General features: G+C 31.1%; 3 protein-coding genes and 1 pseudogene across 3 annotated transcripts; all 4 read right to left on the reverse strand.

The window, feature by feature from the left end:
- Positions 1-12,907: 12,907 nt before the first annotated feature.
- Positions 12,908-17,019, reverse strand: LOC113849911 (pentatricopeptide repeat-containing protein At1g02150). Its single transcript, XM_027480159.1, has 2 exons — positions 16,529-17,019; positions 12,908-14,424 (listed from the first exon to the last, which is right to left on the reverse strand). The coding sequence occupies exons 1-2, from the start codon at positions 16,913-16,915 to the stop codon at positions 13,171-13,173; spliced, it is 1,641 nt and encodes a 546-aa protein (XP_027335960.1). The 5' UTR covers positions 16,916-17,019; the 3' UTR covers positions 12,908-13,170.
- Positions 17,020-18,687: 1,668 nt separating this feature from the next.
- LOC113849359 (dol-P-Man:Man(7)GlcNAc(2)-PP-Dol alpha-1,6-mannosyltransferase) lies at positions 18,688-40,934 on the reverse strand. The gene is made up of 19 exons (XM_027479223.1): positions 40,791-40,934; positions 40,669-40,710; positions 40,521-40,566; positions 39,877-39,963; positions 39,350-39,405; positions 37,293-37,410; positions 35,917-35,975; positions 34,326-34,397; positions 33,028-33,091; positions 32,808-32,911; positions 31,805-31,876; positions 27,540-27,626; positions 27,380-27,447; positions 26,553-26,621; positions 26,400-26,482; positions 21,146-21,242; positions 20,012-20,077; positions 19,014-19,107; positions 18,688-18,927 (listed from the first exon to the last, which is right to left on the reverse strand). Exons 1-19 carry the CDS (start codon positions 40,917-40,919, stop codon positions 18,847-18,849), a joined length of 1,494 nt encoding a protein of 497 aa, XP_027335024.1. The 5' UTR covers positions 40,920-40,934; the 3' UTR covers positions 18,688-18,846.
- An 8,131-nt stretch (positions 40,935-49,065) lies between these two features.
- LOC113850540 (putative pentatricopeptide repeat-containing protein At1g12700, mitochondrial) lies at positions 49,066-51,579 on the reverse strand. The gene has a single exon (XM_027481106.1). It carries the CDS (start codon positions 51,558-51,560, stop codon positions 49,935-49,937), a length of 1,626 nt encoding a protein of 541 aa, XP_027336907.1. The 5' UTR covers positions 51,561-51,579; the 3' UTR covers positions 49,066-49,934.
- LOC113850803 lies at positions 49,168-49,917 on the reverse strand (annotated as a pseudogene).
- Positions 51,580-57,609: the final 6,030 nt, after the last annotated feature.

A 57,609-nucleotide genomic window follows, 5' to 3' on the forward strand; every position in this document is an offset into this window, starting at 1 on the left:
GATTAAGAATGAATTAAAGGATAGTTAAATCGATTAGGATAAATAATTAGATTATTATTTACTTAATTGGAAGGCTAAAGTCAGGGCTGACCCACAAAGCCCATTAGCTCATAACACTGTCTATAAAAGGAAAGTAAGAGGTACAAGTAAAGAGTTGATTTTTTATTCAAATAATATTTATTGCCTAAACTGATATCTGACTTTATCATTGGAGTGTCTTTTGTAGGTACACTCCCCCCATGTCATACATGAAGAAGTTAGAGATACTTATATGGACGTTGCCTGACTTTACAGAAGAGGAGTTTCTAGAAGACCAGTGTATCTTGTACAAGAACATTTTGGCACCTACTGTGGGGCACGATTTGCCTCGATTTCAGAGCAATCATGATACTTACAAGGAGTCAGCAAGGAGGAGCCTCTCGTCAGTAGGAGGATGCTACACTTAACCCACCAATACTTGAAGTTCTAGTCGAAGGTGAAAGAGATGAAAGCTTTTTTTCAGTAGTAAGACAGCTTAAGGCTGAAATGATGGAAATACTAAGGATGAGAGAGAAAGACACTCTCGAGTTGTCAGCTTTAAGGAAGGAGAATGTCAACTTGAGGGAAGAAATCAAAACCTACATACTCTCTCAAACTATCCCTTTTGTCCAGGAGCAGGGAGAGTCCTCAGCTCTGCAGGAAAGGCCAAACACATATAAGCAAACTAGGACCTATGTTGAACGAGACTGTACTTCAAGCCGAAGCCCTTTCATTCAGCCTATTCTGGAAGCTAAATTACCTGAGAACTGGAGAGGCTTAATACTAAAGAAGTATGATGGGACATCCAACCCTGAGGAACACTTGGATATTTTTACAATTCAAGTCAGTCTATATACAGAAAATGATGCCTTATTATGTGGCATATTTCCCACCTCACTTCGTGGACCAACCCTCAACTGGTTTACCAAGTTACCCCATTCATCCATCAATTCGTTTACAACGCTCACTAGACAATTCAATTTGTAGTTTGCTACAAGTCGTCCTTATCTTTTGAGGTCATTGGCGTTAGTAAATATCTGACAGGAAAATAGAGAGACACTTAGAGCGTTCCTGGAACGCTTTGGCAAAGTTTCCCTCTCAATCCAGAACTTGGAGCCGGCAGTCGCAATGCACCACCTTACAATAGCTTTGAGGCCGGGCCCTTTTGTCAACAACATGTGTAAAAATCACTTGTTGATCTAGACGAATTAAGAAGTCGGGCAGCAAAGTATATGCAGATGGAAGAATTGGCCGAGTACCGAAGCCAAGTTCGAATGGAACTGGGGTCCAACCAAAGAGAGGGTGACAAGAGGGTATCTTTTTAAAATAAGCAAGAAAACAAAGATCGAAGAGGAGAGGCTAAGACCATGAAGAGGACCTAAATATGCCACTTATATTACTTTAAACACTAATCGGTCTAGAGTACTCGAGCAGGCATTGGCGACTGAGATATTGACTATCCCTAGAGTGCAAATACCCCCCTTGAGTAGATAAGTCAAAATAATGCCGATATCACAGAAATAGAGGACATATCACTGAAGAGTGTACAGCCCTAAAAGATCGCATTGAAGACTTGATTAAAGCTGGGCACCTTCAAGGTTTTGTACAAACACATCATTTCGGTCCCACTGAGAGGAGTAACATACCTAGTGGTCCACACAAGCACTTCATATAATATACTACTCGGCCACCCATCCTCAACAAATTAAGGGCCATAGTATCCACTCCTCACCTGGTTATGAAATTCCTCTCAAACAGAGGCCGAATCGTAACAGCCCCTGTAGATCAGAAGATGGCCAGAGAATGCTATTTTGCAAGCTTACACTTAAAATCCTTCTTCACACATAGACGAGATGTGAACATCGTATTTCCTCAGTCAGAAGTAGATTTTCATGTAGAACTGGACCTAAGGATAGAAGAAGGGCTTCAGGTTGAACCCAATGAAGACAAGAAATCTTTCCAAATAGGAAAAAAAACCCGACCATATCACATATCTCGGAGCAGGCTTATCCTCAACCGAACACTTGGCACTTGAAAAGGTGTTGTTAAGCAATCCCAACTTATTTGCATGGTTGGCCTCAGATATGCTAGGAATATACCCTAATTTTTTATGTCATCTTTTATCAGTCTACAAGGGAGCTAAACCAATTGTCCAGAAAAACAGAAAGGTAGGCAGTGATAGAGCACGAACAGTCCAGGAAGAAACTATCAAGCTATTACAAGCTGGCTTTATCCGAGAGGTACGTGATCAATTGGAATTTTTCCTCTCATTCCTAGTTCATTAATCCTCTTTTGTGCCTAATTGGTTTGAATTGGATCATTTTATGATGTTTGAATTTTATTTGGGCTTTATTTAATTTTTTCAGCATTAGGCAAATTCTGATACTGTTTTGGTTTCTAGGCCATATCTTAAGTTGTAGAGTCATTTCATTATGATTCTTGATTTGTAGGAAAGCTAAGAGAAAGGCACACAATTCTTATGAGAGGTCAGAAACAAATTTTGATGATAAGAAGCTGAAACTGGGCCTGGAAAAAGTCAGAACGCTACACTCACGGTTTCTGACCTTGGTGCAGTATTTAGGCCATATCTCAGTCCACAGATGTCTGTTTAAACTTATTCCAGTTGCGTTTTAAAGCTAACATCCAAGGATACAATTTCTCTTCATATCAGAAATCGAATTGGATAGATATTCATGGCCAAAAATATCACACAATATCTTCTCGAATTTAGCATGGTTGCTGGGCAGCAATTACAAGCATAACTTTCCTTCCAAAATTCAAACTTGAACAAATAAGGATTCCAGAGACAGCTATTCAGTAGAGGATTAATGTAATTGAATAATTATTAATTAGTTTTTACGTTTTGACCCTTAAGGGCCTGTATATAAATTAGGACAGCAGGTTGTAAAAGAGCTAGTTAGTTAGAGGTTGTTTTTTTTTTTAGGAAAATACAAGTTTTAGGATTTTTGTCTCTTCTTCTTTGCCTCTTCTCTTCTCTCACTTTTTACCTTTCGTTTTCCTCTATTAATAGAGGCTTAGACTTTCATCTAATCCAAGGATTGAAAAGGGGCTGTGACATTCTTGAGAATCGGTTTCGTAATTCATTTAACAACAAATCCGGTTTCATCTCTTCCTTCTTCTCCTTTTACTAATTATGATTTCGAATTGAAGTTATTCATTTGGATTGATAATTGTGCAGCTGTTTCATTGCATATTATTCGGTTGATGTATGTAATTAATTTTTGAAGGAAAGTGAATTAGATTTTCAGGTTTGAGATCTAAAATTAATGGCATTGGTGAATTAAATTAATATAAATCGATTAGGTTCTAGAGGTTTCTGAACTTTGAGCGACTGTGTGTTAATCAAATGCATGAAGGTTTTCATGTGAATGCTTAATTTGAATTGAGGTTTCATTCGAATTTAATATTAATCACTAATTTGCTAGCTGATGCATCTTCTTGAAATCTGGTGATAGAATGATCATAGTTCTTCTAAATTCTTGAATTAGAGTTTTAAATTCTTGTTAACTTTTTATTCTAATCAGCATTATTTTATAAATCAAACTCCATCTAAATTTATAATCGTATAACATTATCATCATTAGGAGACGACTCGGATTGTAACTCTTACTACATAATTTTTATGCAATTCAATTTTTAATAATTTGTCTGAGCGTGACACTCGTGATCAGTACGATACTCCACCTAGCTAGCTAACGTTGTGATGGTAAAGAAGGCAAATGAAAAGTGGAGGATGTATACATATTTCACATATCTAAATAAAGCATGTCATAAGGATGCTTATCCTCTATCCAACATCGATAACCTGGTCAACGAGACTGCCGGCCACAAAATACTTAGTTTTTTGGATGCATATTCCGAGCATAATCATATTCGGATGTACCCCCCAGTGAGGAGAAGACAACATTTATCACGGATTCAGCAAATGTTTGTTATAAAGTTATGCCCTTCGGTCTTAAAAATGCAAGGGCAACATATCAAAGGCTAATGGATAAAATCTTTTCAAAACAGATAGGGAGGTGTATGAAAGTATATGTTGACGATATGTTAGTTAAATCCACCTCCCTAGATAATCATGTTGCCCACTTAATTGAAGTATTCGGCGAAGCAAAACGACATGGAATGCGATTTAACCTCAACAAATGCACATTTGGGATAGCGAGAGAAAAACTTTTAGGGTTCACGCTCACAGAAAGAGGGATTCAGGAAAATCCAGACAAGTGTCAGGCCATTATTGAGATGACTAGTCCTCGGAATACAAAGCAAGTTCAAAGGCTTGCAGGCCGAATAGCTGCGCTTGCCAGGCTCTTGCCTACAATGGTAGAAAGATCTTGGCCTTTCATTGATCTCCTCAAAAAATCACAAAAATTCACCTGAACGAATGAGTGTGAGGCCGCCTTTGTTTCCTATAAAAAATCGTTGGCAACTCCTCCCATTTTAACAAAGTCAAAATCAGGACAAGATATAATCGTCTATTTAGCTGTATCAGAAAGGGCCATTGGATAGCAGTGCGTACCGATTGCCCAATTGCCAAAATCTTACGAAAGCCAGAGTTAGTAGGTCGATTAATGACATGGGCGGTCGAATTATCCTAATTTGATATCCACTTTGAAACCTGAGGACCCCTTAAAGCTCAAGTACTTGCTGATTTTGTCAATGAATTCACTACCCAGAAACAGACTAAGACGAATATGTGGAAACTGCATGTGGACGGGTCATCAAACCGACAAGGTTGTGGAGCAGGAGTTATTTTAGAAGGGCCGAACGCAGTAATACTTGAACAATTCATACGATTTGGTTTTAGGGCATCTAATAATTAATCCGAGTACGAGGCACTGCTGGCCGGTCTCAGACTCGCAAAAAGAAATCGAAATCTAATGCATCACATGTTGGAGTGACTCGAAGGTTGTGGCGGAACAAACTAAAGGTACCTATCAGATAAAAGACCCGGTCATGTTGCAATACTATAAAGAATTCAAACGGATAGAGGGCGAGTTTGATGAAGTATGTATCCAGTATACACCGAGAGTCCAGAATGAACAAGTTGATAGGCTCGCTAAGTTGGCTAGCCAGAGAAAACCAGAACAACTTCAAAGTATGATTTAGCAAGAAATTCACAAGCCAAGCATTTTGAAATAAGAATGCATGGAAACAGAAGGCATGTCTCAAAATTGGATGACTGCGATTGTCCAGTATCTCATTAATAGTAAACTCCTTGATGACCTAATTCAGGCTAAAAAGATAAGAATGCAAGCAGCCAAATACACCCTCCTCGGTAGAGAAGTATACAAGAAAGGAATTTCAACCCCTATGTTGAAATGCTTTGATGAAGACCAAGCCACTTATGTGATGAGGGAGATTCACAAAGGTATTTGTGGTACTCACTCAAGGGGTCGAATGATGGCAACAAAGGTACTGCGAGCCGAATACTATTAGGCAACCTTGTCTAAAGATTGCAAATTTTTGGTTAATAAATGTATCCTTGTTAGCAACATGGCCTACATATATACCAGCATGCCAATGACTTTCACCTAATCTCTTCACCGTAGGCAAAAGGACAGTGTAAATTCCTGATATTCGTTGTAGACTATTTTCACCAAATAGATTGAAGCAGAGCCGCTTGCCACTATCACAACAAATAATATTTAGAAATTTACTTGAAAAAATATCATCACACGTTTCGGCGTACCACATGCTCTAATCACAGATAATGGTCTACAGTTCACAGAGCGGTGCTTTAATAAGTTTTAGAAGAATTGCATATTAAACACCGAGTCACTTTGTCGAACATCCTCAGGCTAATGGTCAAGCCGAGGCAGCAAACAAGGTCATTCTGCATGAACTTAAAAGAAGACTGGGTTCGGCAAAAAGTGAACGGGCAGAAAAATTACTTGAGATTTTATGGGCTTATCGGTGTACTCCCCAAACAACCACAAAGGAAACACATTTTCGGTTAACCTATGGTACTGATGTCACGGTCCCAGTCAAAATTGGAAAACCATCTTTCAGAGGCAACACTTTGATTAACACTCTAATGATGAATCTTTAGCTGTTAATCTGGATTTATTGGACGAGGTACGTGATCAAGCAACAATCATGGTTGAGGCTAGCAGAAGAACAATGGTAAGAAGGTTCAATTAAAAATTAAAACCAAGACAATTTCATGTTAAAAACGTAGTGTGGAGAGCAACTGGAGAAGCACGCCGAGACCGAAGAGAGGGAAAACTTGCTGCTAACTGGGATGGACCCTTTCGGGTTTCAGCTAGCTTGGATAATGGGTCTTACAAGCTTGAAACACTCGAAGGGAAAGACATACCGAGGACTTGGAACGTATCACACTTAAAGCATTATTTTAGTTAAACAAATGTAATATGTAAAATGTGCACTCTTTTCCTCGTTCAGGTTTTGTTATCTTAAAAGAACGTGAAAAGATGTTTTTCTAAGAAGGTTTTTAATGAAGCACTTTGTTAATAAAATCACCTCTTTCTACAAACTAGTCGGTTGTTGTAAATTTTCGCTTATTTTCCTCCTGAGTACCCCATTCAATTAAGGATGAATCAATCTTATTACACCCTCCCGAGTACCTCACTCAGTTAAGGATGAATTAATTATATTATACCCTTTTGAGCACCCCACTCAGTTAAGGATGAATCAATTATATTATACCCTCCCGAGTACCTCACTCAGTTAAGGATGAATTAATTATATTATACCCTTTTGAGCACCCCACTCAGTTAAGGATGAATCAATTATATTATACCCTCCCGAGTACCTCACTCAGTTAATGATAAATCAATCATATTATATCCTCCCGAGCACCTCACTCGATCAAGGATGAATCAAGTTATTTCCTCCCAAGTACCCCATTCGGTAAGGATGAATTAAAAAATTATTTCTCCAAAGTTTATTACTTGGCTAAAGATGAATCAGCCAGTTTATTCCTAGCACCTCACTCGGTTAAAGATGAATTAAACTACTCTCTCAAGTATCACTTCTCGGTAAAGGAAGAATTAATTAGTATCTTCTCCTGAATACTCTACTCAGTTAAAGTTGAATTATTCAAAGTGCACGTCTCGACTGTTCATTCAATTACGATTAAATATTGGCATGTATAAAATGAATTGAAGAAATGTGTAACATAATAAAACGACAAACATGAATTGAAGAAACTTAACTTGTATTAATGAAAAGGCCAAAAGACATTACAAAAACAGGCACAATCGGCCTTTGATTTACAAAACAGTAAAATTGTTAGTTCCCCGCCTCGACACCATCATGGGTAGGGATGTCTTCAGCGGCAACATCGCAAGCTTGGCTACGTGCCTCGATGTCAGGCTTCACCTCTTCATCCACTTCGTCATAAGGTAAGAACTTCCCACCAAAGAAGTTCTTGGTTAAATCGAAGTGGAAGTCGACAGGAACTTGGAAAAATTCAAATGTCTGCCGCATGGCATGATAAAAGTCAGCCTCGTGCTCGACAACTATTTTGTCATTACATTCAGCAGCAAAAGCTCTCATCTCAGCATCAGCCTTCTGCCTTTCCCTAGCCAAGGCTTCATTTGACTCCAAAGTTTTCACCCTTAGAGCCTCTTCGGTTGCGCGCAGCTGATCCTCAATAATTTTGAAGTGCTCCTTCATCTAAGATACTTCATTCTCTAAAGCTCTATTTGTTTCGGCCAAGTTTGACTGAATCTCTTCATTTTGCTCCAAGGCTTTCTGGGAAGATGAGAGCTAGTTTTGGACCTTTTCTAGCTCAAGTAGAGTTTCCAAGGCCAAGCTGCGTACCATTACCATCACTCGAGACTGCAGCTCACAGCACCACTGCCACTGAAATTTGTTATTTTGTTTATTAACAACATACCTCCCAATCTCCGACAACACATCTAGGGAGACAAGCTTCGTAGTACGAACTCCCTCAGCAAAAAATGATTCAGAGAAGACAACGGGAGGGATGAAGGTGTGAACAGACGAATTGCTCGGACCAGTCGGCCTTGCAGCTTGGGCATGTTTCTGTTTCCTCTCCCTTTTGGATTCTTTCTCCTTGCCTTTATCTTTTCTTTTCTTTGGTTGACCTTCAAAAAGGGTTAGATCTTGGGGAGGGAGACAGGCTTTAGCCAAGTTTGGAACTTGGTCCAGATGAGGGTTCTGGTGTTCTTCAGCCGAGGTACCTTCAGAAGCTTGCTATCTTAAACCTCGGCGATAGTTCACACTAAGCCCTCTTTGAGCCATTATACCTACAATGAACACAAGAAGTCAAATTAATATAATTCAGTATCCAAAGATTACATTACAAAGACAAGGCATACCATCCATGTCCAAGCGAGGTTAGGGGAACTTCAGCAAAAGGATAAGGGCTCGAACAGGAAGCTCTCTTGGAATAGACTTCAAATATTCTAAAGCCGATAATTCTTCAGCCGATAACATATCCTCTGGAAAATGTCATACTGACGAGGTACTTGGGTCCAATGAAAAGGGAAAAGAGGATTATTTTCATTATTGAAAAAATATTTTCTACCGACAGGGTGCATGGTTACTTTAAAATAGCCTATTTTAAAACCCTTGAACAATGCAGTATAAGGTTTAAAAAGTGACAGTTCAGCCTGCCTTATTAACGACACCCATCTTGCTTTGTATGAGGGATGTGTACAGAAAAAATGAAGAAATAAACTTACACTAGACTCTATATAATAAAATTTACATAAAATTTTAAAAGCTTCCATTGTCGCCCACTCATTCGGATGAAGCTGTGTCGGTGCAACATTCAAGACCCTCAGACACCCATTTGAAAGTCATCAAAGGGAAGTTTTATACCTAATTCCCTAAACATACACTCATATATAAAGAAGGTGTCGACCATCTCGACACCATCCCCTAAGAATACAAGGTCGGGATTGCTGAATCCATCCCCTCGGCAAACACTTATGGTTATAGGATAAGGATCCAAAGCCTCTGATAATGATATATCATAGTGGTCTACAAAGGCCTGGAGACGTTTATTTTGTTGGAAACGTGAAAAGTACGCGGCCACTTCACCGTCCACCAACTCAAAGCCAGGAATTGTACAAGGGAGAAATGTCGGTCTTTCTCTTAGGGGGCTAGCATTTGGTAACGATTCACTAGACTCAGAACCATCATTGACATCATCAGACGATTCGGCATTGCCCTCACACTCCCTAACAATCGTCTCAACTTCATCCCTAACATCATTTGATCTTTAAAAAATTTCTTCAAACCTTTCGGTCCCTCCCAGGTCCCCAACCTTAATAGTTGTAGTCGATCTTGTATGGTCTGATAACGAATCCTTCCACTCGAGGGAATAGGCCATGAGAAGAACAAGAAAAGAAGAGAAGGGAAAAATAAAACAAATGTACCTTAAGGTGTCGAGAGAAAGAAAAAGCTTCTAACAAAATAATTAGAGTACACCCCTCGATTTAGAGTAGAAAGCGTATATGATGCCTAAACCACCACATATTTATAGAACATAGGGTTTCGAGCAGATGAAGAGTCGCACCCTGTTCTAACCGTTAGATCTTTCTCAGATTAACAGATATAATCAACCAACCTTTCATTTTAGAAGCATGAACCACGAGGAAAAATCCTAAAATTCCTGAAACCCTAATTTGCCGAAACCCTCATTTTTGAAAACCTTTAGCAAAGTTGAGCCAAACATATACTTGATCTTAATGCCAGTAAAGAGAACCCAAATATCTATTCGGATGAACACTGACATATCATTTTCAAACCAAATGCGTTATCAATCAAACCACATCATTTTCACCTACATGAAGAGAATCATAAACACCAACAAAAAAAGGTCAACGGGTCTTAACAAGCCCTTAAGTCGTACCTCTTCGGGCTTGGGGGACTAGTGTATTAGATAAGACACCACTTAGTCTCAATGATAAAAAAAAAGGAATCTGAATACCCCTTCGACCTAAATAAGACGAGTACCCTTCGAATCAGATTAAGAATGAATTAAAGGATAATTAAACCAATTAGAATAAATAATCATATCATTATTTACTTGATTGGAAGGCTAAAGTTAGGGTTAACCCACAAAGCCTATTAGCTCATAACACTGCCTATAAAAGGAAAGTAAGAGATACAAGTAAAGGGTTGACTTTCAAATATTCAAATAGCATTTATTGCCTAAACCGATATCTGACTTTATCATTAAAGTGTCTTTTGCAGGTACATCCCCCACACGTCATACAGGAAGAAGTTAGAGATACTTGTAGGGACATTGTCTGACTTCACAGAAAATGAGTTTCTAGAAGACTAGTGTATCCCGTACAAAAACAATACTTAATTTTAAAAGTAAAGAGTTATTTGATTAAAAAAAAAAACTTGATTAAAGTTATTCAATTCATTAAGATTAGAAAACTAAAAAATATTTGTATTGAAGTTGATTCTAAAGAGACTATTCATTATATTTTGTCAAAGTATGATGTACTGCATTCTCATTTTCTTTTAGTGCATTATATTTGTTGTTTATTACATAAGTGTAATTCTATTAGTTTGGCACACATGTTTGGTGTGCTAATAGTCTAGCTCATATGACTTTCCTGCTGATTATAATTTTTTTTTCATTTGAGAACAATAACTCTCTTTTCTAGCTCCTTTGTTAAGGGCGGTTTGGAAGGTGAAAAAAGAGAAGGCTTAAAAGGGATAAGGAAAGAAAAAAAAATTTGATAGTCCAAAATCATGGGGCAAGATATAAGAATGCATACGTGCCATGTTATTTCTAGTTGAGACATGACAGAGAGGGGAAAGAAGATTAAATTCTTTCTTTCTTTGGATGTTTTATATTAATAAGCATGGTGTTCAATCTTTACTAGTAATCTTCAACAAACAAATCATCACCAAATAATTAGATATATTCAAGCCAAAGGGTAAGTTAACTCTCTGGAGTGCCATATCAATTCTGATCCAAAGCAGTGCTTAAAAAATTAAGTTACATGCAATGCAAGAAAACTTTGAAATTTGAAAGTACAACACGACCAACAATTGTTACAACAATGTACCTCAAACCAACTCTAGCAACTTGAAAACTGAACATTGGAGATATTTTAAATCCTTAGTATGACATATCTGTCATCAAAAGCTAAATGTTTATACATTTTATGTATATTTGTGCTTAATTTCCAAACAGAACTTCTTTTTATGTCATACATCTCCTATGCTTAAAAATATTAAACAATCATGATGACCCACCACGCAAGAGCAGTTTGGTAACAACAGAGATTCCTTTATATGAAGAAAATAAAGGAATTTGACTCCACATGTCTATACAGCTAAACTAGTTAGACCTACAAGTTAAGGGAAAAGAACAGAGTAAGTAATAGCATCAGTACTTCGATCCTACAATTGTTTAGCAGAATAATGCTTCTGTGTAACAATAAACCACAGCTAATGCTTCTGGACTCCTATCTCAAACAACAAATAGCATACAAAATCATTAAAAAAACTCTCTTTTCACTCCCAAAGATCCTCTTCTCTTGATGTTTCTTCCACCATTTTCCTTCTCTTTGGATTTTTTTTTTACTCCACCGTCTTCTATCCCTCTAAATGTTCCCTTGTTTTTTCTCTTCTTAAAAAATTACATTTTTATAGGGTTCCACTTGTTTATAACAAAAAAATGCATTTAAAAAAATTAGTGTTATTTTTTGTTTTAGTTAATTCCTCTAATTTCTTTTTGTTTCAGGTTAATTCTTAAACTTTAATTTTATGTTTTAGTTTAAACCCCTATTTTATTAATGTGATCATAGAGACAAAATGGGAATTAAGATATTAAATTATTAAAATGAGAACCACCAGCATACAACTTATTTTATACATGTGATCATAGAGACACAAGTAGACTTAAACCACACTAAACAAAGTTTATTTTGAAAATAAACTGTATCTATTGATTGAATTGTGAGTAAATGTACGTGAACATACATTGAATTGAGAAGCTAACTGTCATATACATAGAGCTACTATTGATCACAGCTAATGGGATTCTTGTGGTTGGAGAAGATAACGCATATATTTTCATATTTTTTTATGAGTAAATAGTTATTTCAAATGTAACATAAATATTCAAGTAAATATTCTTATAGCCTTGTTGTTAACTCTCAAACTTCCATTTATATGTACTCCAATCCACTTGATGTGAGAAGGAGCTTTTTGTTAATTGTTTGGTAATGGAGTTTCGTTCGGTATACAAAGACATCAACATAGCCATTCGTTAGCGAATAAAAAAGAGATTCATTTTATCTTTTATTTATTTATTTTTACTTTATTTACATATATGTTAGATTAGTGTAATATAATTTTTATATTACCATCAAGGTATACATCTTACCACACTTTCTCAAACACATTTCTTATTATTGGTTAAAAATTATTAAAAACTACAAAAGAATGAAAAATAAACATTAATTTAGAGTGAAAAACTGTAAACTTGTATATTTTTACAATTTTTAATAAAATTTAGTCAATAATAAAAAGCATGAAAATATGTTACTACCATTTTTTTAAGTATATTAGCTTTGAAAGTTAATTTTTTAAAAGTAAAACATTTGATATGATTCAGATGTAACATAAGTGTACTTATAATTTTAAGGTAAGACTAATGAGGCAATGAAATGTGCAAGGTCAAATAGTTTTGCCGCTCGGCGCTACTAACAAAAGGGACATTGCAATAATTATCAAAAAAAGAAAGGGGAGGGGGTGGGGATAGTAAAGCAAAACATATATGTACTATTCACGAGTATTGGTCTCAGCTCAAACCATCATCACTCTTCTCATTATATTAAACCTAAACTACCATAGTTCAAATATAAACAAAACCAGATTTTAAAAGACAAAAAAAAGGTCATAAAATCATAAACAAGGATGTCTTCAGATAACACATATATGCGGCAATTCCTATGAAAGGCAAAACAGCACGTTATTGTTAAAAGCTAGCTACCAAAAATATTCAAATTTTTTCAGCTCAAACAGCAGCTAGCACTTCATAACTTGCATGATAAGGCATAGAAATCACGAAACTTGAATAAGACCATATTAGACAAAATCCCCCCCCCCCCCCCCCCCCCCGTTCTAATACCCCATTTTCCACTAAAAATAAAAAGAAATAAAGAATCAAAAGCTGAACAACATTTGAGAGTCATCATCCACATTTTCACTGACAATGATATCTTCACTTCTATCTGCTGTATCAACCTTGCTTGACAATTCACCATTGCCAATGGTACCATCAAATGAGTCAATGAGTGATGCATAAACTTTATCTTTACTAAATTTTGACTCCCTCAACAGTCCAATTAAGACCTCAGCACTTGCCATTTCATCTTGGTCCTGGCAAAGCTTAAGGAATGCAGACAAGTTTAAGGGCTTTGGTCTCCAACTCTTTGAACCATCAGCAGCCATAAAAGCTTCTTTCAAGCAGGACAGGGCCTCAGAAATTCTCTTATCTGCAATATGGCCCTCAGAAAGAATCTCCCATGTATTTGCATTTGGTTTTCCACCACCTTGCTTCAGCTGCTCAAAGAAAATCAAAGCTTTTTCTGTACTGCCTTTTTTAACATACCAGCCTAGGAGAAGATTTCCTATTCTAGGATCATGAGTAGTCCTTACTGAAGCCCATTCCTCATATAGCTTCGCTGCACCCTCAATATCATCCAATTTAACCAGAGACGAAATAATGGCATGGTATCCCAAGTTTGGTATACTTGGGAAAATTGATTTATAGGTATTCCACACACGATAAACTTCATCTTTTTTTCCAACACTTCCATATAAACTCAGGAGATAATGAAAAGGTATTCTATCTCGACCTTTAATTCTACCCTCAACCTTTCGTAAGCACTCTTCTGCTTTTTCATTCTGATCCATCCTAATATACATCGAAGCCATTGTGCTGAATGTAGTCCAGTTCGGGACAATGGCAGGATCCTTTGCCATCTGTTCAAACACTTGTTCCATCTTCTCTATTGATCCTTGAGATCCACAAGAAGATAACCAGATGTTATATGTATAGATGTCTAGCTGTATGCTTTTTTCCGTCATTTCAGAAACCAGCATATCAACTTTATCATATTCTTTAAGGTTCATGTACAGAGTCATCATTACGTTAAATGGTAGAGAATGTGTTACATATCCTTTACTCTTCATTGTGTCAAGTAAAGATTCTGCCTTTTCTTTCAATCTAAAATGCACGTATACATTCAAAAGGGCACCATAAGTCCTCCTATCTTTTAACTTATCAATCAGACTCAGAAAAAACGCTTCAGCACTAGAAACGCCACGAACTTTGGCAATTAGATCTAACTGAATTGCTGCATCACTCTCAGAAACTCTAAACCTCTCTGGTCTATTGTTCATCCAATCATATACCTGCAACATTTGCTCGCTCCTTTCAAAAAATTGTACATGGCTGATATTAAGACATTTGAATTAAAAGTATACATAATCAGAAGTTAGTGATTTAATAATTCCATACATTCCAAAGGAAGCATGCGTTCATCCAATCATATACCTGCAACATTTGCTTGCTGCTTTCAAAAAATTGTACATGGCTGATATTAAGACATTTGAATTAAAAGTATACATAATCAGAAGTTAGTGATTTAATAATTCCATACATTCCAAAGGAAGCATGCCATTAAATAGAGTATATAGGTGCCAAAAATGGGATTCCAGGTTATGCAAATTTTACTGGCAGTTTTTGCAAATCTGGAATTTATTCAAGTAAGAATGTTGTTACAGATTATGTAATTGTAAATGTATAGTTCCCCATAAAACCAAGTGCCTTATATAAATGGTAAAGAAAGAAAGTCAAGGGAATAGAGCCTCTATGGAATTAATCAGGTCTTATTGTACTCTCATATAGTTCATCCCTACTCCTTTCCTTGGGTTATCTTTGAACCACACTGCAATTATATATGTTTTGATGGCAACATCCTATATCTAAAAAGGGAGGAAGCAATATTTGTTTCTTCAGAGTGAATACTGATAAGGGAAAGCGAGGAGAAAAAAGGTGAATAAAAAGAAGGAAAATTTTTCTAAACTTGCAGAAAATATATCAGATGTTTCCTTGCATCCAGTAAGACAGAATTATTGAAGATAGAAAGTAAGACAAAAGCTTCTTTGGGAAATCTTTTGTCTTCTTTATGAATTGTTGTGGAGAAGAAAACCTCAATTTACAGATTTTTCATTTTCTAGCTCATACTATGTGAGAAGGAGTAAGAAGCACACCAGACTCACTAGGCCTGAATCACTATTGTTTGTGTGGTATTTGTCTCTGTAGGCAGTTTTTGCAGTTATGGATTTGAGTGACAGTTACTGCATCGCATAATATATTTCAACTTAAATGACATGCAAAACTTAAATCAAATGGCAAAGCTATAAAACAAAATCCTCCATCATAATATTTCAACTCAAAAGCTATTTGAAGCTGGTTATCAACTGAACTTGAAGAGTGCCAGATATGCAGTATCACACAAATCTGTAGAATCACACTCATGTCATGTCACTATTAAAAACTAGAGACGAACCAAATTGATATTCAACCTCAAGGACCAGGAATTTACTAAAAGAATGCAATCTAAACCAGCAGAGTCCTAATGAAAAGGAAAAGTACTTGAATATCAACTACGCACAAAACCTAATGAAACAAATCCATACATACAGCCAACACTCCAACCCCCTCACAGCAAAACACATTCCACAACTCACAGAGCATCATTCAATTGTTCAAAACAGAAAATCAACACACAATAAGTGTTATCATACAATTTAGTGGTGACCTTTGCTGTTCAAGTCTTTGAAAGCACATAACTAAAAAATTGGATCCCAAAAATGCAATTTAGTACCAAGTTAATCCACCAATTTGACAACATGTAAATAATTTCACTCTCTAAATAACTAATTCGTATAATTGAAAACATTTAGACACCAAACAACACAAATTGTGACAAAAAATAAAGCACTTGAACATTATATTTCACCTCAAACAGCCAACACTCCAACCCTCACAAAAAACACATTCTACCATTCAATCTATCACAACAGCAAACCAACCCTCAAACCAAGATAACCCATTTTTAAAATAAATAAAACAATATATCAATAGTGATTCAGCAATAAAAATAAAAAGGTTTAAAACATACATTTAATTCCTGTAGTTGATATTTATTTACAAATTACTTCTTATACCTAAAAAAACTAAAGTTGTAATCCCTATACGAATATTGCTGTTCTTTATAACACCAGTAAAAGTTACTATACATTCTTTGTATTTTATTAACGGTGTTATAACAAATGACACCAAAACTTAATAATAGACTCGTGTACGAATTAAAACATAAGTTTTTCAAATGCAAGAACATCAACTAAAACATAATTTATAAATGTGTATCTATTTTATCCTAAAAAAAAACAACTTTTGAGCACCCAAATGAAAGAAGGTTGTTGTGAAGAGAGGAGATAAAGTACAGACCTGAAGGGCCTTTCCATATCTGCCATACTTCCTCAACTCTTTGACAACTCTTGAAAGTTCCCACTTAGTGAGGTGTTTGCCTTCATTTTCCCACTGATTCAAGACAGTGGCAGAACCCTCTTCAGGTTTTGCCATCAACGATATCTTTCTGTACACATCGTTCCACCGAACTATGGGTCTTCGCTCGTAGTCCACAGTGCCATAGCTGTGAATCTTGGAGATGGAACACGTCACCCAGAGCCTCTGGAAACATGACCTTTGCGTGTTACCGAGGGTGAGAGTGGAAGTGTGCTTCACGGGAAGTGGGAGAGAATAGGAGGTCGAAGATGAGAGAGGGAGAAAAACGTTTTGGTTGTGCAGAGTGGATTGAATTTGAAGGAGACTCATCTTCTTGTTGTTGCTGTTGCTGTGTATATGAGAGAAACTTGGACAATGTTTGAAGATAAATAGGTTTAGTTGGACTGAACTAGAACTAGTGTCAGCTTAGATTGCATCTTTCACCAAAATGTTGTGCTCAATAAACAGATATTTTTCTATTTATCTTCCACCGAGATATTTTTCATATTTGCTTTATATACTTTTTATTAAAAATTTACATTATTTTTTGTTAAAAAATTATACATTAACGATATTAATGGTAATGTTTAGGTAGTGTACTTCCACTACAGGAATGTCACTGTTGCTAAATATAACTTTAATCATTAGTATTCTAAACTTCTATCTTTGAAGAAAACAGTCTATAGAACATTTTTACACAAAGTAAACCTAATTTTGGCCTTCCACGCGCTATGTTAAATAGAAAATTTACTTCTTGCACATGTAAGAGCATGTTTAATTTATGATAATTTTAAACACATGTTTGATTGGCTCATTTTCTAATTTTATTTTCAATGAAAATATAAAATAGAAGAAAAAATATGTTTAGTTAAGTTAAAAAAAAACTTGTTTTTAAATTTTTAAAAAAAAATAAAAATACTTAAATATTTAGTCTAAAATATATTTATGATTTATTTTTTATTTCACCTTTCTCATTTAATTATACGGTTTTTATTATGATCAAGAATTGCTTGCCATAATAATTTCTTTTTATTTTTTTGTATTTTTTTCTTTACATTTGTTTTTGTCCTCCTTTTCCTTCTTTCATTTCTCCTGTATTTTTTTTTTGTAGTGACAAAATTTCTTACTTTAATCATTCTTACAAAGTTGAGTCTAAATTATTAAATTTATTTTTATTAAAATTAATGTATACATAAAGATAAATTTATAATAAAAAAACCTGTACAATAATTATATTTATATTGCATTTTTATTATTTTTAAATTTTAAGACGTATTAGTGATAGTATTTAAATTTTTTAAATAAATAGTTCATTAAAATTGACATTAATAAGAATATATATTATAATTTTTTTCTTATAAAAATTATTTATTAATAAAACATTGATGATTAATTTTAAAATTTATATAATAAATAAATAAACTCATTATAAAAAATAGCTAAACTAAAAACATTTTTAATGTTTTCTGTATTTGAAAATAGAAAATAAAATGTCAAAACAAACACATCTTTTAAACCTTGAAAATGAAGACTATTTCCACAAAATCAAAATAGAGAAATGAAAACAGGAAATGTTTCCTAAAATCAAATAGGCCGTTAACGTTTTTTTTATTTTCATTTTCATTTTCTGTTTTCACTTTAATTGCAAAACTGCCACTTTATTTTTATTTTTATTTTCATACACAACTTTTTTCTATTTTTACAGTATTTCTGGTACAAATCTTTAAAAACATGAAATAAAATTAACACAACATTTTCTGAAATCAAAGAGCCCCTAAGGTCTTCCAATTCTCTGTAGCAGTAACCTTCAAAACCTCCACAATAAATGACCTTTGTATATAATACCGAAAGTTATGCTCTAACAAATACTGTACACCAAAAACGATAATTGCTCGTCAAGCTTTTAGCAGCACTGGTGCAGAATTAAAAATAGCTCTCCTTTAAGAATATTTTTTGGCATTAATTTGAACCAAAAGGTTTTTACAGCATTAAGGAAGCTATATGTAATTCAAAAATACGATAGAGCTATTTCACAGAGGAATCATTGTTTGAAACGATACAAGAAAAAACTATTCTACCCATACATATATTAGCATCCTAGTTCTCATCGACTACTGAAGACAAGCAACTGTTAGTAATAGTGATAATTTCAACTTTACTCAAACTCGCTCTCCCACTCCCCATGGATCCACTGAGAAAAAAAACGGAGACAAACACCCTTCAAACATGATTAATTTCAAAGACTGGTACTAGACAAAGGATTAGGGGCAGCCAGGCAAACTTTTGTTGATAACACCCTTGTTTTCTAAATTTCCATGGACATACACTTTGGGCTCTTTAACCTGAAAGGGTCAAAAGCTATGATCAGTAAGTTTGGAGGGAATAAAGCATTTGTAGTTTGGGTTGGTCGCGAGTTGCAATTACAAACCAGTAACATCGGTGGAAAGCCAAATGTAAAACGGACTCTTGAGAACCCCTCTTCAGTAAATAGACATTTGAATCCATTGATCACAGGATGTTCACTGTTAAAATCAACGAGATCAGATATATGGGAAAATGTCATTGCATTGAAATGTGAAAAACCATTCATAAACTACCACTTCAAGATCTCAAGGCATTTATTTCATCTCTCTCTAACACATGCATTTCTACACACTCAAGCGCTGCAAATGACAAAAGACTAAAACTATGTTTGCAAGTTGCTGCTTAATTAGAAAGGGAAAGTTTGGAGGTTTTTATAAAGCCTCTAAAGCCCTCATAATGCTAGTTTTTTTTAGTCTCCTAATCTGAGAGTTTTTTCTCTCACTCTCTTATACTTTCTCACGATTATGATTTTAACTTTTTTTTTAAACATTAGTTTTTCAAGTGAGAATTTTTTTAAAAAATTTATAAAAATAATAATTTAAAATTATTAATTTTTTAAGAAAAAATATTTATTTTTTATTTTTTGTAAAAATAAAAAAATATAAATAAAAGATATAAAATATAATAATATCATTTATATAATTAAACCCTCTACTACTCTCCCTTCTAAATATTAAACATCCAAACAAGATAAAAGTCTATCCTCCTTCCTCCTCCCTTCCCCTCCCCTCCTTCCCCCTTCAAGCCTTTCTCTTTTCTCCTCTTCTAAACTCCCAAACAAAGCCCAAGTAAAATTTATTCATCCAAGTGCCTAATATCAATATTATGGCCATTATGCACACAATGCATGCTGCTGCAGCCTTGCCAACAACACGTTCTCTTCAAGAGGATCTAGCGTACAAAGGTTATCAGTTTTATTTCATACAGATGCTCACTTGACAATACTGACACTTTCTGTATATAGATCTCATTATAAACAAAGCATGTGCCATAAAATTTATATGTTTGTCAAGAAAAATAATGGAAATAATACTACTATCGACATGTTAATGGATAACTCACTTTATAAGAAAAGTAAAATTTCTTTGCTTAAAATCTTGCAAGTTAATTTCTTCTTCTTTAGAATACCTGCACCAGAGAATAATGCTGAAACTTAGCAAGAGAAAATAGTGGAAGATAATCTAGTCTGATTGTTGCAAACAATCAAGGAAGAAATAATGATCAAGTATATTGATAATACTTTATTAACACTTAAATCTTCCCGATAACACAGTATCTCAATCTTCTTGTTTATTTATTCATTTTATGGTTTGTTTAGTTTTTCCACAAATTTTCCATGTAGGCACCACAGACCATGTAAGCAGCATATGCAAACAATAATAATCATCATGAGAGTTAACAAATGTTAAGTCCCCTCCTAACAATTAAAATCCAAAATCAAACTTGCTACAGCAACGACTATTATAGAAGCCGCTTACGCATTGATATTTAAAGTAAACCCTAGAACCACAATGATGTCACATTTCAACTAGAGGTAAGGTGCTAAATAATGGACTTAAATAGGATGGGCAGGGCAAAAATAGACAATTTTCATTGTTTATCATTAATGTGATGAGAAATACATTTATTAGTCCTAAAAGCTCCAGCTCCTTGTCCCTATGTTCAGCAAAAGTTCAGTTAGTCAAATACAGCATGCTAGACGTGAGAAGGCAGATTACATGCTTCAGCAAGGTTATCAAATCATACTTCGGCCTCAACAGGAGGTAAGTATCGTACACTGAATTCTTTTAAAATGAAAAAATATTTAAAAGAAATTCCCTCTCCATCATCTCAAGGAGAAAACCAAAAAACAACATGCACATGCAAGAGAGGAGGATACAAAAAGATGTGCCAAAAATGCTCGACGACGTTTTTCTTTGCATTATTAATTGGTCAAAGAAGAAATTCTGATGATAATTGTGAAAACAACTTTTTATACATAAATATAGTTGATATGATTCCTAGTAGGACAATGAATATTAGAGAACTATAACTTCCATTGGATATTGAATCATAGATGAAGGCTGAGAAAGCCATGTCTTCGCTGGTCTACATAGATGATTTTAGTCAAATAAAGGTTTGTTTGGATCCATGCAAGAGTTAACCTGCCGTGTCTTTAATTCTTTAGATACTACAAAAGAAAGAAGTAATATATACCTCCACGGGAAATCACTTTCGCAAAAGCGAGATATCCCATTCATGGCTGAAAATGTATCAATGTGAACCCACTGTTCATTTGTATCATTATAAAAACCTGCCACAATAAAAAAAATCAAAAACACAAACAAAAAGTCCTGACAATGGACAGTATAGAAAAGACAAAAACAAGAAGCTCATTACCTAACTATACTATCGGTAATTTCTGTAGCATTCAATTTTGCATTTTTATTGAATATTTTCCCCCTCCTAATTTGAATGAGGGATTTTTCTGGATTGGAATTGTTATGAATAACTATAATAGACGTATTACGATTATAGTGTTTTAGTATTAAATAATGGGCTAGGCCCAGTAAGGTTACATATATATCCTTATAAATATATGGATCTCTAGATTGTAGAATATCTAATTCTAGCACACTAATCTGTCTCTACTCTCTATGCCCTCTCTATCTTAATTCTACATGGTATCAAGAGTCTTCTAAATTTTCTCCTTAGTTGCCACTGCTGCAAAAAAAAAAAAAAAAAAAAAAAAACTTCAGAAAAGGCCAACCATGGCTGCTGTGAGGATGAAAAATTTGTCGGGTGACCAGAATATGCAGTAATTCGACGTTTACAATTTGAGCGCGACATTTCTTTCTAGCCATTGAGATGAAACCTAGGTAATTTCATCACTGTTTGTGGATATACAATGTCTGAACGTGATAACCAAGATGTGCAGGATGCAAAGCACAAGAGGGCTGTTACAAAGATTGTATCTCTATCCAAACTTACCGATGTTAAGCTGGATAGAGATGGTATGAACTATATATAGAGTGAAAGTATTTGGTTGAGATTAGCTTGGATGGAATGGGAAAGGATAATCATTTGACTGAAACAGCAACTGTCAATTCTAAGGATGTTGATACATGGAAGATACATGACAAAAAAGATCCTTGCATTGCTAGTAAACTCTGTTAATAGGCGAATACAAACGATTATTACCCATTGCAAAACTATGAAGGAGTTGTGGGACTTTTTGCAACGTATTTTTGGAAAATTTGATAATTTGAATCAGTTGTATGCTCTCTTGCAGGAAGTTTATTGACCCAAACAAAATAAGCGAAAGCTAATGGACTTTTTTAGAGTTTAAGAAGCATACTGAGAAGATACAATCCCTTTTAGCTTGCAAAACTATTGATGAAATGATAGCGCAACAAAAGAAACTCATGACTTTGAGTTGGCTCTCCAGACTAGATCCAAAATGAGGTAGTTCAATCTCAAATTCTGTCAAGCAAGCACGTTAATAATCTTATCAAGGTTTTCTCCAAAGTTATGCAGTCTTCCTTTGAGGAACTCAAGAGCACTACAGAAAATGAGTCTCTTGACCATTCTGCCTTGGCAGCAGCATGGTAGTCGCAATGGTGGTAGAGGTAGTCGTGGCCGTGGTCATGGGCGTAATGCAGGTTGTGGTATTGTACAATGCTACAATTGTGGCAAATTTGGCCATTATCGAAATCAATGCACTCATCCTCTGCAGAATCAGCCGTTTTTTCACTCACAAGGTGATTCTCGCTTTGCTAACTCAGTGTCTCAACCAGATACAGCTACTCAAAAGAAAGAAGGATGTACTGTGCGTATAAGTGATGAGGAATTTATTCAATATACTCAGTTTCAGATTTTCCAACAGTCGTCTACATCCTCTGTAGCCACTTTTACTCAAAAAAGTAATACTACTGCATGTCTTTCCTCTTATTCCAAACATTAGATCATTGATTCTGACGCTATTGATTATATGACTGGGGATTTAGGTATCCTTTCCTCTTTTTATCTACCCAGTTCTCATTCTTCTATAACACTCACTGATGGTTCTGGTGTCCATATTAAGAACAGCGGGTGTACCACCTCAGTTTCAACCTTACCTTTATCCTCTGTTTTATATTTGCATCAATTCCCCTTAAATTTGCTGTCTATTAGCCAAATCACTTCAATAACATTCTTTTCTGATTCTTGTGTTTTTTACAATCCAATGACACAGAGGATTATTAGTAGAGGTAGAGTATCTAATGCGTTGTATCTATTAGAAGAAGAACGACTTCCACAAGTTTTTATTCCGTCTAGAAATGAAACAATGTCTCCTTTCCAACTTCGTTGCCGTCTGGGTCATTCATCTTTAGGAGTTCTTAAGAAATTATGTCCTAGTAGAGTCTAATTTTTATTGTGAGTCATGTCAGTTGGATAAACATTATCATAATGTTTATTTACCTCGTTTAAATAAAAGTGCTCATGCCCCCTTTGAAATTGTTCATTCTGTTGTTTGGGGCCCTTGTCCAGTTACTTCTAAATCTGGTTTTACATATTTTATTACCTTTGTAGATGATTATTCTCGTGTTCTGTGCTAAAATTAAAACTCAATTTAATACTTATATGCACATTATTAGAAGTGATAATTCTAAAGAATATTTTTCTGCATCCTTAACTAATTGTATGAATAAACATGGTATAATTCATCAATCTTCTTGTATTGTTACTCCACAACAAAATGGAGTAGCTAAACGTAAAAACCGTCATCTCATGGAGGTAGCCCGTGCTTTAATGTTTGAAATGAAAATTCCTAAACCTTTTTAGACTTATGCTATTCTTACTACTACATATTTAATTAATCGCATGTCATCATATATTACATGGTAAGATTCCCCACTCTATACTTTTTTCATCACAATTTTTCTTTTCTTTACCTCTTAAAGTTTTTGGCTGTACTTGTTTTGTATTTGATGTTCATCCTAAGGTAACTAAACTTGATCCAAAGTCCCTCAAATGTGTGTTTTTGGGTTATTCTCAGTCACAAAAAGGTTACCATTGTTTTTCTCCTGATCTTGGTTATTATCTCATTTCCTCTGATGTGTCTTTCTTTGAAAGTCTTCCATTCTTTAAGTCCTCATCTTCTAAATCCATATATGAGGTAGATGAACCTTTCTTAACTTAAACTCTTATTCAATCTCCACATCCTATTGCACCTTTGGCTCCTATTGATACAGGTTTCAAATTCTTTTAGCGGACATACTCTCACCAGCCAAAACAACCTTCAGATGATGTGCCCCCTATTACCAATAATATTCAAGATGATACTCAATCTCTACCATTATCTCCTCAAGTGTCAACAGATCATATGTATAACCTTTCTATTGCTATCTAGAAATATAAGAGATCTTGCACCTATCCTATTTCATCTTATGTGATGTCTGCTTATTTATCTTTTACATCTAAATCCTTCATGGCTGGTGTAGACTCTCTTTTTGTTCCTAAGACCCTTGCAAATGCCCTCAGTCATGATGGTTGGAGACATGCTGTGGAAGAAGAAATGTTAGCTCTTGAGACGAATGATACTTGGGATTTGGTTCCTCTTCCCAAGGGCAAACAAGATATTAGTTGCAAGTGAGTTTACACTGTGAAAGTTAATCTGGATGGTTCTGTGGCTCATTTGAAGGCACGCCTTGTTGCAAAAGGGTATGCCTAAACTTATGGCGTTGACTACACTGATACGTTCTCTCCTGTTGCTAAACGCTCATCTGTTTCACATCTTTATCTCTCTTGCGGCTATGCACCATTGGCCATTATTCTAGTTAAATGTCAAGAATGCATTCTTATATAGAAACTTACAGGAGGTGTACATGGAGCAACCACCTAGCTTTGTTGCTCAGGGGAAGTATGGAAAAGTGTCGTTTAAAGAAGTTATACGGCTTCAAACAATCACCTAGAGCATGGTTTGGGAGATTTAGTGACGTGATTCTAAAATTTGGATTAATGAAAAGTGAGAGTGATCATACAGTGTTTTACAAACAAACTAACCATGATTGTATGTTACTTGTTTACGTTAATGATATTGTTCTTACAAGTAGCGACAAAGAAGGAATTAGCAGCCTAAGAAAATTTCTTTAAACCAAGTTTCAAACAAAAGACTTAGGAATTCTGAAATACTACCTGGGTATTTAAGTCATGTACTCCAAGTAAGGAATCTTCCTTTCACAAAGAAAATATGTCTTAGACTTATTGATTGATACCAGACTAGAAGGCGCTAAACCATGTAAGACACCTACAGAGCCAAGAGTGAAACTGACAGCAGATGAAGTTCTTTTTGCAGATCCACAGAAATACAGAAGATTAGTAAGCAAGCTAAATTACTTGACTGTTACAAGGCCAGATATTGCTTTTCCAGTGACTGTTGTTAGCCAGTTTATGTCATCTCCGACGAATACTCATTGAGAAGCACTACTCCGCATTGTGAAGTATTTAAAAAAAGCACCAGGAAAAGGAATTGTGTACAAGGATCATGGAATTGTGAATCATAAACAGAATCCTTTAACTTTTCCCATAACTGATCCATAATTTAAGAGACTGAGAATGTAACACTCTTTCAGCTGCAACTGAGCAAGTACACTAGACGAGGGGAATATTTGTCTGAGAAGATTATAATGATAGTCTGAATGAATATTAATTGTTGGAATTTGGTTTGAAGCAATTCTGATCTCATTTGGGATTGCTCGGTAACAGTCTCTCTTAATATTTGTCGTGTAGAATCCTACAGTCTAACAAACTAGAATCTGCCATTATCCATTTAATTCATTTAATTGGTCAAAATATTTCCAGAGATCAAAAATAGATTTATAATGATCATGGTAGGTCAATTCTTAAACTCGCAGGTAGGGCATGTGTTTTGTCAACAAAATTGATATTTTGGTTGTGCCTGTACAGGTAAGGAATAAAGTCTTCCAATCACTTCCAACAAATGATAATTGCGTAATGCATTGTTGCATTGTCATGTTTGGGCCCCATGCATGGCATGAGACTTGGGTTAAGAAAGTTGACTCATGACTTATATCATTTATTGCATCCTGCATGGAGGATAGTGGATGAGCTTGATAAGGATGATGAGGATGGCAAGGATGAGGAGATGAGAGAGTAGCCATGGTATGAGCCCAAGGTCCCCAAGGAGGATATCATTGAAGACGATGACATGGACGAGGATGACCACTACTATGGTAACGACTAAGCTACGATGAAGGTAGTACTTAGGTAGGACATATTTCGAGTTTGGAAATTAGGTGGTATTACTACTCTGAGTTTCCTGATATGTATCTTTATGTATTTTGTGATGGGAACTTTGTTGTACCTTTGTCTCTGGGTTTTTCTTGGGGAAGAGCAGTTTCTCTCGAGGGAAATTCAAGCTTAAATAATTATAAGTCATTGCATGGGCATTTCAAAATCATAGACTCACCAATTCCGTGCAATTGTTTTAAGGCATTACCACTAGGATAGTTCCAGTATGATGCCATGAAAGTTGTGACAGTGACTGCAAGACTACAAGATAGAGAATAAGTACAAGAAAAGTATACATCTATCACCAATGAATCAAAACTAGTGAACCAACCTCATTACAAGTAATGCCAACAAAATGAGGAAAAGCAAGTTCCACATCATCTTTTTCTTATTGTTGTAGCTGAAACATTAAAGAATGCATATCAATGAAGCTCATAACTTAAAACATATAAAGTTAAGAAACCAAGAAAGCAGACACCAATTCTTAAAAGGAGGAAACATCTGAAAATTTCAAATCTCTGTTTAGAATGAAAATACAGTTCAACTCAGTCATATCATTTCAATTATACCATGTCTTTCTCATTTCATTTACAAACTACAACTATTCCCCCTTTCATTCTTGAATCAATCTCATCTAACACAAGCTAGACTAGACATATAAAAAGCCAAGGAATTCAATATATGTTGAACTTGAATCCAAACGGAATATATAGCTCATACAGTATCTAAAGTATCCAAACATAATGCATGTTCTTTGCAATTTTTGGAGCAAGAAGGGATCGTGGAAAATACATGCCTCATAATAGAATAAGAAAAAGGAAACAGGTACACATTCATTTATATTTCAATTTCCCAAATTACTTAGTTTTCCATAATATCCATTTTCAGCCGTAAGTTAGTATACACAAACACGATTGCATAATGTATAAACTTTAGAAAATGCAGAGAGAACCCAGCAAATTTTTATTGACCTATATAAAATTCATAAATTAACAAATTGTCAGGTCTAATTCATATCTGGGTACAAATATTGCAACTAAAAACCATATTTAAAACAAGAAAAACTTAGCAACAGACATAAAAGTGAAAGAAATATTCAGCTCCAAAAGGACTTTGTAAATATTAAGTCTGAAACCACAGTAAGCAAAGAGAGCTTACATTCTATTAGATGCAACTGAAGCAGATAAGTTAAATATTGGAACAGAACTTATGATAAATCGAAGTTCCTGCAATATCCATCAAAAACAATGTTAATACATGTTTTGATTTGAAAATAGGCACAAATTAAGCAACAGATTTCAGATTCTAATTATAGTACCTTGTGAGGAAGCTTAGAATAAAGCAAAATAAAGGCAAGAACTGGGAAAGCGTAAGACCGTACCCTTCTGTCTACAAAGAGGCCAAACTGCAAACGATAGCTTGTCAAGTTAGGAACAAAAAGTGGGTTTGTTCTTTTTCTTTTCTTTTTAATTTCAATCATAGTAGTCAATATCAGCCTCTATCGTGGCATAGTAGAGCAAAGCAGCTCTCTGCCGCTATTCCAAGTGCATAGCATCACAGTTCAATGTAGCGGCTAGCGGTGCAAATCGTGGAAAATTGCGGCTGTCACAGCCAATATTGATGCACAATAGAAATGTCAAATTCAACCTTGTTTTCTTAAAATTAGAAGGCTTTTAAGGGGGGGCAATTTTGGGATCTGCTCCCCCTTTACATTGTCAATTTCTGCATGTTGTTGTATCATTCAAACTCAATACTCCTGAACCCTAAGTGCTCCCATTCACCATCTTCGACAACATAAGGGTGCATTTGGAAGAACTTACAGAGAGCTTATGAAAAATAGCATATCTCTCATAAGCTCTCTTAAGTTTATTTTAATAAATTTCTTGGTTTAGCTTATAAAACAACTCTTTTGAGCTTATTCTAATAAATAATTTTATGATCAAATTCATTTCATAAGCCTTCTAGTGAAAAGAATTGAATAAGCGCCTAATTAAAAGGCTTGCCCAAATATACCCCAATTAGATACTTGTTCAATAAGCTACTTACATGAGAGTTTATACATAAGTTTGCTCATGAAGCTTACTAAAGTAAGCTAAGAAAAGCTTTTTTTTTTGATAAAAAATAAAAATCACAATTAAGCTTATTGAAATAAGCTAGAAAAAGCTAATAGGAAATTCATAAATCATTTTCATTACAAATAAGCTTTGTATAAGCTTCTAGCAAATGCTCAATCAAGCTTTCCAAGCTCCTATAGAATAGGTGATAGAATCTGTAGAGTCAAGGAATTTAAGGCTCATTAATGATATATCCCACAAACTCAAAAGATTTTCATAGGTGGGGACTTTAATGGACATGTTGGCTATGAAACAAGAAAATTCCCAAGGGCTAATGATGGTCTTGGTTTTGCAGAATTAAATGAGGAAGGACAATTTATCATTGATTTCTCAATGTCCTACGACTTTAAGATTATGAACACTTGTTTAAGAAGAGGGTGGAACATCTCATCATTTTTAAGAGCGAAGTTTCAAGGTCACAAATCAATTTTTTCCTAGTCAGGAATCTAGACAAAAGAATTTGCAAGGATTGTCAAGTGATTTCAGGAGAGAGTCTTACTACACAACATAAGGTCTTGGTCTTTGATGTTCGTTTTAAAACTGGTATATAGAGAATTCGACAAGTTAGTGTTCCAAGAATTAAGTGTGGAACTCTTAGACTTTCAGAAGCAACTAGTAGAAGAAAATAGTTGGTCAACACAAGGTAGTGCTAACATCATTTGGGATGGAAGAAATTTTAGATGAATATGAATCTAGAGGTTTGGTGGTGAAATGAAAGTGTGCAAGAGAATATTAGAGAGAAGATGTGTTTTAAAACTTTGCATACATGTAATAATGCTAAAAATTAGGCAAGGTATCAAAAGACAAGAAATAAGACAAGAAAAGCAATGAATAAAGCACATTTTAAGGCTTTTGAAAGGTTCTATCAAGATCTTGGAACAAAGTATAGGGAAAGGAGGATTTATAAACTTGCCAAAAGTAGAGAAAGAAAATATAGAGAATTAGATCAATTTAGATGTATTAAGGATAAAGAAGGAAAAACTTTACTTTGGTTTTATAGGAGAAAAATTTCTATAAACTTTTTAACAAGGGGGAAGGAGCAAGTGAAAATTTAACAGGATTATAAGTGCAAGAGAATAAGCTAAATTTGGCATATTAATGTAGGATTTGAGTTGGAGAAGTAAAAGAAACTCTTAAGAGGATGAAGAATGGTAAAGCAGTTGGCCCTAATAATATCTTGATAGAAGTTTGGAAAAGCTTGGAAAAACAAGAACTAGAGTGGCTCACTAAGCTCTTTAATGAGATTTTGAGATCTAAAAATATATCAGTTACACAAGAACAAGGGTGATATCCAAAATTGTGCGAATCATAGACGAATTAAACTCATGAGTCACACTATGAAGTTGTGGGGAAAAGTAATTAAACATAGAATACGGAAGGATACTGAAATTGAAGAAAATCAATTTGATTTTATGCAAAAAATGTCTATAATAGAAGATATATATATATATATATATATTATGAAAGATGATGAAAAAACATTGCTACAATAAAAATGACTTGCACATGATTTTTATTGACTTAGAAAAGGCATATGATTAGGTATCAAGAGAAGTGTTATAAAAAGGTTTAGAAAAGAAAGGGATCCATGTAGTATATATTCGAGCTCTACAAGACATGTATGAGTGGAAAACTACATGTGTGAGAACTTCTGAAGGGGTATCTAAGGACTTCTCAATTAGAATAACTTTACATCAAAGCTCTGCTTTGAGCCCTTACTTGTTTAACCATATTTTAGATGTGCTTACAAATGACATATAAAAGATTTTCCCTCAGCGCATGCTATTTGCAGATGATATAGTATTGGTCAAGGATTTGAAGGAAAAGGTTGATGTTAAAGTTGAGTTATGGAGGGAGACTTTAGAATCTAAGGGTTTTTGCTTGAGTTGAAGTAAGATAGAGTATATGCATTGTAGGTTTAACAAAAATATAAAAGGATGAAGATTATGCATTGAAAGTTAAACTTATAGATGATATTATACCACTAGTTTTCAGTTTCAGGTATTTGAGATGGATTATATATAATGATGGAGAAATCAATGAAAATGTTAGTAACAGAATACAAGCTAAGTGGTTAAAATAGAGAAAGGCATCAGGAATTATATATAAAGCTGAAAAGAAATTTTTACCGTACTACAATACGATTAGCTATCCTATATGATACTAAATGTTGGGCCTTAAAGGAATAAAATGAGAAAACAGTGGAAGTGGCAAAAATGATAATACTAAGGTGGATGAGTGGACACACGAAAAAGTACATGATACAAAAATGATAATATACGAGAGAATATTGGAGTAACACCTATAATAGAAAAGATAACTGACAATCGTCTGTGGTGGTTTGGTTATGTGCAAAAGAGACCTTTGGAGGCACCAATAAGAAGGGTGAATTGCATTATTCTTAGTCCAGTAATGAGGGATCGAGGAAGACCCAAAGAACCTTAGACAAAGTTATTAAAAGAGACATTTTGATTAACTAGATTTCTAAAAATTTGATTTTTGACCGATCTTAATGGCGTCATGTGATCCATGTAGCCAACCTCACCTAGTGAGATAAGGCTTGGTTGTTGTTGTAATGATATATCTGACACAAATTATTTGCCAAATCTCCACACAAATGTGTTCTCTCTTCCTTGTAAACTGCCACATTGATATATCCCACAACTGCTAACAGTTGAAATACAAAATGAACTGATTGCTCTATGCTGACGTAGGTTTATGTATTAGAGTATCCAACAAGTGTAGAAACAATGAGAGAAAAATAAGTCCAAAATTTTTAAACAAAAAGACAATTCTAAATCCATCCTTTATAGCTATGCACTACACAATTGTCAAAACAGCATGGCCTTGCACATGGGATACCAATAACAGGAATGAAATGTTAAACCAATAATGAGAATGGAATAACTCCTTTCAATTTTAATTGTCTAGAATAATGTATATATTTTCTCCTAATCTACAATTATATATTTATTCCCTTCTCTGAAACATATCCTTGAAACATTCTTCCAGGACAACAGCTATATTAATCATACACAAGCCTGATTCTCAGTGCAATTTACCATAACTATCCACAGTTCAAATATACTATTATCTTTTGAACAAGATCTTCAAGAACAAACATGCCTGAGCATCTACATGCTAGATGCTTGAACTGGCAGAGAACAAATAGGGAATGAACTGCAAGGGAATTTTCAAAGAAAATAGGCAAGAATATATTAATTCATAGAACAAACATAAATGACAGGGAAACTACTAAACTTTAAGTGGTAGCTCAGACTACACAAAGGTAAATATGGATTCTACCTTTAGAGATAATAGACAGTTTTGTTTTCAGGAGAATACCAAAAATATACAAAATATTAATCAGTTCACTAGAATTAGAATAAACCACCATATCAAGCCAGAAATCTATAAAAGAAGTAACAGGGTGTTCATTAAAGAAGGTATTTTGCAATCCAAGACATACCAGTGACAGAGGATATGCAGCAAGCAGAGAACGAGGCAGTGCTGAGGTGAAGTACCAATGGAAAGCATGTGTCTAACAAAAGTATTGTGAAGGAATGTAATAATTAATCTAACACGAATAGGACAGTATAATCAAAACTCAAAACAAACACGGTATGCAGGTTTTGCATAATGATAAGTTCATTGAGCCTTGACCACAGGCAAAACAGAGAAATTTCAACATGATCAGTGAAGAATACTAGGAGTGGCGACTGAACACCCTAACCCAAGTACCCATTCACCAAAATCCTTCCTGTTGCAGAGAATTACAACAAATATTTTTGAAAAATCCTTCAAGTCACACTGCCGGATTTGAAGGCCACCCAGTACATTATTGAATACAATCCACTTAATAACAAAGATCCTAGTATCACAGGATTTCCAAAAGAAGTAGCCCAAGGATTACCACCCAAAAGAACTCCCAAGTATGCAAGGGAGAACTATAAAGTTTTACAACATCCAAAGAGGCAACGAAAGAAAATTGCTATTCACATTTTAACCAGCAAAACCACTTGGCCAAATCAACCCTAAAGTGAATGTCAACCTCTAAAGTGAACAAGGGAATAGAAGATCTCTTCACTTGACTCCTCATTATCTTTTGAACCCAGACTTATCCTCACCATTTAGAATCATAGAATCATAGAAAAGGTATCAAATAAGGACCTGTTTGATTAAAACAGTTCATGTTTTCACAATTAATTACAACAAAACTACCTTGTTTTCACTGTTTTCTATTTTCAAAGATTTGTACAGAAAACAGAGACACCAGAATTTGGTATTCTTCATTGTTTCCTGCACCAATCTTTGAAAATAGGAATCACAGTAATAAGTAATAACAAGGTTTTTCCTTTTTAACTATGTATTGAAAAAAGAAAAAGTTTTTCCAAACAAAACAGATCCAGAGAGAACCAGAGGAAAATAAATATACCCAGGTCATGAAATTAAATAAACTCAGTGAAGGATACCCCCCATTCAGAACTCTTGTTTAGCACAGAGTTGAACCAAAAGACTTCAAATTCAGGCCACAATAACCTTTTCCACATAATTGAATCTACCAATATGGTCAGACCTGTGCAGGAGAACTCACTATCAGAATCAAATTTAATAAAAGCATCACCATTATGCATAAATTTTAACTTTATTCAAATTACAGATTAATTTTAAAATAAAGTATATATCACCAACCTATGCAGAAGAAGGCCATCCCAGTGCAGTGTTTTAGAGCACCCCATAGTGATATTTTTTTTGTCTTCCCTTCAAGAGATGAAACTTTTTAGGTACAAAGCTTGATCATGTTAACTTAAGATTGGAATTGTCACAATAAATTTTCAGTTTACTAATAACTTAACACAAAAGTGCAAGGCAAAGTAAATGAGGGTAAAAAAATTCACTAAACCGAACAATTAACTTCAAAAGCCAAATAAAATAAAGTAATAAACACTATTCTCCAAAGATTAGCTTTCATGTTAAGTATAGTTGAAGCAATGAAGTTGCATTTAAATTTTACATAAATGTTATACAAAGTAAAAATTCTATGGTGACCCAGTTGAACACTTCAGACACCTTTCCTGATAAAACAATAACCTGAGACAGTCCTCAAGTCCAATGACAACTCAGGAATTGTAAGAAAAATTGAAAATATTCAGAAAGATAGAAGTCAAAACAGGTTTTAATTTCAATTATTATGGAAGGGAAACATTATTGACATCAATATCAGAGCTGTTCACAGCTCCAGATAGATTAATTTCTAATCAAAAGGAGTTAGTTTAGGATTTTTTTCCTCTGTTCTTTTTTTTTTTTCTCTAATTTGTTTCCTGTTGTTTCCTGATCATTTCTTTTATATTTGTCATCATCTAAATTGATTATTAGGTCCTTAATTTTAAAGGTATTTTACAAAATATAATCTGTATATATTTGAAACAAGCGACATAAAAAATTATCTGAGAACTGAATTTTTTCACTGTTTTTACAGGAAATATGGTCTTCATTTCATTTTCAATATATTGACATCAGAAGTCCAAATAAATGCATGAAGAAACAACTATATTCTAGTACCATGAATTACTTGCTTTACTTGCCAAACAAAAAGCATAATATAATTCTCATAAATATTAGGATAAGAGGTTGACATTTTTTTTCTTACTTGTTTGGGATGCTGTATTTTCATAGGCACTGAGACTGGGAGAGGAAAATAAGAATATATCAAGCATCCAATAGCAAATTATGAATATGGCCAGATTTTTTTTTCTCTTTCCTTTTTATTACAAATAAAAAGAAGAAAATTAAAAAACAAGCATAAGTACAGGTTCGGAGGAGGAGCATCATAACTCAATAGATGTCCTCAAGTTCCTAACCGAACAAAAGTAAGAATTGATAGATATCTAACATGGAAATTAAGTACAAGATTTCCATCCACAGCTCAAGCATTTAAGAGGAAAAAAAGGTTGGATTAAAAATTAAGTTATAGAAAAAACACAACATACCAAAAGAAATTGCAGCCCAATGGGACAAAGAAGCAACAGCATGTCACATCTGAATACAGTTGTCGCAAAAATCTGTAATCCAGAAGTGCCAAGATAATATTTCAGAATAGGTGAACCATAACAAACATACTACAGACTCATAATTAAAAAGGCCCACTAATTCCTGAAACCATTCTAGGCAATAACAGTAAAAACTAAAAAGATTATATTCTCTCTCTCTCTCTCTCTCTCTCTCTCTCTCCACACACATGCACATATATATAAATGATTTTTCTAATGTGTGCCCAAAAACACACAATAAGAACCAATATATAGTAAATTTTTATTAAAAACCAGAGGATCCAATGCATTAATAATATTAAATGCTATAAATTTCAACAAAAACTTACTATTTATTAATTTTTTATTCTGTGTCCTTAGACACATATTAGAAAAATAGATATAAAAAAAAGATGATATATTGAACTAGTAAAAGTGAAGTTTTCAAATTCACAAGTTGCAAAAAATTGAGAGGGTATATAAACTCAAGGAGTAAGGCTAAATCCCCCTGCTATTTCAGCCTACAAACCCTCCCACTTACATAAAAGTGACACGTCTTTTTATAGAGAGAAAATGTTAAAATAAATAAATAAAAGCTAATTAATGTTTTTCAGAAGACACATGTCATATTTTTGTGAATAGGAGGATTTGTAAGCTAAAATAATAGGATGATATAGCATTTTCAAACTCATGTACTCAATCCTTAAAATCTCTAGTTACCATATATTGGCCTGTTTCTTTTGGATTTTGAAAAAAAAATAAAGGATGTATAAAAAGTTATTTATTTTTAGAGATTTTATGAAAAATGTGTTACTTTTTGTTTGTTAAAATTATAAAAAGCACTTTTTAATTTTAAAAGGTGGTTATAATTTTATTTAATTTTTTCAAAAGCTATTCATAATAGCTTCTCAAGAAAGCTAAAAACAAATTATTTTCAGCATTTGATTTTTTTCATAACCTTAACAAGATAACTAAAAATTCTGAAAATTAATTACAAAAATATTGGTGCTTTCCTTGTTAAATAATCCCAAACAAACAGGCTCATTAATATACACATACATCAGTGTGTCCATTAATAAGGTATTGCAGGAAGGAACAATGTTTAACATAATTGAAAAAACAGTACAAAATATTAATATAACAATCATTAAAGTTAAGCACAATATTTTATCTTATATATTACAAAATTCTACATCAAATGTAATAAAATTTTCAAGATTATTCTCTTGCAATAAGAAATTAAAGAAGCTGTGATGAATGGAACATCAGTTTGATCCTTGAAAGATTTGGAATTGATCACATTAGTCTCTGAATGATGCAAATCACCATTTTCCGCCTTGAAAGAATAAATTGTCAATCAATTTAGTCATTTGTCATGTACTAAATTAATGACAAAAAAGGACTGATATGATTGATTTTTATTTTTTTTTTCATCTTTCAGAAACTAATGCAATCAACTCTAAATCTTTAAGGAACCAAAATGGTGATACGAGCTGCATAAAATAAAATTCAATATCAAGGTGAAACTAAAATAAAACCATGACATACATACCAGAGAGTTTAGAGCTGCATAAAATCGCCCCTCAAACCAATATCCATATGCCAAATTTACTGCAAAATAAATTAATAGAAAGTGTAGCACCATGATGTTGACTGGCAACTAAGAAAAATCTAACATAAAGTTGCAAATGAAAATTTCAGGAATTTTAAATAAGATATGAAATACAAAACTACACTCAATTAATGCAAAAAAATTGCCCTTTAATAATTTATAAAATTTTCTCACTGTCCACTACTTATTTCCCTATAACCAATGTTATCAAAATCTCTCTTATTAAATTATTGACAAATTAATTTTGAATATTTTAATTACACATTCATATTTTATAATTTATACACATGGAAAAACAAAATGTTAGAATTTTCTATTTTTATTATTAGGGTTAATTGTGTCATCTATTTCAGCTTTGATTCCATACACCAAATACCAGAATCACTTTCCATGTTACTTTATTTCTAATTTTCCCAAACTGTGGAATTGAAATAGAATTCCAATTCCAAGTTACGAATTCTGATTCTTATTTGTTTTCTTATCGCAAGGATTCCATTATGTGCACCAAAGGCAACATAGCATATATGACTTTGGTAGGATTTTCAACTCATGGTGTCCACCAATAACCAACTGTTCTTAAAGCTTAACTTGTTAGGTGAATGCTCAGAATGGGTTTATATCTCTAGTGCATCCCCTTACTCAAGAGCCCTTTGGACGTGAGCATGGACAATGCATAGCCCACGTGCCTTATGATGAACTATTTTTTTGTTTTGGGAAGAATGGGAGAGGCAAGAAACAAACGCATATAATCTCAGATAACATGTATTGATAACCACTCTACTAAAATCTTAAGGTGAGGGTTGATGATTGTCCACTAATATATATATATATATATATTCTAAAATAAAGAAAAATATGGCTATTGGACGGTTATTTTAAGTTTCAAAGACTTCTCAAATCTTTCCCTTTTTATTCTATGTACATAGTATGATGAGAATATTTCCAGTCTCCAAGCCATGAAAACATATAACAAATATGTCCAACAATAATGCCTTGTTGGACCTCTATCTATGTACACCCCCCTCCCCCAAAAGAAAAGAAAACAAAACCTTATGTGACCTCTATTCCTGAAGCATATCATTCTTTGACTGAAACAGAGAAATCCTTTTTGTAGAATCATTTCATTATGCCCTTTACTTAAAATAGGTAGGATACTGAGTGATGGTTTCTTTCCTTTCTAAGATAAATATCACTGTATATAAATCTTTCACTCTGGGTTTGCCCACTAGTGTTATCAAGTATCATGTTGCCATTCATCATTAACAAAAAGAAAAAATAGCAAGAACATAGAGAAGCAAGACAAGCTAAGTCGTTACCTATACCCAGAGCAAGAATGTTAGGAAGTGGACGAGTACAATAGAACAGAAAATGAAACTGAATTGCAGTTAATATCACAAAGAAGGCTTCGACTTGATGCCCAAATATATTCCTTATCTGCATAGTAAATAATGTGATCCAGGAAATATATTCAAATTAGTCTAAGTTCTTACCTAAAAAGCTTCAAACATTAATGACTTGAAGCAGAGACAAAATAGATTCTTAAACAAAGAAAAGGAACATGTATGGCATGTATAAATATGATCAATACAATTTATGGATTAACAGCCAGCATAGATTCTTTTATTTATTTTGGTAATAAATAATTTTCTAAAAGAAAGAATAATACAGTAAAAAGAGGAAAAGGAATCCTCCTAACAGTGCAGCAAAACAAACAAACAAAAGAGATGCATATGCATCAACATGAGAGTTTCCCTATTCTTCTACAAATTTACCAAAGAAACAACTCCCCCTCTATTCTACCTACTAAATAGTTTAAAGCAAAAACCCTAGAAGTCAAGAAAGCAATTCTGCCCCATATAAATTCCAATGGAAGGAATCTCTTATCTAAAACTCTAGCATGATCCTCCAGCTAAATTATCCAAGGTTCTCAAGCATTGCAATTAGCAAAGGCCACGGGAACCTAAACTCCTTCATCCTCCCACAGACTCAAACCCTTGAAAATGAAGAGAAAATGCAGAATGAGATTGATCAACAGAAAAACATTTGGTCCCTACTCAAGACAAAAAAAATTGAGGACAGGAAAACTCAAAAAGCATAACCTCTCATGAACTGAATAATAATTTCTGTTGTCAAAGGTACAAACTACCTGTGGAATATTCAATTATTTATCATCTTACTATTACTGCCAACCTCACCATTTAGCTGCCACTGTAGAGGTGTTTGCCCATCTTTAGATGATTGTCAGCCCTATTCCAATGGCAACTCTCCTCTAACATGTTAAATAACTATAATTGACCGTGATATGCTTTTGTTGATCATTACATACTAGCATAAAGCTCATCTGACCTCTAAGCAAAATGCTATAAGTGCATGTCACTGAATTTTATTAAACATATCATCAAAAGTTGAACTAATTAAGCTATATCATTTATTTTATAAAAGAATAAATTCATTAAGATGAGGAGCAGAAAATTACAAGGAAATTGCAGGATAAGGATCTTGCATAACAAAAAAACAAAGAAAAGGAAAAGGAAAACAATAAAGAAAAGAAAAAGAAAACACCAATGAAGCAAAGCTACTCAATTCCTTTGCTTTTTATTACAACATATTCTAAAAGACCATGTATTACCCTGGATAGAAGCTGACCACTTAATCCTACAGTAAATCAGCCAGTGATCCAAAGAAACCTCCTTAGAAATAAAAACAGTATGCACTAAACTAAATCCATATTATTGTGAGAAAAGACATCTTTGGCATGAGACAACTTTGTACAAATTTGAAGAGGTAATATGAACAGGGTGAGAGAGAGAGAGAGAGAGAGAGAGACTAGAAAACAAAACATAAATTATGGATCTTCTCGTTATTTCTATAAATTATCAAGAGAAAACATCATAAATTTTCTGAGAATCACTCTAACTGATCAGGGGAAGCAAATCAATCAATGATTTATTAGGTTTGGACTTAAGTATCAATGAGTAATTCAATGAACATCAAGTATAGTATGTTAGCAAAGTCTTCTCTTCCAGGTTACTATTGCTAACTTTAGTGTACACCATTTTAGGCATATTTTTCTCAAAAACCAGCCTCTAAAAAAACTGAAGTAATTTCATCACCTTCCTAAATATGATAATGATAACAAGTTAAGCAAAAGAAATCATGTTTAAGAAAAGTTTTAGAATGATATGCAAAAAGTGTTTATCACTTCCTTATGAAACTTTAATTTCAACTTCAGTTGGATAGGTAAGATACCAAAGTAACCAAACAGTTGATAAACACTAGTTTATGAGATAAAAAAATTAAACTTATTTTGCTCACTTTGATTTTTCTTAATTGATTGTTGTCAGAGGCTAAAAAAGGAGTCAAAGGTGCATACCTGATGTCGAAAGAATCTTAGTGTATACAGTATGATACACCCTAAGGCCATCCGAACTAGATATCAACAATAAGACATATATTAATGTACTTCCAATTACATTCTCAAGTAACATAGAACACAGGAGAATGAAAATATACACAATGTTTGATAATTTTGAGCATTTTGTCATGGTCTATTACTCTATGATTAGAAACTCAGCTATGAATTGTAAATTACATAATTTGATTAATCAATTCTATTATGTACATATAATATTGACATTCGCATGTAACAATTGCTCACAAGGCTAGCCGAATAATGAAAGAAAACTAAGACCAATGGCCAAGGGAAAGAAGTATAAAATCAAATGATAGTATTTTAGACTTTAAACTTATTGACCATTTGCCATAGTCTTTGTTTCAATTTAACCAAAGAAAAGTGGAAATGAGCAGGAAATACAAAAATTAAGAGCATTGTTCTGAAAGGAGGAAAATTGAATAAGTAAAACTCAATATGCAAGATTGTCAAGTATGAAAGAAGGATACCTATGATAAGAGCATAAAACTTTGGCAAATGCAGCAAACTGGCAGTGAACACAAACGGAGCTGCAACAATTGATACAAGCAAAGCACCTAAAACAAGATAACAACAATAATAACACAATTAGACAAGATATGATATAAGAAAGAGAGAAATACTACACTAGTACACACCAGTTTACACTGAGAAAGCCAGGCCTTCGAAAAAACTCATTGTAAACAATCCAATTGAACATCAACGTAAAGATATGCACGATTTAATTTCCACCATTAAGGCACTAATGCATAAACAAACTTAAATAACGATAATATGGATGTGTTTGGAAATAATGCTTAATTAAGTGCTCATTCAGTACTCTTTTTAAATGATAGTTCATGCCATAAATTTAATAATGAAACTTATTGGGATAAGCTGAAAACAACTTATGCGCTGTTTTCTATAAGTTATTCATAAACTCTTCCAAAACAGGCCCTAAAACATGTCAATCACAATCCCAAACAACATTAAATGGATTCACATTAGCCACACAAGCTATGCAGCATAAACAAGTGCGAAAAACTGAGATAATGATAAAATAAATGAATAAACTATGATCCTATTGGTTGACTTTTTACGAAATGGTCAAATTTGAGAAAATGCAAAAACTTACCAATGAAAGTGCGAGGAACCACACCAGGAAATTCCAGATGATCATACTAATGACAAAAACATTAGAAACTGATAAATTAGGCCCAACAAAATAAAAAAAAAATATTAATAAAGCTTATAAAAATAACAATAACATGAAGTAAACTCACATTATCTAAGTTAAGCCGGTGATAGAGAATATCGTGCATTGCCTTCAGGAAACACAAAATAAACAAATAAATAGAAGCAAATAGGTTGAAGAAGATGGAGAGAGAGAGAGAGAGAGAAAGACCTGAACATTGAAACTCTCTTCGACCTTAGTGTAAGGCACAGTGAGTACGTAGAAAGCAGCGATTGATCCCAACAGAAAATCGTAACCGTATCGCTGCAGAAACGTCACCGATTTGGAATTGGAAGCCATTGTTTTTGGTTCGTTGCAGAGTGAGTGCAGAGTCATCAGAGACACTACAAAACAATGAAATGGGCTTCGTGGGCCTTTTAGAAGTTTTGAGCCTTGATGGACTGTAAAAAATTTTGTAATAAATTTTTTATTTTAAAATTATATAAATTTGGTCCACCTATCAACTTTTTCTACTTAAAATTTTCAATTTTTTATTTTTTAATCAATTTTTTTAGAATTTTATAACCGAATTAAAACACGAGATAATTTTAAAGTTTCAGAAATGAGATATTTAATTCTTGTAAAATATGATATTAGAATTCAAAGAAATAAAATGTTGAATTTTTTCTTTTGATGTAATTTAATATTTTGGTCGTAGAGTTTTTAGTAGAACAAAATTTAATCAATCTAATCTATAAAAAATTTGAATTAAAAAAATTAACAATTTTAGGTAGAAGAAATAATATATATATATATATATATATATATATATATATATATATATATATTACACCGATGTAAGTCTAAAAAATTTTACACTTAATGTGAACATTTTATTTAACTTAAATCTAATAGTTTATAATTTATTACTTTACTAACTGTTAGATTTAAGTTAAATGAAAGATTCAGATTAAGTGTAAAATTTTTTAGACTTACACTAATATAAAAATACTCTTCCTCATATATATATATATTACACTATCCAATCAAATATCAACATGCTTGTGAACATTTTTAAAAAGATGTCTAGACCACTTTAATGGAATGTTTGCATACATGAATTCCAAAATATTAAATTACATGTATTTGGATAGCTAAAAAAAAGTGTTTTTAAAATACTTTAAAATTTTATCTAAAATTTTTTATGTCAATTACAATAAATTTTAAATGACACGTTTTAGAGAAAATTTAAAAGACTCTTTTATGCTTTAAATTTTTTATAATTATCATTTATAATTCTTCCCACACTTAATTAACATTCTAAACATCTTACATTATTGATATCAAATTCTTCAAAATTCTAAAATTTTCTGTTCAAACACAACCTAGAAGACTTTTGATAGTTGATCATTAGAAAACCTCTCTATTATCTATCCTAGAGTTGCCACAAGGGCACAACTAAAGAATTTAAACCAACATGGTCTCTTTACAAATCTATTGCATTGAAGGGTTGTTCTTTCTCCCTTTCTTTTTTCCTTTTCATCATGCATTTTATGTTAATGTTTCATATTTGTTCACAATTATAAGTAAATAAATCTATATCCGTGAGCTATTCATTGAATCTTATGTATATTTTTTTGTGTGGACTCTAATAAGCTCAAGCATAAGCAAGTCCAAATTAGATGAAATGGGAATGATTGCACCTATTAGCTAAGCAATCTAAAGATTTTAAAATCCTAGTGTTAAGGTGTGACCAATGAGTTATGATCCTCTAATACAAATGTTTTTTTTTTCACCTCTAGTACGAGTGTTTAAAGCAATGAAAGTTGCCAATGTGAGTGCTAAGTAGGCCTTAGATTGGATATTCGACTCATTAGCACAGAATTCAAAAGAATTAACTTTAGGTTTTGAGCCTTCTTAGGTTAATACATAATAATATTGAAGTTATTCGTTTCTCAAATTTAGTATAGTTTGTGCTTTCCTTTCTTACTGTGTTTGTTCTATTATTTTGTATAATATGTTTGGAATTAATCACTCTTAAAAAAATCTCAATTAATTTATTGACCAGCAATCATATTACAATTAACTGATCAAAATTGTAATTATTGTGCCTTCTACTTTCAATCATTCATTCAATTGATAAATTTGTTGGTTACCTATGCCTTTCTTTAGTATTCTCTTGCTTAACCATTGAGTGCAATGGATTTGGGATTATGTGATTGATAACGAGAAGGAAATAAGTTTTAAAAAAAAATTGGGCAACTTAAGTGATTGTACTGGCAAAACCAAATGCAACTAAGCTTTTCATAGTGAGTTATTACTTATAATCTGCACTTCAATCATTCTCTTTTTAAAACTTCAAAAATATTGCTTATGATTTTTTAAAAATTTATCTTAACACTAAAATTTATGTATTATCTATATAATTAAGGATTTCATGATTTCATTAATTGTTGAATAGTCTCTATAAGACAACATTTTGTGTCAAATATTCAATTTTACTACTTATCAACCAGTAAACTAGTTCAATAATGAAAAATATTATGAAGTTAGCAAGGATATAATTGGGTAACATATATGATGGTTTGTGAGTTCAGAATGTTTTTAGATCCTAAACAAATAAGAGAGAAACAATGAATTCTCAAGCTTTGAATTACATAATGTAACTAAAATTTCTCCTTTAACTTTGTGAGTTCATAATGTTTTGAGATAACTATTTAACTTAGCTGATTCACAAATAATAATTAACTGCAATGTTAATGGTTGCATCTCTAGTCCTTTTACTATTGATTTGGTTAGTCACTATTGTTGTTGGTAAATAGCACTTCCACCTTCATTGCATGTGATACCACCTGAGTGACAATGGTTTGAAATGTTTTGGTAATGATTCCACCAACCACTTTGGAGCAATGCTCGTCATTTGGAAAAGGAATTTGAAGGTGCCAATCATGATGGTAGTAATGGCAATTGTACTGGATAAGGAACTACTCGGTCCTACATATAGGAAAAGAAAATCGAGTACCTATTCGGTCCAGCTTGACCAGATACCTTAGTATCAGGATTAAGAAATAATTAAACTCGATTAAGGGCAATAATTAGAACATTATCTACTTTAAGTAAAGGGCCAAAATTATGGTTGACTCATCAAGTCCATTAACCCATAATAAAGCCTATATAAGGAAGGTAGGAAGTATAGGTAAATGGTTGACTTTTCATTATTAAATATCATTTATTACTCAGAACCGAATCCTGACTTCAGTATCGGAGTGCCTTTTGCAGGTATACTCTCCACGTCAGCAACAGTCAAAGAGATGTCATCACGGCAGATCAGAAACTTGAAGACTAGTATTTCCCTTGCAGGAACAGTAATAACATATGGTAACAGTGTCATAAATAATAAACCAAACACGGTTTGCTATAATTGATTGATTTAGATTCAATTGGCTTCAATTATTGAACTTGATTATGATGCCATTAGCTTTGGGAGTGGGTATATACAACAGTGGTCAATAGCGTGCCCAACTGATTCATGTGGAAAATTTGCTCTGAATTTCCTTTTAACTTCTTCCATTGAGTACAGTGGATATTCCAAAGACTCAATTTTTCACAAAGGAATTATGAAATAATTGGTTAAAGGGGTGAAAGATTGAATTAAGGTGTGAGATGTGTAGTTCTTAAGAAAAGAAGTGTATTGCAGTGATGGGTTGACTATGACTTGTGAAGTTGACTTTGATTATGATTTGTGTATGCAAGTATATGTAAAGATAAATTTTTACAAATTTAGATTGATAAAGTAAAAAAATATTATAACAAACAATTTTAAGATTTATACACTTAGAATATTAAATTTATATTATATATTTATTAAATTATTTAAATGACTCGAATAAAGTTTACAATTTTTATGATTTATGAAGTCATTTTTTCTTGTATATCATGTAAAAAAATTTAGTCTTTTTCAAATAATTTATAAAAAAGATTTAGCAACAAAAAATACTTTATATTATATATTTTTTATAATAAAAATTAATATTTACGATTGCAATCATATTTAAGAAATGACAAAATAAATGAATAATAAAGTACAATTAAAAATAAAAAATAAAATAAATATTATATACATATTTGTTAAATTCTTATAATTTATATTTGATTACAATTTATATATGCAAGTGTATGTAAAAGTAAATTTTTACAAATTTAGATTCATAAAGTAAAAGACTATTATAACATAAATAATTATAAGATTTATACATTTAAATATTAAATTTATATTGTATATTTACTAGATTATTTAAATGACTCAAAAATAATTTTTGAAATTTTTATAATCTATTATAATAGGGTTTTTTTTCTTGCGTATGACGTAAGCAAATTAATTTTTTAAAATAATTTATACAAAAAGATTTGATAAAAAAATACTTTATATTACATCTTTTTTATGATGAAAATTAATATTTACAATTACAATTATGTTCAAAAAATGTCAAATAAATGAATAATAAAATTAATTTAAAAAAATTAATATATATATATATATATATATAGATAGATATATAAGTGATAAGAGTACTAGTTAATTATAAAATATATTTATTACTTAATAATAATTTTATTATTTATATTAATATAATTTTGTATAAGTTTTTTGTGAAACAAATACATTTATGTGTTTTATGTATATACTATTCATATATATATATATATATATATATATATATATAATATTAAAATATGTATATGTATATATATCTTTCATGTTAACTATGCAACAATTGAATTTATTTATAATAATTTTATAAAATAATTATTTATATATAATATAAATATCTATTTTTTGTGATATAGATATTTATATCTTTGTACATACATTTATTTGTTTGAGCAATATGAATATTTATATTAAAATTTTTTAATCTCTTATTATATATAAAAAAGAAAATTTAAAATAAAAAATTATAAATTAAAAAATTTAAATATTTATTTATTCAACAAATAGAACCAATAAGTGTATGTGATAAGTTTTTTTTTATATAAATTTAAAGTTATCTAATTAATTGAATTAACTAATTAATACAAATTATCTTTTACAATTTTTTATATTATTCAATTTGATTTTTTATTTTTATATTTAAATATAAACTAAACAAAATCATAAATATAAATTTATATTAATTTTTTATATAAACAATATATATTATTTTATAATATAGGTATATTTTAAAAATTAAATTTATTTGATTTATAATTTATACTAAATGATACTTTATAATTAAAATTAATATGTTTAATTTTTTATATTTTAAAATATTTAAATTTTATTTAATAAATATCGTCTGTTATATATATATATATATATATATATATATATATATATATATTTGTAAAAGATTCAATCAATTATCATATTTAACCGGTAAAAAGATTATATATAGATTTTATCAATAAATTTAGATATTATTAATAAATAATAAGAATATTAATATTGTAATTGATTATAAAATGTATAAAATATGTAAAAAAATTATTACTTAAATATTCGCTTTATGATTTAGATATTAATATAATTATATATATATAATATTTGTGTAAAATAAAGTTTTATAAAATATTTGTTAACTCTCTTATTCCTTTTAAAAATTACTTCTACACAAATTTAAATTTGGAGACTAATTTGTTTCATAATAAATTCAAATTTTTAAAGAAATTCTATGTGAATAATTTATTACAACAAATCAATTAAAAAAACAAAAAATATCACTTTAAACTTATCTTTGTCAACATGTAGAATCCTAATATGTTCACAATAATTTGAACATAAATATATTATTCAATAATAATCTGATTGAAGGATTTAAAAAACAAAATACTTATAAAATATATAATTATAATAAATCATAAAAGAGAAAAACATATTTTATCAAATTTTATGAAAATACTACATAATTAATATTTAACATATAATAATGTTAATGATTAAAGATTTAATTATAAATATTTAGAATATAAATACTTAATTAAAAAATTTAAATTATGAAAACCTAATTATAAATTTAAAAACTATAATGATTAATAAATAAATTTAACCAAATTGTTAATACATTTTAAAAAGAAATTCTTCCTTCTTATGTAAAATATGCAATAATTAAACTTTAGTAGTCTACTTCAAAGATATAAAAATGGTAAATAAACAGTTTTCATTAACAAAATTAACAATCCTAGTGATTTACTTTATTAATAATTAATTTTTTATACTAATCCTATAAAATAACTATTTATATATGATGTAAATATCTATTTCATATTTATATATTTTTATGCATATTTTTTTATTTGAGTAATATAAATATTTATATTAAATTCTTAAACTTTTATTTTACATAGAAGAAATAAAAAAATTATAATTTTAAATATATAATAACTAAATTTTAAATAAAATAAAATTGCTAATTCCAAAATTAGTGTTTAACTAGTGCGCATGACAAGTTCTTTTGTTAACTTGAGAATATCTAATTAATAAAGTTAGAGAATTGATCTAAATTATTTTAATATGTTACAAAATGATTTACAAAATTAAAATTGAATAAATTAACAATTAAAAAATACATTTTAATGCAAATCGGTTTAATTTTAGTTTTTATATTCAAAATAAACTAAACTCACACAAAATTCATATTATTTTTTATTCTATTATTGTATAAAGATGATATTAAAATATATTATATTAAATATATTTATTTTTTAAATTTGAAAAATTTTTATTTGTAATTTAGTCTAAATTATGGTTTTTAGTGAGATTTAATAATTTTAATATTCTTTTTATATTTATTAAATATTTAAATTTTTATTTAATTTATATATATCATTTGTTAAATAAAATATTACATGTTAATAAAAGACTTAATTTATATTTTTATTGATTAAATTTTATTTGTTTATTAACAAAAAATATAAATGGAATCACTTAAAAGATAAGGTAAAATATTAAAGTAACTTATACTCTTCAAACCATAAAAGGTTTAATTGGTTTGGTTTGATTTTAAATCTATTCCAATTAAATCACAAATTTATTCATAATTGACAATGTCTTTCTGCCTTAAAATTGATTTAAATCAAATTAAAAATACTTCATATCAATCGTTTAAAATTTATAAACTAAAATTTGATTCAATAAATTGTTGTTCTTTAGTATGTTGCACAATTTAATATATAAATAAAAAATTTTATTAAAAAAATTTATAACACTTTAATCTTTATGTAATATCAATGCTTTTTTATAATTTAAATATAAATATATTTTATTTTTATTTCTTGTAAAATTTTTGTAAATTTATTATTATTTTAGCTGAGCTATAATAAAAGTCTAGAACTTTTGAAAAAAGTTAAGATGCTTGAATAATATCAAATAAAATTTAAAAAAGAGAATTAATATATTATAGTTATATTTAAATATAATTAATATATAATTTAATGATTAATTGTCATTTCGCCACTTTATCTGTGGAATTTTAATCTATTTTGTTATTAAAAATTGTTATATTATCCTGTTGTTAAGTTTTTATTATAAAAAATGATGACGATGTAACCTGATAAAAATAAGTTAAAACATAAAAGAAAATTGCAGAATAAAGCAACACCGAAGTGAAATGAAAGAAACACCAATACAGGGAAGCACACCAACACGCCTTGTGCTCCTGTTAAGGCGTGTTGATGACCACCACCATGCTCCATTATATTATTTTAGAACGCAACAAAAAAATGTGACATCCATCGTAATACTAGATTATAATTTAAGATTCTGTAGCAAATGAAAGTATTTTAGTGACATGAGACAACATTTTTGCAAACTACTAAAAAGAAATCAGAAACAAGATTGGCAAATCTAGAAGAAGCCACAAATTATGCTGTCATATACTCCTCAAAACTGTCATTTATGACTCTGGCAGCTAACAACAAGAATAATCAAATTGTATGCTGTCTTTAACATTTAACAAATATGCAATAGCACTACTTATCTATTGTCACAATAGAAAAAATAAAATAAAAGCATGTCATATGACTACATTGGTTGAGCCATTTTTCTGATCAATTCCCCAACCAATTATTTTGCAAGCAAAGAAATGAGAAAGAGAGACAGAATTGCTAATTGCTAACTCAACTTTGATCTTAATACCAAGAATCCAAAACTACAAATTAGTTTTAAGAACCAAGATCACATTGCAAGTGCTTAGTAGTTTCTAGCTATGTTAAGGTTTTTGTATAAGAGCTTGATTTTAAGACATCAGAGTGGAGTACGTTATTTTCCCTAAAAGTGACAAAACGTTTACTGTGTTACAAAGTGTTCCACTACTCCACTTTTGGCTCTTTCACTTTCTTGAGCCAGACAAGCTCCAATAGAGTGTGAAGAATTGTGTAAAAACTTGGAAAGCAACCAACATCCACTAAAGAAAAAAGAAAACGAGACAACTTTACTAAATACCAAGCATGAGTGAAGAAGATGAAAAACAAACTATCTCGATCTTCATCAATTTTCAACAAGATCCATCAAAGTCCAACTCACAATGAAAAGAGCAAAAACACCAAAAGATATCCTAGAAGAAAAAAAAAATTATTTATAAATAAGGAAAACAAGGCTACTTAAGCACTTGGAAAACTGACCAGGAAAACCATGGACATCTGTGGTGCTACTGAAGCAATTCTTCTCCAACCTTCTCGCTTGCATCCAACATGTTCTCGACTTAGGGTCAGAGAAAATGCATCAGGGCAATTCAACCGGTGGAGCCTAATGCCACAAAAGCAACACACCACATCACATGTCTCATAAGGCCTTTCAGTTAAAAGCCTCTCACTTTCAAAGCCTTTCCCAGCACCTGAGTCATCTGGCAGCATAGGCATCATATCATATGTTGTGGCATGGCCATGGCTATGGTCTGTCATGCCAAGTGCAGTAGAAGAGTATGCAGAATGCAACCATGCTACAAGCACTGGGAAGGTAAAACCATGCTACAAGCATTGGGCAGTACCTACTGTCGTGCAGTTCCTTGTCACCATCATCTTCAGTGACACTACATGCACATTCCATCAAAAAACTCATCTGAGAGAGTAAGAGGGCAACCTGCAACATCAGATTGTTGTGGGAATGCTGGTATTGTTGTTGTTAGCTTAGATGGGCTTAAGGCTGGTTGCTGCGGGATCAGGAAGGCCGATAAAGGAATGAAAGTAGAGAATGCAGCAGAAAAAAAGGAAACTGGATATGCTTATTCCTTCACTAGTTTGACATCTGGATTATCATCATTTTAAGCCAAGTCTGCTATTATTCTTGAGGAAATGTTCCATAACAAGTGCAAGCAGAAAGCATCTCAATTAGTTTTAATCTCACAATAAGCCTCTAACAATCATTTCATCAAGAAGTTTCTCTGCTGTATCATCCTTATTTCTTTTGTAGAGAGCATGGATAATTATACGAAAAGTTATAGCATCAGGACTGCAACCATTCTCTTCCATTTTTGACTTTAAGGACAATGCTTCATCAACTATTCCCTCTTTACAAAGCCCATTGATCATAGCATTATATGCTGCCACATTTAGATGACAGCCATTATTCAATAAATCCTGAAAAACCTCTTGTGAATCCTCAAGTCTTCCGCCTTTGCATAGTCCATCAATAAGTATTGTGTATGTGTATGCATTTGGATGAATGCCCTTTTTTATAACGTCATTGAATAATGCAATTGCCCTATCTAAATGATGGTTTTTGAATAATGCATTTATTAAGCAATTGTAGCTAACTATATCAGCATGTTGACCCCGATCATCCATCTCATCAATAAGATTCTGAACGCAAGAAATTCTCCCTACTTTGCACAAACCATCAATAAGAGAATTGTATGCTACTGTATCTGGAACCATACTTTTGCGTTGCATGTCTTCAAAGAGAATCATGGCTTCATCCACCATTTTAACCTTGCATAATCCACTGATCAGTATGCTGTAGCTCTGTACATCAGGGGTTACCCCATTTCGGATCATGTTGTTGAATACATATTTGGCATTCTTTACTTCATTAACTAAGCAATAGCCATCTATCAAGGTATTATAAGTAACAACATTAAGTTTCACACCATCTTTTATCATCACAGTTAAAACATATTTAGCCTCTCTCACCTTTCTTTTTTTACACAGCGCATCAACCAGTATGCTATAGGTATATGCATCTGGGTGGATGCTTTTCAATACCATTTCATTGAACAAATCAAATGCTTCCTTCAATTGACCCGAAAGGCAAAAGCCATGAATCAGACTACCGTAAGTGAAAACGCTGGGATAAATTTTCTTGACAACCATTTCTGAAAAAAAATCACATGCTTCTTTCAAATTTTTATCTTTGACTAGGCTATCAATGATTATACTATACATTACCGCATCTTGTCCTTCAATCTTTCTAAGCAACTGAATGGCAGCTCTAGTTTCTCCCACTTTACATAATCCATTGATCAAAGTCCCATGACTAAATCGGTCCATCTGAAATCCCTGAGCTAGCGCCTTGTCACGAAAATGCAGGGCTCCCCTGACGTTGCCACCAAGACACAGACCATGTATGAGTGTATTGAAGGTTGCTGTGCTTGGCTGATAACCCAATCTGAAGATCCTTGCCAATACCGAAAAAGCTAAAGTCATGTGACGCATTTGGCATAAACAATTGATGTGAATGCTAAAAGTAAAAATGTTTGGCGCAATTCCCTTGAATCCCAATTGTTGAAAAAGGGAAATGGCAGTGTGGAATTGCTTGTTCTTAACAAGAGATGCCAAAATCTTGTTAAATTGCCTGATGGATGGGGAATGACGCATACTGAGCATGCGATTGAACGAGGCAACTGCATCGTCAACATCAACATTGTGAATGAATCTGGTTTGTAGCGAGGATGAAGGAAAGCAGAAGAGAAAAGAAGGAAACTTGAGATCAGAGGAACGGAGAGAAGAGCTTAACCTAGAGAATGACATTGTAAACGAATGGGCTTTAGGTTGACGTGATTAATCATGAATGGTGCCAGGGTTTTATTGGTGTTTGTTAGATTAAATTAAACTAAAAGAAGGATAATGGTAATATTTTAAATAATTATCACTTATTTTTATATTCTTTAGGATTTATTTTTTTTATATTTTTTTTATATTTTTTTTTATATATCAAAATTTGTATCACTTATATCTACAGTAATTATCATTATTTATTAATTAAAAATATATTTTTATAAATTAGTAAAGCATAAATATTTCAAAGAATATAAAAATATTTTTAAAAATTACTTTAAACAATATCATAAGTGTTTTTATATTTACAAAAATTTTACATTATTTGCTTTTTTTTTCCCCTATATTCCTAGGTTGCTTAGAGTATTAAAAATTTAATTTAAATAGTACTATACGTATTAGGCACTCAAAAATAAAAATAGTAGTAATTAGTTGATTGGATTATAATTGATATTTTCTTTGTAAATTCAAAAGACATTTATGATTAAGAATGCTTAATTGTACATATTATTAATTTTTTTCAATAATAATATATTTTTCATGAAGATTCTACAATTTATTAAATTTGAAAGTTATTTCTATTTTAAAATATATATTAATTTAAAAATTATAATAATTTATAGTTAATTATAATTTGTGTTAAAATAAATTTTTACAAATTTAGATTCATAAATTAAAAAACTATTATAACGTAACCAATTTTAGGATTTATAGACTTAAAATATTAAATTTATATTATTTATTTATTAAATTATTTAAATGACTCAAAAGTAAGTTTTAAAATTTTTATAATTTATTAAGTGTTTTTTCTTGTGTATCATGTAAAAAAATTTAGTCCTTTTTAAATAATTTATAATAAAAAATATTTACGATTGCAATTATATTCAAAGAATGACAAAATAAATGAATAATAAAGTAAAATTAAAAAAATTATATATATATATATATATATTTAGTTATACTAATTTTATAAAATAATTATTTATATATAATGTAAATATTTTTTTGTGATATAGATATTTATATTTTATTTATTTGAATAATATAAATATTTATATTAAAATTTTAATTTCTTGTATGAGAAAATTTAAAATATATTATAAGTTAAAAGATATAATGATATTATTTAAAAAATAAATATTTGTTATTTCAATAAATAAAACAGTATGATTAGATAAGTGTACGTGGTAAGTTTTATAAATTGGAAGTCTTTTTTTTATAAGCATCAATATTTTATTAAAGATAAAATCAGTATATAAGAGTATTTTAGTTTATTATATTTCTAATGGGAATTAAAAATATATGTCAATAAATTATTAATCTAATTCACATACACAGTAAAAGCTTTTTAAAGTTCTTGTAAGTCACTTTTAAGAATGATACTTAATAGAATCAATATTTTCACTAACGTTTAGTACACTGTTGTCAAAAAGAATATTAATATGGTAAAATCAAATTGTATGCTACAAACAACACAATTACAACTTCCTTTCATTTTTTTTTTCATATCGAATTTTATACATACTGAACAATGACTTCTACAAATTTTCAAGTAAGCATATACTGACACGAAACCATTTAAATATTATGTACCACAATATCTCGTAAAAATATCGCAATGCAAAAAAAAAAGTGCAGTATTTTCTCAATTTTTTATATCACACACATTCATGAGCTTCTGACGGAATCATCAACCCGCATTTGGTCAAATTCCTTTCCATGAAAAGTGCATTAAGCAACAAACACCACATGACTATCACTACTTTTTTTGATGCACTGATCTTCCAAATTTTGCATAATGTATGCATTAGACACAACTATAAATCGCTGCCTGCAGTGAAGAAATTATGAATATAGAGATAAGCGAATTGAGCATTGTATTCTTTATTATCATCACACTTCCACATCAATATGTCATTCATATTTTCTCTTAGTCTCTTTCCTTCCATAGTCTCCCACAACTCTGTTGTAAATCCTTATTACATGAAAAAATTGTCTTTTTCAAGGAATTTCACATACTTATTGACCCATCTCAAATCATCAATTATCCATCACCCGCACCTCCTTATCAATCGCTACTAAAAATAGCTTTGCATATAAATTTGCTAATACAATACTTTTCATCCATTTATCTCTCAAAAAACTAAAGGAATAATCATTGCCAAGAACTTGTGTGGCATTAGAATTTATCCACCAATTGGCTTACTTACAAACCCACACCACGCCCCTCCACTAATCCGAAGCATTATGAGTTACCTCCAAAGAAACTAACATATCAGCACATGAACCATACACTCGATGACATTTTCTAAAAAGATAAATAATATAGTGAAAGATTATTTAGAACAACATTAAATAGTTTTACTCTATCCCCAATCAAAATGTATTTGTGCTTCTAAGATGCTAGTTTGTGGTTAAGCACCTCAATAATCTTTTGCCAAACACTTTTTTTTGGGTTTGTCCCAAGATAGATGTCTAAATATTGAAAAAATAAATATACCACCTTCCAATTTAGAAAGCAGATGTCGTAGGATAGATGCCTAAATACTAAAAAGATAAAGATTCCACCTTACAATTTAAAAAGCAAGATGTCGTATCTAGAAAATCGTCTATCACATTCACCTTGGATTACAACTCTTATGAAAATTAACTTTAAACCTAGATATAAGCTTAAGCCTATCTAAAATAGCTTTTGTCATCCACAAATTTTGCTCCATAACTCTGCCTATAATTAAAGTATCTAGTTCCAAGTTATCTAATTAATTGAATTTTTATCTATTACATTTTTTATGTTATTCAATTTGATTTCTAATTTTTATATTTAAATTTAAACTAAATAAAGTCATAATTATAAATTTATATTAATTTTTCTATTCTATTATTATATAAATAATAAATATTATTTTAGAATATATGTATATTTTAAAAATTGAGTTTATTTGATTTATAATTTATACCAAATGATACTTTATAATTAAAATTAATATGTTTAATATTTTTTTCATATTTTAAAATCTTTAACTTTTTATTTAATAAATATTGTGTATTAAATATATATATATATATATATATATATATATATATAATATTTGTGTGAAACAAAGCCTTATAAAATATTTGTTAACTCTCTTATTCTCTTTAAAAATTACTTCCACAAAGTTTAAATTTGGAGACTAACTTCTTTCATAATAAATTCAATTTATTAAAGAAATTTTATGTAAATAATTTATTACAATAATTCAGTAAAAAAAAACATTACTTTAAACTTATCTTTGTCAACATGCAGAATCTATATATGTTAACAATAATTTAACATAAATATATCATTCAACAATAATCTGATTGAGGGATTTAAAAAACAAAATATTTATAAAATATAATTATAAAAAAATCATAAAAGAGAAAAGCATATTTTATCAAATTATATGAAAATACCACATAATTGATATTTAACAAATATATAATAAATTTAATTATTAAAGATTTAATTATAAAAATTTAGAAGTATAAATACTTAATTAATAATTTTTAAAATTATGAAAACCTATTTATAAATTAAAAAACTATAACGACTAATAAATAAATTTAAACAAAATGTTAATACATTTCAAAAAGAAATTCTTCATTTTTATCTAAACTATGCAATAATTAAAATTTATTAGTCTAATTCAAAGATATAAAAATAGTAAATAAACACTTTTCATTAAAAAAAACAATTCTAGTGATTTACTTTATCAATAATTAACTTTTTATACTAATCCTATAAAATAACTATTTATATATAATGTAAATATTTATGTCATATTTATATCTTTTTATACATATTCTTTTATTTGAGTAATATAAATATTTATATTAAATTATTAAATTTTTATTTTGCATTAAAAAATAAAAAAATTATAATTTGAAAGGTATAATAACTAAATTTTAAATAAAAGCAAATTGCTCATTCCAAAATTAGTGTTTAACTAGTGCGCTTGACAAGTTTATTCATGAATTTGAGAATATCTAATTAATAAGGTTAAAGAATTGATTTAAATTATTTTAATATGTTAAAAAAATTAAAATTGACTCAATCAACAATTAAAAATATATATTTTTATGCAATTCAGTTTAATATTTATTTTTCATATTCAAAATAAATTAAACTCAACCACAAAATTTATATTAATTTTTTATTCTATTATCATATAAAGATGATCTTATAATATATTATATTAAGTATATATTTTTTTTAAATTGAATTTTTTATTTTTAATTTAGTCTAAATTATGATTTTTAGTGAGATTAATAATTTTAACATTCTTTTTATATTTATTAAATATTTAAATTTTAATTTAATATCCATCATATCTTAAATAAAAGATTATATATTAATAAAATACTTAATTTATATTTTCATTAATTAAATTTTATTTGTTTCCTAACAAAAAAATATGAATGGCATCACTAAAAAGATAATGTAAAATATTGAAATAACTTATACAATTCAAATCATATAAGGTTTAATTTGGTTTGATTTTTAAATATATTCAAATTAAATCAAAATATTTATTTATAATTAACAATGTCTTTTTACCTTAAAATTGATTTAAATCAAATAAAAAAAAATACTTCATATCAATTATTTAAAATTTATAAAACTAAAATTTGATTCAATAAAATTTTTTTGTGTGGTATGTTGCACAAAATAATATATGAATAAAAGTTATTATTAAAAAATTTATAACAATTTAATCTTTATGTAATATCAATGCTTGTTTTTATAATTTAAATATTAATATTTTTATTTTTATAATTTTTTTTAATTTTTGTAAATTTGTTATTATTTCAACTTAACTACAATAAAAGTCCAAAACTTAAAAAAAAAGAAGTTAAGATGGCTTGAATAATATCAAATAAAATTTGAAAAAGAAAATTAATATATTACAGTTATATTAATTTAAATATAATTAATATATATTTTATATGACTAATTGTTATTTTGTCACTTTATCTATGTAATTTTAGTTGATTTGGTTATTAGAAATTATTACATTATCTCCTGAACTTATTAAAGTTTTATTATAAAAAGTGGTGACATAGAACTTAGTAAAAAATGTTAAAACATAAAAAAAAGTTGCAAAAAAAAAAAAAAAAAACAGAAGTGAAATAAGTAAAAGGTTTGAAAGGAACACCGTTACACGAAAGCACACCAACACGCCCTTGCTCCATTATATGATTTTAGAACGCAACAAAAAGTGTGACGTCCAACATGATACTAGATTATAATTTAAGATTCTGTAACAAATGAAAGTATTTTAATGACTATATTGTTTGAGCCATTTTTCTGATTTGCAAGCAAAGCAATGAGGAAGGAAAGTAGAGAATGCAGCAGAAAAAAAGGAAACTGGATAATGCTTATTCCTTCACTGGTTTGACATCTGGATTCTCATGGTTTTGAGTCACATGTCAGCTATTATTCTTGACGAAATGTTCCATAACAACTGCAAATAGAAAGCATCTCAATTAGTTTTAATCTCACAATAAGCCTCTAACAATCATTTCATCAGAAAGAGCACGGATAAGTATGCCAAAAGTTATAGCATCAGGATTCCAACCATTCTCTTCCATTTTTTATTGTAAGGACAATGCTTCATCAACCATTCCCTCTTTACAAAGCCCATTGATCATAGCATTATATGATGTTGCATCCAGAGGATACCCATTATTCAATAAATCCTGAAAAATCTCTTGTGATTCCTTCCGTCTTCCGCCTTTGCATAGTCCATCAATAAGTATTGTGTATGTGTATGCATTTGGATGAATGCCCTTTTTTATAAGTATTGTAGGTAATTATACCAGCATGTTGACCCCTATCATCCATCTCATCAATAAGATTAAGAAATTCTCCCTAATTTGCACAAACCATCGATAAGAGAATTGTAAGTTACTGTCTCTGGAACCATACTTTTGCATTGCATGTTTACAAAGAAAATCATGGCTTCATCCACCATTCTAATCTTGCATAATCCACTAATCA

The sequence above is a fragment of the Abrus precatorius genome, unplaced genomic scaffold (assembly GCF_003935025.1).
Source record: "Abrus precatorius isolate BTA unplaced genomic scaffold, Abrus_2018 Scaffold9, whole genome shotgun sequence".
Classification (NCBI taxonomy): domain Eukaryota; kingdom Viridiplantae; phylum Streptophyta; class Magnoliopsida; order Fabales; family Fabaceae; genus Abrus; species Abrus precatorius.

What these genes read in the sequence shown, in the direction of transcription:
- LOC113849911 (XM_027480159.1), bottom strand. Translation starts at nt 16,915, where the DNA reads ATGAGTCTCCTTCAAATTCAATCCACTCTGCACAACCAAAACGTTTTT. An exon ending in GATATGGAAAGGCCCTTCAG is followed by an intron (nt 14,425 to 16,528) that starts GTCTGTACTTTA and finishes CAAATGTTGCAG; the next exon opens with GTATATGATTGGATGAACAA.
- LOC113849359 (XM_027479223.1), bottom strand. Translation starts at nt 40,919, where the DNA reads ATGGCTTCCAATTCCAAATCGGTGACGTTTCTGCAGCGATACGGTTAC. An exon ending in ACCGGCTTAACTTAGATAAT is followed by an intron (nt 40,567 to 40,668) that starts GTGAGTTTACTT and finishes TTTTGTCATTAG; the next exon opens with TATGATCATCTGGAATTTCC. An exon ending in AATTTTACTTTTCTTATAAA is followed by an intron (nt 19,108 to 20,011) that starts GTGAGTTATCCA and finishes TGATTTTAACAG; the next exon opens with TGAACATCCTGTGATCAATG.
- LOC113850540 (XM_027481106.1), bottom strand. Translation starts at nt 51,560, where the DNA reads ATGTCATTCTCTAGGTTAAGCTCTTCTCTCCGTTCCTCTGATCTCAAG.